The 59,457-nt window shown below is 38.6% G+C and overlaps 1 protein-coding gene and 1 non-coding gene across 2 annotated transcripts; both read left to right on the top strand.

Annotated features, from left to right (window-relative positions):
• Positions 1-14,906: 14,906 nt before the first annotated feature.
• Positions 14,907-14,978, top strand: Trnat-cgu (transfer RNA threonine (anticodon CGU)). The gene has a single exon. It is a non-coding gene; the product is annotated as a tRNA-Thr (tRNA).
• A 31,471-nt stretch (positions 14,979-46,449) lies between these two features.
• LOC131932917 (G1/S-specific cyclin-D2) lies at positions 46,450-52,523 on the top strand. The gene is made up of 5 exons (XM_059289811.1): positions 46,450-46,851; positions 47,734-47,949; positions 48,565-48,724; positions 49,159-49,286; positions 49,400-52,523. Exons 1-5 carry the CDS (start codon positions 46,639-46,641, stop codon positions 49,595-49,597), a joined length of 915 nt encoding a protein of 304 aa, XP_059145794.1. The 5' UTR covers positions 46,450-46,638; the 3' UTR covers positions 49,598-52,523.
• The last annotated feature ends 6,934 nt before the right edge of the window (positions 52,524-59,457 follow it).

Raw genomic sequence — 59,457 nt, 5'->3', positions numbered from 1 at the left:
TTCAGCTTTTGACATATGACCAAAGTTTTCAGTCTTCCCAAGCATGCCGTGTCGACATATTATTTTCTGGACAGTTGCACCTGACCAATAATGGGTTATAGCTCGTTGAGCTGGGTGGAAAAAGATTAAACAATAACACAATCAACCAGTGTTTCTTCCACACTTTTTACTCCGGGAGGGACACTTGAAATATTCGATGAGGGGGGGGGGGGGGAGATTAAATTTTTCTGGGGGGGGGGGGGGACACTGTTAAAAGTTCGGGGGGGGGGGGGGGGTAAACGTCGTTCTCCCCCCCCCCCCCCCCAGGAAGAGATGCCTGGAAGAAACTTTGCAATCAACTAATCCTTAGTGTATGGTTCAATTGAAAGCTTGTGTTCAACTAGAGTAGAGACTACTGCTAGGAATAGTGATAAGAGTTCCCTTTTCTAGCCTGACTTCCATGGGGCAAGTGAAGTAGAGTTCATGTTTCTGAGACCTCTGTATATGAAAGGAAAGTGTGATCAGCACTATGCCCAGCCGCTTTTACTTTCCCCAACGTGAGTGAGGTACCCATCAGTGCTGGGTGGACTCAGGGACGCTATGCTGACTTAAAACCTTAATTCGATTCGAGAATTAGCGGCAGAGGCGTAGCGACGGGGAGTGGGGGGGGGGGTACGATACATATGTCCCGGGGCCCCGACCCTTGGGGCGCCAAAATGGGGTTGGAAAAAAAATTAAAAGCTCATTTTAGCTGCAGTTTTGAATTATAAATATAAAAATATATGGGGGGGGGGGGGCAAATTGAAAGTTTGTCCACGGACGCCCGGAGGGGTCGCTACGCCTCTGGTAAGCGGTCTAGTGCTTTATCGCTAGGCCACGCCGTCCCATCACCAGAAACGTGTATGACAGGTATGACTATGAAAAGGAATTAAGTTAAATAAAAGCTTGTTTTTACTTTCTCGTATATACGTAGTATAGAGAAAGTATTGTAATCGTGCAAAAAAAAAATCGAGATTTTTACAAATCTCGACGTTTTACACCTCACTGATACGGAAAAACATAATTTTGCAATCTTGTCCGTATGTCTGTGTGTGTGTCTGTGTGTGTGTCTGTCCGTGTGTAAACACGATAACTTGAGTACCGTTACAGCTGGGTTGATGAAATTTCATATATAAGTATTTTATCAAAATCGTAGATCCGTATCAACTTTTGAGCGATTTCCGATAACCGGAAGTGGTACTTTTCCTACTTTGAATTTTTTAAAAGCCTATAACTTGAGTACTATTTCAGATAGATAAATTAAATTTCACATGTAAGTAAAAGATCTAATTCTCTACCTTCTGTTAAATTTTGAGTAATTTCCGTTGACTGGAAGTAGTAATTTACGCTACTTCCGATTTCTCAAAAAACTAATGTAAATTTTAAAAGTACTAATAATATTGCGCACTATTATGCGCTTTTTTTATTTGCGTTCACTTGGTGTGCAATTAATTTGTCTACGAGATTTATTCTATTTTTAAAACTTTAAGTATTTAAAATGGATTAAAAATCATGTCTATAGCCCGAGTTTCCATCCCCTGTTATTTTATATAAGAATATTCGAGAAAGTTTAGGGGAGATCACTCCCGGTTTATTAATTGTTGTGACTTATCTTTTTTTTTTTTACCATCGGCTTGAGGAGACGGAGTCAGATTTATTTTAGTGATCTGCTTTCTGACATGTTATAGGGTTTCATTCTGGTGAGAAGAGGGGCTCTTTCTGACATGTTATAGGGTTTCATTCTGGTGAGAAGAGGGGCTCTTTCTGACATGTTATAGGGTTTCATTCTGGTGAGAAGAGGGGCTCTTTCTGACATGTTATAGGGTTTCATTCTGGTGAGAAGAGGGGCTCTTTCTGACGTGTAGAGGGGCTCTTCCTGACATGTGTACAGTGTTTCTTCCAGACTTTTTTCTCCGGGGGCGCACTTGAAATTTTCGGGGGGGGCCAACAATTTGGGGGGGGGGGGGGGGGCGGACACTGTCAAAAGTATATATTTTCTATATAAATTCCATTTCTTCGGGGGGGTGGGGTAGACTGCCCCCCCCCCCCCCCCGAAGAGATGCCTGGAAGAAACTGCATGTGTAGAGGGGTTCTTCTGACATGTGTAGAGGGGTTCTTTTTGACATGTTCTGTCATTCGTTGATGATGGTTTATTGAGTATCTACAGCAAGTCTGGAAATGAAATAGTTATTCAGAAATTTGACATCCTGTCAGTGTGGAGAGTTCGATGGGATGATGAGGTCATTAAAATGGAACCTGAAATATAAGCAGTATGTTTAAGTGGGGATATGGGATTATTTCTTATAACAACATGGACATTCCAGGGAGAGGGGGAGGTGAGGGGCCAAACAGGCGGTTTATTTCTTCCCTGAATGAACTTTGTATATAAATGTTGTTAAAAAAGGATCTAAACAGCATCTTTCTTATTTTTCATATGTATACATTTGGAAATCAATCTTCAATGTTTTATAAATACGTATAAATGTTAAAATACTTTGTTTCATTAGAATATTGAAATTATGTAAAATATGTTGATGTTGTCGCACTTGTTTCAAATTTTAAATTGCAAATAAAAGAATTCAATGTTTAAAAAGAAAGATTTTTTTTTCGCCTCAGACACGTAATTTATAGCGTCAGTTGTGTGTTCGCTTTAGTATTACAGTTTTCATCATTGGCTTGTGAGGACTGATACAGATTTACAACAGTAATATTTCTTTCTTACTTGTAGCCTGCTTTCATTCATTTGAGATGGTTTACTTATACATAGATCTAATACAAAACGTCTAAATATTTTTTTAACAATATAAAACTTTAATAAACGGTATGTAGAAATTACGCCAATTTAACAATGTTCATATCAACAGTTCTCTAATCATTTAGCTCTTTTAATTCCTCTTCTGTGAACATTTGAGCCATTTTTATATTTAATCCTTATCTGTCCACTGAGTGAGAGCTTTTTAAAAAACTCTGCATACCCTAAGAAAAAATAATCCACTCTGTCTAAATCTGTTTTTATTTCTTCTGATGTAACCGACGCATCAGAGCCAAAAGATACTCGTCTTCTTTTCTTAGGCACATGTGGCTGTGTGAAACTTGTCTTCTCTTTGGTAGAGGATATGGGATAGATTTCTGTCGATTGTAGGAAAAAAGTCACAGGAAAAAAAAACACAGGAAAAAAAACACAGAAAAAAAGTCACAGGAAATAAAGTCACAGGAAAAAAAGTCACAGGAAAAAAAGTCACAGGAAAAAAAGTCACAAATATATATTTGCTTGATATTTGGTAATACTTTTATGTATTAAATATTTAGAGAGTGTAAATTAACTTAGGATTAATTAAATTTAATGTAATGTGTGTAGGCTGTATACGCATAGTAATTTTTATAATTCATCTAAAAATATTTAGTAAGAAGTATGTAGATTGTAATTATTTTAAACTTAAGATTAGTAGCATTTAATTGAATGTTCCAATGTCTATGGTTTTCATCGTGTTTTTTTTTAAATACCAACATTAAATTACCGTGAAATTGTAAGTTCATCTGACTTGCTGTCCTCAACTCATGGCAACAATAGTTATATTTAGTTCAACCACCTTTACTGCCCACATTTATCACGCTCATTACATAACAAAACTTAGGATCAAACAGAAAGCCGACAAGGTTCAAAGGCTGTCATTGACGCATAACGTCAACAACACAAAATATGTTCGGACAATGCCTAGTGAGGAGAGGCCGACCAGAGAATAGCCTACGGCAAAATTTGCTTACATTTCTTTTATAAACTTTTCTACCACATATTTAACTAAATGCGTAGCAAAAGTTGAGATTGTTGTGTAAATTATCTTAGAGTATTTTTTACTTACAATTGTTATAAACCATAATGCTTTTAACGTCTATAAATAATTTATGCTATCAAAAATACAACCCACAACAATAAACATACAAAATTTTACAATTCCTAACAAAAAAATCAAAATATTTCTAAAAAGATTTTTGTGACTTTTTTCTGTGACTTTATTTCTGTGACTTTTTTTCCGATAAAATTTTTCCACTGTGACTTTTTTTCTGTGACTTTTTTTCCTAGCAAAAACTGTGACTTTTTTTCTGTGTTTTTTTTTCCTGTGACTTTTTTTCCGTTTACCTTTCTGTCGCAGTCGGAAGGTCGGGCTAGGCAGGAATGTCAGATTCACACGAAATTTCAAATGGTCCTGTTTTGACCATATCATCACATGAAACAGAATTACACTGTCGTTTGCCACAGTACTGCTGCACATGTTAAAATGTGGACGCATGAACTCCATTTGATCTGTCCATTTCCATTTGGTCTGACCATTTTTATAAAAACTTTGACCCTAACCCTAACCCTAACCCATTTGGTCTGACCATTTCCATTTGGTCTAACCATTTTTATAAAAACTTTGACCCTAACCCTAACCCATTTGGTCTGACCATTTTTATAAAAACTTTGACCCCTTATGCTTCTTGTGAAAGTATCTTTTAGGTTGCGCCACTTTCGTTTTACATCTGCACCACTTTCACCCAGAATATTTCCTATCTCTTCATAAATTGGATCTTTCTTTTTTTTTAAAATCAGGATGTGACGCATCATACAATATTGGGTAACATTGGATCATTTGTATTAACTCCTCAATATTATTCTTTTTAGCAGCCATTTTTGTTGATACGTCTAAATCAGGGGCGTAGCGAGGGGGGGTGGGGGTGCGGACCGCACCGGGAGACACCATTTAGGGGGGTGACACCAAGGTAAAAAATAGCAAAATATATAGAGAAAAACTTGAGGGGGGTGCAAATCGAAAATGTGAAAGTTTGTCCCCGGGAAGGGTCGCTGCGCCTCTGTGGGGGTGACACCATTAAGTGACGCACCGGGTGACACCCGACCTCGCTACGCCACTGGTCTAAATATAAAGAAAAAAATTAAGTGGAGTTTGAACGTAGATCTAGTTGCGTCGCAAACAGCAAAAATTTAATAAAACTTTCTGTTATTTTAGAATCCATTATTGAATAAAGCTAATGGTTTTATATTACGATTGGAATCAAATGGTAATTTATACATCTAATTTTTTTCAAATATTAAAACTATTGAATATGACTTTTAACATGATAATTTTAAATATAATTAAACTAGGAACGTTATTCTAATTATATTACAATTGAATCTCTATATTATATTTAACGACACTCAGAGATCAAATGAAGGTTATATCCCTTGTTTAATGTAGAGATATAAATGGGAAGTAACTAGTAACGTTGTACAACTAATAATTTTTAATATCCTATCTAAGGGACATTTTGTCGATAGACATTTGTTGTAGCCATTATATAGCCGGCCTATGGATGTTGTCCTTTAATTAAATGCCCTTGTGGTTAGAGTAGGTCAATGACTTTGGAAGAAGGTTCAACCAACAATGGTCCGTTTAAAGCTGCGCGGTTGTGCGGCCGCGCAGTAGTTTAAAACTGTAGCGCAGTCCTTATATATATGCGTGTGTGTGTGTGCGTGCATGCGTGCGTGCGTGCGTGCGTGTGTGTGTGTGTGTGTGTGTGTGTGTGTGTGTGTGTGTGTGTGTGTGTGTGCCTCACAGTACACATTGCACTTTATCTTTTTCCACTTAGATGCAACGTCGGTTAAGTCCTAGGTTGTACAATAGATGTGTATGCTTCTAAAACCCAATCGACCTGTAGACTTTCGCCTCTCCCCCTAATTCGCTCTCTTCCACTGAGAGCGTCCTTTCTTTGATGCTAAGAAGTGGTTTCCAAGCCCACAGCCGAGAGTCCGAACGCCGAGGTCGAGTGCTAGTTATGTATTCGCAAAGCCTTGAGTTCAAATCCTGGTGAAAGCCCATCTATTGTGTAACTCTGTGGGACATCCCTCGACCATCACTTATTTCTTACAAGAGGAGAAGTGGTCAAGGACGACTTGACATTATGCTCACTATTCGTGGGTTTGGAACACACACACTCTACCTCACCTGTTCCAGTAGATCAGAAAAAACAACAGTATACATATATATATATATATATATATATATATATATATATATATATATATATATATATATATATATATATATATATATATATATATATATATATATATATATATATATATATATACAGTTAATCTATCTTCTTTTTATCGTTACCATAAAAAGCTTTAACCTGACTTTAAAAAAAAAACAACTATTGATCGTACATTTCACTCTACCTGCACTGGTCAGCATAAGCCATGTGTACCTCTTGCCCTTTCTTCCTTTCCCACTTTTACCCCTACCCCTCCCAAGTTACACAGTAAATCAGGTTAACAGAAATGACAACACCTGTCACTTTTGATAAGTTTACCTATAATTCGCCTATAAACACAAAACGGTGAACATTCAGGCAACTGGTATTAAAGATCATTATCCTAAGTCAAAACTCAATCAGTACAAAGGAACGTGTTGCATGCGTACGTTTTATAATCATGTTTATTTGTTTTATACTCATGATCATTTGTTTTATAATCATGATCATTTGTTTTATAATCATGATCATTTGTTTAATACTCGTGATTTTTTGTTTTAGATAACAAAGTATAAACATGCACAGAAACGATCTGGTGCAAGGAAACTGGTTATGTTTTCAAAAAAGATTTGATTTTTTAAAAGTTTAATTACCCTAGAAAATGGACACAGTTCTGAAAGCCGCACAGGTCTGAAGACAGACTGATACCGTAGGCTTAAAACCGGATGTGCCTCAAGGCTTAGAGCCGCACTGATGCCCTACGCACTAAATCCCACTGATGGCCTACGCACTAAACTCAATTAATGCCCTACGCATTAAGCCGAATTAATGCACAACATGCCCTTTGCGTTGCACCCGACTGATGCCCTTCGTACTACGCAGAGACTAATGCTCTACATACCCTACGCACTAAACCCGACGTATGCCCTACGCACTAAACCTGACTAATGCCCTACACACTAAGCCGGACTGATGCCCTACGCACTAAACACGACTAAGGCCCTACGTACTTAGCCCACATGTTGAACGGTGAGTATAAACCTACAGGTTTTTTGGACGGCCTACAGGTTTTACTGGACGGTCAGAATAACCTTGGACGCCAGTATAAACCTACAGGCGTCGTCTGACCCGCGGTGTGACTAATGAGCGACGACCCTCAGATCAATTAGATGACCGTGTCCCCGGCGCGCGCGGGGCGAGTAAAAAGGTCAAATGACCCCCAAGAGGTCACGGCGTTCTTGCCTACCTTGGAATGTACCTGAACTACGACCCGGTGTGTCACCACACGTCACCTGACTGACAGCCCGTGTGAAGATTAATGCCACTACAGAGTTGTGCTACTCGGTACGACGTCATTGCAATAGGGGCGTCGCGCCGGAATAGTGTGATAGAACTGGGTGGAATCTTTGACAGGGTAGTGTTGATATACACTGAATCGGTATGTTCTAGTGATAAACATACCAAAAAAAAAACATACTGACAGTTACGTGTATACACCTTTACAATCCTAAAAACATAAAAGTACACACATGCATTATATATATATATATATATATATATATATATATATATATATATATATATATATATATATATATATCTGTAGGCCTATATGTATATATAGGTATATATATATATATATATATATATATATATATATATATATATATATATATATAATATATATATATATATATATATATATATATATATATATATATATATATATATATATATATATATATATATATATATATATGTAATACGTGTACTTTTGTATATGCAACTATTATAATTCTTATAACATAGACAGCTGAATCAACCACAAGCTTACGATTTTAAAAACAAATGTCCCCGAACCAGATTCAGATCGCTACGTTTACGTCACAAAAATCGGTTAACTGACGTCACGCGTGACGACACAATGTGTGAAGGGAATAACGAGAACACCTGTCTCATCACCCGGACCATCGTCCGATCTCATACTGTTTCGATCTCGACTCCCCCCCCCCTCCCAATCACTTCCCCACCCCCTACCTCGAAGCGAGTTCAGTCCTGACGGCCGGGTTACATAATGACCCTGGCTATTTTTGTATCCTTGACCTTGATCATCACTGATGACCGCGTTAATTAGTCCCAGTGATATCGCTGACTTAACATGGGACATACTCTCATCTCAGAAACACAACTGGGTTAAAGTACACTCTAATCTCCATTAGAAACTAGACCCGTTGTGTTCTGGTGCTTTCCGGAACACAACTGGGTTAAGTACAGTTTAATTTCCATTAAAAACTAGACCAGTTGTGTGCTCGTACTGACGGATCAAACGCTTTATTAGTCTCGTAGAGGAGATTCTTATATCTCGTTATTCCATTCGCTCGAAGAATAATCAATCTAATTTCCTGCCTTGGCGTTTGATGCCTATGTTAAGAGATAATGTATAATATATTTGATGTTAATTAATGCGTATGTAGTACCGAGTACTTAAAATAGTCCGTTCTTGTCTAGTGCAGTAAAGTACTCCTTTGAACATGGTACTCTATAAGGGCAGGTGAAGTAGAGCTCATCTCTTTATGTGACCTTGTCGTATGGAGAAATGGTGTGGTCAGCATTATGTCCAACAGCCTTTACTTTCCCTGGCAGTGTTGAGATGACCTAGTGACGACCTACGGACTGGATCATGGGATCCGAACTCGAGACTTTCGGGTCAACTCTGCCATCCGACCACGCAGCAGAACTGCAGGCTGTTTCAGATTGTATAACGATTTCCTTAAAAAACTGAAAATCATCTTCAAGATATTTATCTCCTTACTTTTGAATAGCTTGGACTTGATGAAAATTTCAATTATAAATGTGATATTTTTTTTAGGCACTACCTGGATTCGAACTCGGGACCCTGTCTTAAAGCCCATGCCCAATTTACAAAGAACCATTATAAGCACAATTTTGTTTGCTGAATGCTTTGCATTTAACTACAAGAGTACATTAAACTTTGTATCTAGTCTGCGACATCGAAATATCACCTTAGTTTGCATGTGGGTAGGCGCACCACCGGACTCGATTCCGTAGAACGTCTCTGAGTCCACCCAGCTCGAATGGGTACCTGACTCACTTTACAGAAAGTAAAGCCGGCTGGGCATAGCACTGACTGCATCCTCCCTTCATACTCCGATGTCACAGAAACAGGTGAACTCTACCTCACCTGCACAACAGACAGTACCGAAAGGTATTTTACTAATGTGGCCCACTCCCAAGGAAGGAAGGGCGGAAAAGAGAGTCATACGACAACTTCAAACATATATATGTTGAGTGGTATTAATACGGAATTAACACGATAAGTTTTTTTAGATACAATATTTTAGTATTTAAGATTAAACATAAATTTAAATATAAATCTGAATTCAAAGGCTTGAAGTCAAGGAACGTCACTCCACTTTCACGCTAAGCACCAAAACAAATTGTCTCCCCTTTCGCGAGCTGCCTATTCTTCTTCTCTTGATTATGAATACCTCCATTGTTAATCCTAACCGACCATTCGGCGGGTGTCACCAGCTTTAAGCTTCCTGGGAGATTAGAAGATAATGTCTTAACCCCCACAGCTACGACCGTCGTAAACCATTCAACGTAATGTCCAGGGGATGAGGGGTTGGGTAGGGGTTGGCAGGGGGATGGGGGGGGGTCAGTTTTAGCACTTTTCCATGGCGGCGACGCGAAAATTAGGATATATGATAATGTTAACCTTAACGCTAATCGCGCGCGTGTCAAAGATTATAGAGGGGATAAGGGGAAAGTGTTATTCAAATTTGGGCCTTGAAAGGCTAATGGTGCGAAAATCTAAGACATTTTAACCATCCAGCTCTGGTGGATGGTTTAACCTATGAAATATCTCCTTCTCCAACTCCACCCTCCGCCCATTCCACACACGCGCACAAAATGAGTGACATCACATAAAGGTGTCTTGTCACATTTTTAAAGTAAATAATACAGAGCAAAAGGCGTGATCGTTATGTACACACACTTATATATATATATATATATATATATATATATATATATATATATATATATATATATATATATATATATATATATATATATATATATATATATATATATATGTGTGTGTGTGTGTGTGTATATATATATAATTCTGGGGCATGGCAGGCAAGGAGAACACAAAAAGTAACGTCCCTTAATTGCGTAAATTTTAAGTGGTACATTAAACCTCGTAGTGATGACCATCTATATATTCGTAAAACCCACCTCAAACAGAATGCAACAATTTTTGTTTTTATCTGCCCCTTATGTATGAGCTGCAGCTTAGTAGGCCTGTTGCTATTTACATGACTCTCACGACGGCCATGTTGAAAAGTTGAAACACAAAGTGCATTTTCACACGGTACAAGTTATGACACGATAAGCCGATGTGTTTTGTTTACGCTACATGGTTAAGTGTGCTTATTAGATGAAGGATGGTACAAATAATTACAGAAAAATTGCATTGAAAACGTCATAGAGAAAAAATATTGTAAATACCTATAGGAAATAAATCCCAGGAGAAAAAGTTTCAGGAGAAAACAATGGGAAAAAAATTCGCAGGTTAAAAATTACAACATAGTAAGATTACATTGTTATATTAGGTGTGTTAACAATCATGCATTAATGCTTTTTATTTTCTTTTTTCTAAACTAGATATTATAATCAACCATGCCAAAGAATTGTAATCTATCCACATAATTAGCTTGATTATTTCAATGTTTGTTTTCATAGAAACGAATATGTTATCAACTAAACAAGTAAATTTATTGCACTTTTAGTCCACACCCAAAAATAATTTGGGGAGGTTGGAACTCTTTTTACGAGTCACTTTACCATTTAAAGTTGTTTTTTTTTCGTTGTCACAAAACTGATGTTAAGTAAGTCTCTAGAGCCAGGGTCAGCGCCTATGGATGTCGTCCTACCTACTCTAGCTACGCCTCTGACAATATATACCAAGTTTTCCCTTAGCGCTCCCTTTCAATAATAGGGGTGTTTCGGATAATAACCCACCCCCATCGCCGGCTAGTTCTGGGCGTCATTAAGAAGTAAAAATGTCAAATCATTATTCAACATCATCAGCGCTACCGATCTCACCCTGCGCCATTTGTAGCCAAATTTTCGTTGACGCAAAGTTTCATCGCTCCATCTCAATTTAACCCTAGAAAGGTTACAAGGCCCCGTCTCAATTTAACCCTCAACATGCCCGCATAATTGGCACCGCGAGGGTTAATTACTGACCGCTGTGTCTGGTGATGGCGTCGACGTGAGCATTCATAGCGTCTGGTCTGCAAGCAGACGTCACCCACGTGTGAAGATAGAGGTGCATCGTGGGTCGCGCGGGATGGCAGTGATGAACTGCCTAGGGTCAAGATGGCTGAAAAGTAGGTCAACGGGTGGTATTTATAGTTACAAGCGGCGTGACATTTTCAGATGGTCAGTTTGGACGCGGGGCCTGGTGATTAGGTTGACCATTAGTCGGTCTGACCATAAGGGTATGGCAGGGACGTGGTGCGCATGCGCAACAAGAGACAACACAGGATTCTCATTGTGTGGGGTTAATTAATAGGTTAATTAATCTTTCAGTCGTAGAACAACAGAAGCTGGACTTTTCAACGTTGAAGTGTTTATATCAAATGCGTTGTGTTTGTTTTGCCACTGTTTTGTGTGATTAAATAGCCACATAATAGGATAAAAAATTAAAAGGATTGTTCAATATGAATACAATATGAATATCAATATGAATACACTTAATTTAGTGAATATCAATATGAATACACTTAAGTTAGACGTGAAAACTCTAGCTATTTAAAAGTTGCCGTTAGGGCAATACTTAACGCATTAAGTTAGAGTTAAGACTGGTATTAACGTCCCTGTGTCAACTCAGCTCTGATGGGTACCTAACTGACGTTGGGGAAAGTAAAAGCGGCTGGGCATAGCGCTGACAACACTATTCCTTCATATGCAGAGGTCACGGAAACAGGTGAACATTTCTTCACCTGCCCCGTAGACCGTCAGGTTCGAGAACTGCACTATTATAATCTGCTATTGTAATGTGGACTGGGTTTAAAGTTGGGTGAGCTCAGATTTTCTTCCAGGCATCTCTTCAGTCTAACGCCCAACCGAACAACATTGAATTTATATAGAAACTATATAATTTTACCAGTGCCCCTCAGATTATTTCAAGTGCACCCACGGAGAAAAATAGTCTGGAAGAAATATGGTTGAACTTGGTGTTAGATGTAATAACAGGAAAATATCATTAACACCCCCTGTCCAAGTATTAAATAAACCGGGAGTGATCTCCCCTAAACTTTCTCGAATATTCTTATATAAAAAACAGGGGATGGGAACTCGGGATATAGACATGAATTTTAATCCATTTTAAATACTTAAACTTTTTAAAATAGAATAAAATCTCGTAGAAAAAAGAATTGCACACCAGTGAACGCCAAATAAAATGTGCATAATAGTGCGGAATATTATTAGTACTTTATAAATTTACATTCGTTTTTTGAGAAATCGGAAATAGCGTAAATTACTACTTCCGGTCAACGGAAAATTTTATTGAAGGCAGCTAATTATATCTTTTACTTATATGTGAAATTTCATTTATCTATCTGAAATAGTACCCAAATTATAGGCTTTTGAAAAATTGAAAGTAGAAAAAGTTGTACTTCCTTTTACCGGAAATCGTCGAAGTAACGCTTATACAATAAAGCGTATAGAAAGTTAACATTTTTGTTGATGTTCATCTGTTTACGTGAGTTGCACGCGGATTCGAACTCGTGACCTTCGGATTAGCAGCCTAGCTGCCTACCGCTAGGCCACGCCGTCCCTGCTAGTCAAACTGACAATCTTGAATGTGACGACAATGTCGAATGATAGGTGGGTAGGTTAGCTTGTTGCCTTTCCCGCGACATAGGTCGCTGACAAGAGCTTTCCAGGTATCTCTGCTACTGTCCCCAGGTGTATCTAATCTTCTTGGTGTCTTCTCCCAGGTCACGTCTCAAAGAGTTATTTCTCCAGAATCCCAAACCTTTCATAGTCGGTTGAAATCTACTAGTGTCTTACCCAATCTTGTTTTTGTTTTTTTTGCGTCTGTCCCGCCCTCATCATCATCATCATTCCTTTGTGGTCCATGGGGAGCAAAGGGCTGCAACCACACATCTCCAGCGGACTCGGTTTTGGGCTGCTCCCTTTATCTGTGCCCATGTAAGCCCATGTGTTTTCGCCTCTTCTTCAACCGTTCTTCTCCATGTCTTCCTTGGCCGGCCCACCCTCCTTTTTCCCTGGGGATTCCAGTCCGAAGCATGTTTTGCGATGTTTTCTTTTTCTTTTCTTAATATGTGTCCGATCCATCCCCATTTATTGGCCTTGATATCTGTCTCTATTTGCTGTTGCTTTAAAGTTCGCCACAGGTCTTTGTTTGATATTTTGTCTGGCCATATTATTTTAAGTATATGCCGTAAGCATTGGTTTACGAATGCCTGTAGCTTATCAGTATTTGTCTTCGTGACCCTCCAAGTCTCCGAGTCATAGAGCAGCACTGCCTTGACAAGGTGCTTCTAGGGCTTGTTCTGACACTTTTGTAAGGATGCTGCTTGATGCATTTACTTTAAGGACTTTACCAATCCCACTTTGGATATTCAGGCCTGGGCATGACAAATAGAGCTATGCCTAATGCCTAACCTAAACCTTTTCACTAACCCTACTTTTAAACATAAGCCAGAATATCTGCAGATAATGATATCAATATAACAAAGAAACTGCGAACAGAAAATACATTTTAGTATACATTACGACACAATCACACTTTTAAAAAAAAATTAATTCAGCTCTCGATTAAAACAAAATTATGTTTATTCGACTCCGTGGAGTATTATTTAATTAAAACAATTAGAAGCTGTTTTTTTTCTTGATCTTATTAAATTTCTTGCATCAAAAAATAGAATAACCAGATCAGCATTAACGGTATGAGAAGTTTCAAGAACTCGTGATACGTCTTGAACACCTTCTGTGTACGGTAATTTTCTAATAATAGAACTAATAAGAACCGCAACCATCGTAAAGGGGAAGGTAAAGAACGCTAACTCTCTCACCGACAGGTCAAGAGGGGATGGGACGTAACTCCATGACTCAGAGAGTTTGGTCCTCGCTAAAAGCTTGACCAATAGGGCTTTTTGTTTGAGTTGGTGATGGCCGCAGTTGGAGTCGTATCAATGAGTTGTAAATAACAAACACAATGGCTGCCTCCAGCGCGGTCAATCCATCTTAGTTGCTACCATGGTATGCCCTATGTCAGGGGTCTCCAAACTTTTCAGTCCGAGGGCCGCATTAACTATCAAATTTCAGTTCGGGGGCCAGTTTCTTCAAGGCATGTCTTTAATTTTTCTGGGCAAAGTTCCTCACCCATCACCAACAGACGATTTTTCCTTGTACAAAAAGATCTCCGCGGGCCGGATGAGGGGACTTAGGGGCCGCATCTGGCCCGCGGGCCGTAGTTTGGAGACCCCTGCCCTAAGTTCTCAAAGTAACGATAGTGTGCAGGTTTAATGTTGAGCATTGTTCTAATGGTCATGGCTATTTGTAATACGGACATCAACTGACTAGGAGCAAAACTTAATGCGACCGAGGAGAGGGGGTTGGGGGTAGTTAAATATCATCCAACCGTAAACCCTTGGAAGATGCACATAGATTTAATAACATAATTCAGAATTGCACTGAAATAGTGTATCCCAATACGAAGTATAGTTGTGTGGGAGTTATGTTACAATCCTAGAAACGGACATTAGAAACTTGTGACAATTGATATACCAGATGTATATTGGTATATCGCCTTCGTGGCCAAGTGGTAAGGCGTCGGTCTCGTAAACCGAAGATCCAGGGTTCAATCCCCTGCGGAGGCAAGCTAAGTTTTTTATTCTTTTGCTTTCGCAGCTGCTATGTATAAACAATTTAGTTCAATATATATATATATATATATATATATATATATATATATATATATATATATATATATATATATATATATATATATATATATATATATATATATATATATATATATATATATATATATATATATATATATATATATATATATATATATATATATATAATATGAATGCATATTTTCTATAATTTATACAACGCAGTTAATTGTAGATTGACTTTTCACACACAGCACATTCTGCATGTAATTGGTTTTGACTGGAGCAGAACTAGTCTTGTATCGTCTCGTTAAGAACATAATTGAGTGCAGGCACTATTCCAGCTCACGTCTGCTGTTCACCCAATGTTCCTCCAGAATTTAATGGTCGCCACGTCCCTCCCCCACCTCACCCCCACCCCCCTTGTCTGGACATCAAGCCAGATCCCCACGGGGACGGTAAACCTGCCCAGCGTACCGTCTGCGGACTGGACTTGACTTTTCACCTGTTTGACCCCCAGACCCCCACCCCACCCCCCAGACCCACGTCCTGGTCAGCATCTACGTGGGACTCGTTACCCTGTCCAATTAAATCAATTTATGCACCTCTCACCGCTTGCTTTGACAGTCTAGTACCTGATATGTTTCAAATCTCTGAGGTATTGTGGTGCTGAATTGTGGGGTCAGCCTTTTGGCGCATTGAATTTCTCGTAGTCCGAAAGGTGGTGCGTACTAGTGCGTAGTTTCTTTGCGTTAGGGGAGTAGAACATACTTTTTCATTAACATATGATATGTGTTTACCCTCCGCATATTCTAATGTAAGTTGTATGACATTACCATAGATAGTCAAAACTCACCAAAAAAAAAAACAAAAAAAAACCACATACGTCCCCAGTCAAGCACCCATAAACAACGCATACAATGTGCTATAAACATTTAGCATCTCATCAGTTTTTGCTGACATTATTAAAGTAATTATAAAGACCTCTCTAAAAGTGTTAAAAGAATAAAATATGTAACTCATGGTAAAAAAATTATGCATCCGATAATTTTACAATGCTGAGATATTGCAAAAGTAAAGAAAAGAAAATTTAGTAGAATGTAACATTATTTTATACCTCCCATATACCACATAACATATTTTTTTAACAAAACTATGAAACAGGCTGTCACATAAATACGCGCATGATTCTATAAATAAGCATTCATGCTACTGTATCTTGATAGACATTTCATTTTTAGGTCGAGATTAAGGATAAATTTATATCAGAAAAATATCATTATTTATTTGGAAAGGGTTTTATCAAAATTTTAGAAATGTTCTCTGGTTTATGGTTAGTTTGGTTCTAGGATTCTATGGTTTAGATATGGGTTTAGAAATTTTCCTTGGTATTTGGTTTTAGTCTTATTTATGCATAAATAGTGATTAAGGTATAGAATCTATAGGCCTACTATGCTTAGAGCTTTGGCTGAATTAGATTAATCAATAGTGTTACTAATTGGGCTTTGGTTTGTTTTAATTAAGCCAATCACTTTCAACAAATGATGGGAATATTTTTGCAAACTAAGTTACTCTAACTATTTCGCGATGCTTGTTTGATGTATATTACACATCAAGTAAAGAACCACCCCCCTCCCACCCCCACACACACAAACAAGATGACTAACCAATGACCCCCACCTGCAGTACCAACTATCCACGCAAACCTAAACTTACAACATAACAAACAACATTGCATGGTTTCTATTTATATCCGTTACACCCCACCCCCTTTTCACCCCCTCCCCCAACCAATCCTCCACATCACGCGCTACTACGGTATCTTGTAAAACCCGCTACCTTGACCTTCCCCCTCCGCGTAACGATTCTATTTTTAGCACGCCAAAACAAGCGGGGTCGTATTCTGGCATTATCTCCTACCATTAATTGCACGTCCACGTCTACGGGACCGGCTCAATCGGACCGGCATGAGAAGCCGGTGCCCTCAGCCGTGTCTGACCGTGTCCAGAGGTCTTCTGTTTCCTGCCAGCCGGACCCATATCTTAATTGTTCTTCCTGGTGCTTCAAATCAACTTTGTCCGGCATTGATATGCTTCACTGACCAGAGGCGTAGCTAGGGGAGGGCGGGGAGGGCGGCCGCCCCGGGCGCCGACCATAGGGGGGCGCCAAATGGGGTAGAAAAAAATTATTAAAGTTCATTTTAAGCTGCAGTTTTGAATTATAAACAGTCAAAGTAAAGAAATTTAACGGCTGAGAGCCCTTGCATATTGATTTAACTGTTTTCTACCTTGATTGTGTAACTGTAAAACGTATATCCTTAAGAAATAGTGACCGGAAAAACCGCTTTCCAGCTTTCCTAGATCAGGGGGGCGCTTTTTCGAAGACTAAAATCGGAAAAATTCACACCGGATTTAGGAATAAGTAACCGATATCACTCCGAAAAAAAACCCATTGAACTAAAGCGTATTTTACGATTGTGTAACGTAAAAATAAAAGAGTTAGTGACGTTTAAAATTCACTCTACCTTTTTTTGTGCAAGATGGTGGGGGCACTTTTTCACCAACAAAAACCGAAGGATTTGTATTGGATCGCTTACTAGATAACTCTTTTAACTCTTTTAATCAATTGTATTAACACTTAATGTACGATTTCACTACCCAGTTTTGCTAAGTAATAACGCGGCTAGTTCTTTGTACGATTCTTACGATTCTCTCAACTTCATAGTGAGAGATCAGATACTTTTACTTGATTGCATTACATCTTGCCTGGATCGCTGCATAAAAGAGAAATAAATATCACAAATTCTTGTATCGCTATCCAATCAGTAAAATAGCAGACTGTCGGCGCGAGTGGGTGGGAAGCGACACTCTTTGACAAAATTTGAAGAGAGAAGAAAACTAGTATATTGTACTGATTATTTACTTTGTTTAACTGATAATTCAAAACTGTAATATAGGCCTACAATTATCGAAATTGTTCTAAAGATACGCCCAAAAGTAGACCAAATAAGCTTGCACCTTCTACACCTTAAGCAGTGGTTCTTAACTTTTTGGAATCACCGAACCCTTCTTAATAGTTGCATCATGCACACCGACAAAATCCGATCGTGAATCATAAAAAGACTGTGCTAAACGCATTAGCACCGCTACAATTTTAATTTTTTTCTGACATTACTAATCATCATTTTTTAAAGGATAATGCATCTTTTATTGGCGTCGAGTGAAGTTTTAGGGAACGACAATCAGCGTAATTGTTAATTTTTTTCCAGACTGTCGCACACACATACACACACACGTGTATATATATATATATATATATATATATATATATATATATATATATATATATATATATATATATATATATATATATATATATATATATATATATATGGGGGCGCCAAACTGAAAGTTCGCCCCGGGCGCCGGGAGGGGTCGCTACGCCTCTGTCACTGACTGAAAAGGTCGTTAACCTTGAAAGATATTTTTAAGCGGACTATAGCTAGACAAATGGAACGGTGTGGCCTAGCAGTAGAGCGCTAGGCTGCTAACCCGAAAGTCTTGAGTTCGAATCAGTGTTCAAGTCAGTAGACTTCGCTAAGCCCAGCCAGCTTTGATAGGTACCTAACTCACATTAGGGAAAGAAAAGGCGGTATGCCAAATTGCCGACCACACCGTCCCTTCAAATGCCGAGGTCAAGAAACATGAACTCTACTTCATCTGCCTATGGGATCGCTAGGTCTAAAGAGGATTCTTTACTTTACAGCTAGACACGTTACCACTGACCATCCCTTTTTTATCACTGATAGAACTGCTACCACTGTCCATAGCTTTTTTTCTCACTGGTAGAACAGTTACCACTGACCATCACTTTTGTATCACTGGTACAACTGTTACCACTGACCATCACTTTTGTATCACTGGTACAACAGTTACCACTGACCGTCACTTTGGTATCACTGGTACAACTGTTACCACTGACCATCACTTTTATATCACTGGTCGAACTGTTACCACTGACCATCCCATTTAGACACCACCGTAAACGTCATCGCCGGTGATGCAACGTGCCAACACCTAAAGTGCTACCTTCAACAATAGGATGACGGCACCTCATTACTGGCGTGTAACAGGCGGATGGCGTAAAAGACAACCTGTTACTAATTGACAACAGATTGCCGTCTACAATTCTAACGTGCCATTTTAGATAGAATAAGGTTCTGTGCGCAGTAGCGTAGCGAGGGGGGGGGGCGGGACATATGTCCCCGGGCGCCGACCTTAGGGGGCGGCAAAATGGGTTGGAAAAATAAATTGAAAGGTTGAAGGGGTGCAGATCGAAAGTTTGAGGGGGGGGGGGGGGGGTGCAAATCGAAAAGTTTGAGGGGGGGGTCGAATCGAAATCTTGGGGGGGGGGGGGGGGGGGGTGCAAATAAAAAAAGTTTGTCCCCGGGCGCCGGGAAGGGTCGTTACGTCTCTGTCTGTGTGGTCGGGTGGTAGAGCTTACGATTGCTGGCCTAAAGGTCTCGACTCTGCTTCATCTGCCCCATGTGTCTTGGGAACGAAAGGGGGGGGGGGGTATGATTCTTTGGGTTTAAAAATTATTATTATCTAGAAAACAAACTTAAAGGGAAATGTTTTTTAAATCTCACGACACAAAAAATAATCAATGGCATATCGTAAGAATTGTACTAAAACAGTAACATTTTGTTTCAAACACACGATTAATCACACGCGATTAAAACTTAGAATTCATTGCCTAATCGGCTTTACTAATCCGGATTAGACCCTAGACGGCTCTAGAAAGACGAGTGAGGGGAAATCTCTAGACCACCCCGCCCTTCGCCATGTGGAACAACTCTCTTTAATCATCCGATAAATCATGTTTCCATGTGGCGATCGCGCAGGTCGTAACCTCCCGCGCGCTCCGCCAATCTGGTAGCGATGACGCAATCCGCGGCGTCTCACGCAATCAAACACGGACGAGGTAACGACTCCCGGTCCGGCCGACAATTCAATTCTAGTTGGTTTAGCGTATGTGTCACGCCGACGTGACGTTGATCACGATCACGCTAATGTTGTCAGTTTCCTGTCAGCGTGAACATATTTCTCGGGCAGAAAAACCAAACAAATTAATCTCCATCGGCGCCCGAGTTCGACGCCAAGTTGGAAGAGGGGACTGGTAGTGTTTAGTAATGATGCTACTATTGTAAACCGTCTTGTCGCGTGAGAACGCTGAATAAATATCTTAGTTTGTTGGCGCTTGTGATTTTTTTTCAGTGTGTTTAACTGTGGTTTTTTCAGTGTGTTTAACTGTGGTTTTTTTCAGTGTGTTTAACTGTGGTCTTTTTCAGTGTGTTTAACTGTGATTGTTTCAGTGTGTTTAACTGTGTTTTTTTTCAGTGTGTTTAACTGTGGTTTTTTTCAGTGTGTTTAACTGTGTTTTTTTTTCAGTGTGTTTAACTGTGGTTTTTTTCAGTGTGTTAAATTGTAGTTTTTTGCTTGTTGCCCTAGGTCAAGGTCGCCAGATGTCTTCATGAAAATGTGGGTGTGGCTCGTTTCATCATATCTCTGATGACATTTGACCTATGTCATGTTAATATCGAGTTAATGACATGGTATTTTTCAGCTCATGTCTTTGTTTTATTCATCACATCCATAATTCCATGTCATATTCTCATCATCCTCATGTCATGTCATATTCACCTCATCCACATGTCATGTCATGTCATTTTCACCTCACCCGAATGTCAATTCATATTCATTTCACCCATATGTCATGACATATTCACCTCATGTCATGCTATTACTATCCCTCGTCTTACAAACACCCAACTAAAGGCTTACCATATGCCACACCCATCCAACACATATCTTCGGGGGGGGGGGGGAGAGACTCCGTCCACCTAGAAGAGATGCCTGGAAGAAACTCTGCAAACGTCTATTTTTACGACACCCCTACCTACGCCCCCACCTCATTGCTCCCCACTCCCTCAAGCTATCCCCCTCTCTTAACCCTCCCCCCCCCCCCGCCTCTCACTCCTTGGTCAACAATGATTTGAGTACCAAATCTCAAACTAACGGATTACCATTTCTATCCACCCCACCCCACCCCTACCCCCACCTCACCTTCTATAAACACGTCCCACCTCCCACCCACCCCTCCCCCCAAGTTAAAAAAAAACGTCCTTGGTCAGTTTCGAACCTTGTGTGCAGCCAGTCCTAAAGTGTCAAACGAAAAAAGAATCGTCCTGCTATTTTACAAATCCCGATAACTCAAAAGCCCAGTGCCAAAAATATTCCCCCCTCCCCCCAAAAAAAGAAGGGGGCGGGGGTATTCTGAGATACAAAGCACGGTCATCAGGAGAATGTATGGATGCTTGAATGCCAGGTGACATCAAAGTCCTGTTGACATCAAGTGACATCAGACAGCGGAGAAGTGTCCAGTTCTTATTGAGAGAATATTTATGACATACACTTCTAAGTCCGTATATGGTGGCATATAAATAAAGGCTAACACTTTGAATTGTCTTTGAATTGACTTTTTTTTATATAAAAGAACCAGAGTTTCTTCCAGGCATCTCTTTGCCCCCCCCCCCCGAAAAAATTCTACCGCCCCCCCCCCCCCCGAACGGATTGAAATTTATATAGAAGATTTATACTTTTAACAGTGTCCGCCCCCCCCCCCCCCCCCGAACAAAGTCTACCGCCCCTCCCCTCCCCCCCCCCCCCAGAAAATCCAAGTGCCCCCCCCCCCCCCAGGAGACAAAAGTCTGGAAGAAACACTGAAAAGAACGGGGGGGGGGGGGGGTAAAATACAAATTATCAGTTTCATGAGTTACGGAAAAAAATCACAAACATTTTTTTTACTCCAAAATGAAAGTAGGCGTATATTTTTTGTGACGTCATTACAAAGAAATCGAACTACAGAGACTGCGTTTTTTTTAAATACAGAATCGAGAGAGATCAAGGCCGGTAACGTGTCAGACTTGGACGACGTTTGCACAGATTGATGGGACCCTGTTTCCATCAGATACGTTTAGGATTAGGGTTAAGTGGCAAGGGGATTACCGGCCTTTACATTTCTTTTTGTGAAGCGGGGATTTTTTTCCTTTTTTCCTATCCGGTTTGTCAGCAAACAAAATAAAATTCCGGCCTTCAAAAATTAGTGTCAGCTGAAGGACCGGACCAAAATGACCGGAAGGTCCACCCACCTCGAGGTGGTAACAAAACACCCGGGGACCGGTCACCGGTTTTTATGGCGGCCATCTTTCGCGTCCATCCTTATCATTTCGTCATTTCCTGTCGGTGGGTGACTGAGTGTGGGTATTAGATGAAATCACCGGGTTGGAAAGAAAAAAAAATGTCTAAAAAAAAAATTTCCGCATCTGCGCATGCGCGTTAATGTAACGTGTTCTCTGATTGGTTAAAAATCGTAAAAGGAGGGAAGGTAGGGTTGTAAATAATCGTGCCAATACACAGAGGGACCCCGGGTTTTTGAATTCCTGTGCCGAAGCTGAAGTACCCCTCCCGACGTAGAGAAACAGCGATGGACGACGTACAATGAGGCGGTTACGTCGGCTAATTGCAAGCATGTCAAGAACACTTCGCGGGAGGCTGAGCCGATTGGAGTTTGCCTTGACCATGTTTATCTCCCCTGGTCTCCATTGTTGTTGCTTCCCCTGACCCCTCCCTGGACTAAAAGTATACAGACCAAACTATGGCCAGGGGATGGTTGCCATTACCTCCCTTGTTAAAATCCCACACGGGTTCTTTCTGTTAGCAGGGATTCTTTCCCTTTAATTTTATAAAAATACTGCAACAAATAGGATTTCTTAGGGTCTGTTTGTAAGAGAATTGGAATAGATAAAACAAAACAGGGTTGTACACAACATAGATCCATAAAAGTAACAAGGTCTTTGTAGATTCTAGCATAAATTAAATACATAAAAGTAACAAGGTCTATCATAAATACATACAAGTTAATAACATACCAGTACCGGAGTTTTACAACATAACTATATACCATTATTAGGATTTTTACAACTTTTTTTTTAGTTTGTTCTATTACATAAATATACACATTTTAAAATAAATATGAAACATTGTCGTGCATTGTAGTTTTTTTTTTTCTCATTTAGTGGGAAAACCCACGAATCTCCTCCCCCCCCCCCCCCCCCACATACACACAACCTCCCACCTAGTTTCAAGACTTTCCTATGTTCTACAAATGACTGAAGCGAAGCTGACTTGGTCTTATTAAAGTCACAGGCCGACAGTGAAGTGTCAAACAGAATACATGTCATTTCAACACAACTTTTTCTCTCTCTAGACATGGGCTGTTAGGGACAGGCGCTTCGAAATGGGGGGGGGGGGGGGGGGGGGGGTAGGGGAGTGATGATTGAGAGAAAATATATCAAATTTTTTTAATATTATTCAACGTTAGATTACTAAAATAAATTCGGGAACGGCGTGGTCAAACAGTAAAGTGCTCGACTACCCTAAGTTTACTGAGCTATTAAGCATGTAAGTAAAGTTCATGTATGGAACATACAGTCCATGGGACAAAGGAAGTAGAGTTCACCTGTTTCCGTAATCTTGGCATATAAATGGATAATGTGGTCAGCACTATGCCCAGCCGCCTTTACTTTCTCTAACGTGAGTTAGGTACGCATCAGAGCTAGGTGGACTCAGGGACGTTCTCTTGACTTGAACACGGATTCGAACTCGAGATTTTTGGGTTAGCAGTCTAGCGCTCTATCGCTAGGCCATGACGTCACACAATGAACGATCAATGGTACCCGATAAACGTAAAGTAAAAACAAAAACTGTCCACTTAGAGAGGACCGAACTATCTCTTCACTTTATCTTCCCTACTTACAGCCAAGGGTTAACTTATAATGTATTGTACTTAAATTATATAAAATAGGAATAAAATATGGTAATTAAGCAGGTGAAGTAGAGCTCTTCTATCTCTGTGACTAGTGTAATGTCCAGTCGTATTTCGTCAACGGCTACAATTAAAGTTGGGTAGGGCGGAGAAGTAGAGGCAGGTGGCGTTACCCAGGGTGTGGTTGGGTGGAGTAACTCCACTAGGGGGTGGCAGGGCAGGAGATGTGGGGTGTCCCTAGGGCGCAGAGAATGTGTAGAGACGCAAGTGTACGTCAACTAAGCTCCATCACCCGACCACCACTTATATAATTAAACGCCCACTGTATGTGTTGTGTGAAGCTGCTAAGTCTATAATCGGAAATATGATTGATTATCTTTACGATTAACTAGTTTGAGGAGGACGTGGGTGGAGGGGGGGGTGATGAGATCAAACTTGAGAATCTTTCTTCTCAATCACGATTTTCTATTTTAATATTTCACCAACACATGCTAATATTACTCATGTTTTTTTATAAGTCGATAGCATCCGATGGCTAATTGTAATTGTTTAGACACGGATACTGATTTTTATATTGTCGGCTTGCATGTATGTTTGTCAAGTGACAAATGTTTGGTATGGCACATGGAATTAGTCGTGTTTCGCTAATGAAAATCTAATTAGCGAGTTGGTGATGTAGGCGTATTGGTGGTGTAGGCGTGTTGGTGATGGATGCGTGTTGGTGATGGATGCGTGTTGGTGATGTAGGCGTGTTGGTGATGGATGCGTGTTGGTGGTGTAGGCGTGTTGGTGATGTAGGCGTGTTGGTGGTGTAGGCGTGTTGGTGGTGTAGGTGTGTTGGTGGTGTAGGCGTGTTGGTGGTGTAGGCGTGTTGGTGGTGTAGGCGTGTTGGTGGTGTAGGCGTGTTGGTGATGTAGGCGTGTTGGTGATGGATGCGTGTTGGTGGTGTAGGCGTGTTGGTGGTGTAGGTGTGTTGGTGGTGTAGGCGTGTTGGTGATGTAGGCGTGTTGGTGGTGTAGGCGTGTTGGTGATGTAGGCGTGTTGGTGATGGATGCGTGTTGGTGATGTAGGCGTGTTGGTGATGTAGGCGTGTTGCTGGTGTAGGCGTGTTGCTGGTGTAGGCGTGTTGGTGATGTAGGCGTGTTGCTGGTGTAGGCGTGTTGGTGATGTAGGCGTGTTGGTGATGTAGGCGTGTTGCTGGTGTAGGCGTGTTGGTGATGTAGGCGTGTTGGTGATGTAGGCGTGTTGCTGGTGTAGGCGTGTTGGTGATGTAGGCGTGTTGTTGGTGTAGGCTTGTTTCTGATTTAAGCGTGTTGCTGATGTAGGCGTTGTTATGTGTCACCTGTCTTAATCTAATATTAAGAATGGTGACACACGACAACCCCCATATACTACTAATATGTAGTAAAGCTGGGCTTAATCCGGGTGATATAAGTTAAGTCACAAATCCAGTCCGTCTTAAACAGTGTTACACCTATCCAGTCCATCTTAAATCAGTGTGCCGCCAATCCATACAACCTTATAATATCAGTATGTCACCATCCAGTCCATCTTAAATCAGCATTTCACCATCCAGTCCATCTTAAATCAGCATTTCACCCTCCAGTCCATCTTAAATCAGCATTTCACCATCCAGTCCATCTTAAATCAGCATTTCACCCTCCAGGCCATCTTAAATCAGCATTTCACCATCCAGTCCATCTTAAATCAGCATTTCACCATCCAGTCCATCTTAAATCAGCATTTCAACATCCAGTCCATCTTAAATCAGCATTTCACCATCCAGTCCATCTTAAATCAGTGTGGCACCGATCCACACAACCTTATAATATATTTGTGGCACCAATCCAGGCAGAGTGACATTATTGAGTCAAAAGTCCAATCACCTTTTGTTTTTTGTTTTGTTTTTATTTTTCCTCAGTTTGCTAACTACTTTACATAGATATATGTTTTTTGTCCGTCCCTCTGTATTCCTCCCTCTTGCATCATTACCCCTCACCCTCCCTCACCCACCCCCCCCCCTTTCCACACACACACCACACCCATCACCACGCCTAAACATAATAACTCAAGCACCCACAATACCTGCCAATCTAAAGAAACCCGTTGAGGCAGTGGCCAGTCGTAAACACCTTTGTCCAGTCTGCAACCACATTGGCGTTACCCCCGGGGGTGTCCAGCCCCCAAAACTCCCCGCCGTTATCCACCAGGGGCGAGCTTATATTAAACTCCCCATGATGCATGCCATAAGGCGTAACAACATCTGTATCGGCTATTTCTCCATGGGCGTATCGGTCCGGCCCATGGGGGGGGGGGGGGGGGGGACACAAACTGGATGTTTAGTGTCAGAAGGGGTGGGAGGAAATTATAAACAACACGGCGAGAATTAGCACAACAGCATCAGTGGGTGCGAGGGTACAATCGTGCTGGGTACCATGGGTGCTCCGAGTTGGTGCTTCCCAGAGAGATTTGTTAAACTTCCGGTTAGGGGTGAAGTCGACGTAATGATGACAGGTACAGATGGGGGTGCCCGTAGGATTTGTGGTGGGGTCGTGTGGAGGGTGGGGGGGGGGGGGGTTCATGTCAGTAACGACAATAGGTTACGTCCATGTTGCTTATATATAGATTTAATTAAAATGTTTTGAGGTGTTAAAATTTAATGTTGAGGTCTGTTGGTTCGTAGAGTAGATAAAGTAGAGTACCTCTGGTTTCAAAGATATGACATATAAGGCATATAACACCGTACACCTCAGGGGAACTTTAAATAAAGGCATGTCCTTTGGGGAATAAAAGGCATATTTAGGCAGATACATTAGGGAATAAAAGACATCGAATGGCATATTTACCCAAGTTTTTATCAAACAGTAGTACAAGGGCAGAGATAAATGGCTTCAACTTTGGTGGCATCAAATCTGAGTTTCTGATGTATGTAATGTAATGTGTGTTTTGTTGGACGCCAAACCTTGGATTACTAGTCATGCCCTTTACACGCAAGGTGTCTTTTCGAAGAACTGAAGTCGGCAGGGATGTCTTGGGAGTCTGCAAAATCAACAGCCGGGAACCGGACAAAATGGAAGGAAATGGTGGAGGCCCTATGCTCCACAAGGAGTAAAGAGAATTGAATCAAGTCTGTATATATATATATATATATATATATATATATATATATATATTAAACAAACGGTACATACATATTACAATATTTATTACACATAGCGTGTGAACACGTGGATGCTAGCACACATCATCAGGTAACACATTTCTCCTCCAATGATTACAAATTTATTACCCCCAATCCACGTGTGCAGTCCTTGGGACACAGCGGTCGTTAATTACTCGCCCACAACGTCGGAGAATGCCCGAGATAACGACGCCGGCGATGGTTTTCAGCACTGAGATTCCTAATGAACCACCGCAATCAAGCACCTGCCTGGCTGGTGGAGATAAATATCCCAGATTACACCTGCCGGTCGCGGATTAATAAAAACCCGATTAAGGATTATTCAGCATCCTTTAAACCCCCTAGTGATACCCAACGCCTATTCCTCACCCCCCCCCCTTCCACCCACTCCTTCCTTTTCCTAATAACAAACCCCAATATGAATTTTTTAACAATGTCTAATTTTGAGAACTTGGTATCGGGGTATACTCAAGTGTGAAAGCTTAGCGGTGGGGTATTGATCGGGTTTATTGAAACCCCCGTTCCGCTCGACTGGACAAGCTCAATTTAGCAGATAAACTAACGCGCATGTCGACTGGTGGTCAGCGAGCTGGAACAATGGTCAGCACAATGTATCCAATAAGACTCAACAATCCTCGTGAAGAACTATTGACGGTAGGTGTTTTCAATAGGCGTGAGGTCATGCATGACCATAAAAAAAAAACAATGGGGGGTTTTGAGTTCCGGGGTCAGGCGACGGACGGGAGTAAAGGAACCCGTTCTGTGACAGGTATTCGTATACCTGTTGGTTAGAATCAGTCAAGCGTAACGTGGTCAACACACACGAGAAATATAAGTACTAATTTGTTTCTTGAATAGGTCCAATAATTTCATTCCGCCCCCTGATATTGCCCAATAAAACAATTTACTTAAAAATAGTTATTAAAAAGACGTTAAGATTAGGCTTACTATTTCGGATATGACTGACAAAAAAAAAAAGAATCACACAATTAATGCTAACAGAATCTATATATATAATTCTCTTCTGGGAGACGCTAGAAAACAAGCTGTAAACGCGTTCCCTACCATCCCCACCCCTACATGGTCTTAGTGAGCTGTGGTTCACGCTATGTTTACCTTCGTGGAGTCGGATTTAGTGACGGCTATTAGGGGCAGATACTTTAGGTTGAAACGATTTTAAACGTTGGGGGGGGGGGGGGGAGGAAGTGGGGGTTATGGTTCTTAACGAGCTACTTATAGTGTTTTAAAGAAATATTTTCAGTGTCAGCGTTGGTACTGTCGAATTCACAAATTATGAATTACTGAAAAGTAGAAAAAACAAAAATTAAATGTTATGCCGCTGGCCGGCTCGTATAATTTATACCCAATGTGTATTTGGTCATTGCTGAGTTTGCCGGAGATGTAGTTATATAAATATTCGGCAACATGTCTAAAATTGGATTTATACCCTAAGTTTACCTAATATACATTTTGTACACACGAAATGTGTACATTGTTGTTTATAAGTTTTTGGATGAAGGCGCTTAGAGCATCAATGTTTTATACGATTTCTGATCGATTGATTGTTTTTAAATATAGCATGGATCCATCCAGCCTTTATTGTGTACCCGTTATCAGTTACGTTAAAGGAAAAGCAAAAATGGACTTGCTTTGCATGCTTTCAAAAATAACATTCGAATTCATTCGTCGAAAGGGTGTAAAAAAATATTGAAAGTATTGCATTTTATAGAATAGCTTATAAGCATTTACTGTCCTATAGACTTAAATGAATTCATGTAATGTAGATCTAGATTTAATTTGATTTATGGCATTTCGGTTGTGTGGAAACTAAAAATAGAAGCATTGGAAGGGACAGTAGGAGATGATTTGTGCATGATTAAATATGTTTTTTTTTTATAATTTAAATCAGTATATAACCCTGTTGTGTCTAACCCGCCCCATATGTTTTTAAATCCTTATGTAAAAACCAGATCAGAAAATACAAATATTGAACAGAGCAAGAAAAAAAATATTGAATAGAGCAAGAAAAAAAAATATTGAAAGTTGATCTCAGCTCTTAAATTTTTATCGCCATTTTCGATATTTTTTTACATATCCTATTGGCCATACCAGCGACTATAAAAATCAATCACTGATATCGATCGAAGAGAAAATAAAATGAATGTGAAATGTACCAGGTACGTGGTATTGAGAACATGACGTCTGCGTAGTAGGGATCGATAGATCGATAAGTACGTTTTGGAATTTGAGAGTTATTGAATGACGCATTCGATTCGGTACTGAAGGAAGATTAGCACCGAAGACGTAGGCTTGGGTCTTATCTATCGTGGATCACGGGTTGGGTGTGGATCTGAAGAGAAAGTGTATCTGGGATTAGTAGTACAAGCGTTTCGTTTTACCGGAGAATTTTTTTTTTAAATGTGCGGTGTGTACACATTTATGTCGTCAAATATAATCTCCTATTATGGTTTATGGGTGGGGGGAAATTCGAACTTGAGCACTTTGAATGGATTTTTTTAAATTTACGCTATTATTTTTTTTCACGGTGACGATTTATCGAAAGTCATACGCCCTGTAGAATCAATATTAGGTTTTACTTTTTAAACTGTAAACTGATTTGTTTTCAAGTTTAGGAATCTTGAGCTTAAAATGTCCTATAAATGGTGCTAGGAAATCAGATAATTAATAATATAATGGAAGTTGTAGAATTAGTAAGGTGCGCTCCCTTTATGTAATTATTATTCTTGCATTTTTTTAATGTTTACAATAATATATTACTTAAGATGGTGTAGTGTTTGTGTCTAGAGGTGTGCCACACCATCACCACCTCAACACCGCCTGGAGTTTTTACATATTTACCCCGGTGTATTGTTTAAAGTCTACTCCATGTCGCTTGTTTGATTTAAGCAGCATTGCCTTTTAATTACTTTTTCGATTTCAGGGGACGTAATCTAATCACTCTTCAAGGCTTAACTCCCCCTTGAAGTACCACTCCCATTGTCAATATCCGTCAACAAAATCCGGTACGCCAGGACAACAACGTTGACCGGACACGCGAGTCAACTCTCAATATTTAGACACACGTAAAACAGACGAGCCCACTTATCCTTTTCGTTGTATTTGTTTTGCTGGCATTCAGATAATACACCAGGATAGGATTTGCTGATTTCCTCTTGACCGCGAACAAAAAGACAATGGTGGGACTCGCACTGTCAACGACTTGACAGATCACGTGACGAAGAAAGAGAATCCGTTTGTTTCTTCAGCCAAGATGTAATGGAGAAATGTGGCAACTAGGATCAGCCTCAGGGCGTGCTAACAGAGCACTCTTCACTTTTCAAGGTTCTTCCCTCCTTCGGTTTAACCCGATTAGAGATTTCAATACGAGGGGTGTAGACAGTTGAGTTAATCCCTGCTCTACTTAATTATTGAATCCTTGCTCTACTTAATTCTTTAATCCCTGCTCTACTTATTTATTCAGTGATCATCTCACTCAAGTCACTGGTTGTTTTATTTCTGACAGCCAAACTTTTATAATTAATGTCAGTTTAGTTAGTAGATTCTAAGCTATACAGATCAGAAGCGTCGCGAGGCGGTGGCGGGGGGTGCAGACCGCACCGGGCAACATAATTTAGGGGGGGGGGGGTGACACCATGTAGAAAAGTTGCGAAATATATGGAACAAATATGCTTTTTGCCAGTTCAATTAATGATTAATTAGAGCTAATCCACCTATATTAGTAACTGACTATAGATAACCCTCTTTACTATTAACTTTACACACTTTAAAACTATCACCCGAGGGGGGTCGGTGTAACACCTACTACAAAATTCACTGAGGAAAAAAGGTTTTGTTGGAGTATTTTAAATCACTGATATCAATCAACAACCGGGAGGGGGTGACACAAAAATATAATAATTTACGATGAAAAAGACGCTTTTTCCTAATGAATTTAATTCGTGGATTAATATAATGCGCGCACAAATTGACGCCATTAGGCAAAAAGGAAGGGTGTGACACTAATTGCAACTATATTATAGGCCTATGTAGACCTTATATATATATATATATATATATATATATATATATATATATATATATATATATATATATATATATATATATATATATATATATATATATATATATATATATATATATATAATAATTTTGAATCAAGATGCACAAGCATGTTAACCTAAGTATATCACGAATACATTTTCGTCATTAGGTGTTGAAATGATATAAAGCCTTCGATAACAAATATTGAAACACACTGATAATGACGGCCAGTAGCAGTTTAAAAAGCAAATACTTTTGCACTGTTGTTTAACATTATTTATTCAATTTATTTCCTGCTCAATGCTTCTCTCTGTATCAGTATTAAATAGATATCTGAAAATCGATCCACTGAACGAAAAAGGTGTTCTTTGTATTTTGTTTCCTCAACAAAAACCCAAATCGGTCTGCGCTGCATTACGTCGATCGACTTAAAATCGATTATATAACAAAAATAAACTTAAAAGCCAAAATATTTTTATCCCCGTGTTTCTAACTTTAGCACACGAAGCCGATGACTTGGGTGAACGGTGGAGAAAACATAATCCACGCATTGAATTTACTAAATGTCCGAATCTCTAATAGAATACAGTTTATATGCGATTTATTTTCTGAGAAATTGTCTAATACACAATTACAATAACTGTTCAATGCGAAGAAAGTTGTTCATGATTTCTTTACGGACATTTCTTTACAGAAATGAAAACTATTTTTAGAGTGAATATTCATTCTGTTTAAATTAGTTGAATGTAGGAGTGACGGGGGGAGTGGCGTCAGCACTAATTGGCTTCTGCCTCTATGTCAGCTTGCTTCACTCAAGAGAGTGGGGGAGGGGGGGGGGGGGGGGAGATTGGTCACTTGGAGCCGCACCCTACTGAGGTCGTTTTAAGAAAATATGAATTTAAGAAAAAAAATTGATTTAAATAAACTTGCTAAAAATGTTTAAAATTTTCTAGTCTGTGAACCTAATAACAAAACCCACGGCTATACAGTAAAAGGGCCGCGCACATTGGAACAGTAACAGTTATACATTGGATGATCTACATATATTATTACTGCGGCAGTTATACACTTGATGAGCCACATACATTATTACTGCGGTGGTTCGACATCCGATGAGCCACATACATTATTACTGCGCCAGTTATACATTCAATGAGCCACATACATCATTACTGTTACAGTTATACATTCGATGAGCCACACACATTATTACTAAGGTGGTTCGACATCCGATGAGCCACATACACTATTACTGCGCCAGTTATACATTCAATGAGCCACATACATCATTACTGTTACAGTTATACATTCGATGAGCCACACACATTATTACTAAGGTGGTTCGAAATCCGATGAGCCACATATATTATTAATGCTTCAGTTATACAATAAATGAGCGATACATAGCTTCAGGGCCGTGGAATGCCAAAACATGGTGCTACACCAAAATAACTTCGAGTCCTAAAATGTACAAATACAAATCCAACATAGTTTTTAACTTTTTTTTTTTCAAACATCTGTTCAATGAGAAACTACTAAAGCCGGAATAAAAATAAAATTTAAACATGGGTTCTATAAAAATAATGTCTTGAAACGGAATTTCCAGAAAAATGAATTACAACCCATATATTTTATAACAGATACCGACATAAACTGTTTTACTTAGTGGATCATAAGACACCTGGATTTGTATCGATATCCAATCAATAGAGCCATTCACCGATACCGGTCAGAAAGGCCAACTCCGGTGTACAGTAAATCTAGACGTTTGCTATATTATAGACATTTCCTAGACATTTTTACGAGCAGGTAACTCCACTAACAGACGTCATATTGCCAGCTGTTATGGGCCAATATGAGTGTTTATAGCGAGTTGGTTTTGTTTTATATGTGGATATGACGGTTGTTATTAACAGATAAATGTCGTATTGTGACATTTATGATGGTTTATAAGGTTTGAAAAATGTGGTAAAAATGATGTTGTAAATCTGTTTTTCTCACGGGGTTCGATCGTACGTTTGGGTTAGAAAATCTGAGTTGTGTTATGTGTTAGTTGTCGCGATCATTAATTGTTAAAATATGTATGTGAGTCTGCAGTATAATTGGTACATACACAGGGTGATGGAGGGTGTGAAAGTTAAATTTATAGATGGTGATAGGGGTAGAAATTAATTTAATAGAAAGAGTTAGAGGTAAAGTTAATTTCATAGATAGGGCTAGTGATAAAGTTAATTTTATAGACAGGGTTAAGGGTAAAGTTAATTTTATAGATAGCGATACGGGTAAAGTTAATTTAGTAGATAGGGTTGGGATAAAGATAATTTGATAGATAGGGCTAGGGGTAAAGTTAATTTTGTACATTACATAGAGCTAAGGACAAAGTGGACTTCATAGGCAAGGCTAGGGGTGTAGTAGATTTCATAGACAGGGTTAGGGGTGAAGTAGATTTCATAGACAGGGCTAGGGTTAAAGTTAATTTAATAGATAGGGTTAGGGATAACGTTAATTTTATAGGTAGGGATAGGGATAAAGTTAATTTTGTAGATAGGGGTAGGGGTAAAGTTAATGACCTAGATAAGACTGATTACGAAGTGCCTCAAGTTAGCCCGGACACAATGAACACGTCATCCCAGCCGACGTTTTAAAAAAACACAAACTCTACTTCACCTGGCCTTGTGGTGTGAAGTGGGACTGTACCTTTTGTATGTCTTTAACGACAGGTGATACAGCTTTGCGTGTCTACACTCCCAAACACGGGGATGTCGAGTCGTTGCGTCATTGACTCTCACGTGTCCCATTTCGCCCATAAGTGTCTGGTGACTCCAAGGGATTATCTCGCTAATACTTTATGAAGCTTATCCGGTTTAGCTAAAGTTATAGGACTGCAGGGTTAAGTATGGGGTAGTAGGGGGGGAGGGGTGTAATTTGATGACGTCGTGATTCTCACATTTTATTAAGGTGCAGACGATCAGGGCTTGACGTCATCAATGTCTGGAATTTACGATGCTGTGGAGACGGACTGTCTGATGTCTTACGTCTTGTTGGTCAGTTCAGGGATGACGCTCCGTCTCCAGAAACAGACAGGGGGGGTGGGAATGAGGGGGGGGGTGGTGGTCTAGCACGTGGTTCCGAACACAGAACCACACCCACAATAAACGGACACGTCGCTGTAACGTAACACAAAGAGCCCTTGTTCCAGACCGGACCCGTCCGTAAAGACAGAGGAAGTAGAGTTCACCTGTTTCTATAACCGTCGCATCTGCCCACCTTGTCTTACCCCCCACGACCTGCCATGTCACGCCCTATTTAGTGTTGGGTGGACCCCATGGGCATTCAGGTTTGACAATTACGGATTTTACTGCTTAACCCTCTCCCCCCCCCCCCCCCCCTCCAACCTTCCAACCCTCACCCAACTATCCCTTTTATAATCAAGTAAAAGTAAATTATTAAATTTTAGAAAAAGTGGTAAAAACGATATAAGCGTATCTGTTCATTTCAGATGTACCATGTAATTCTAACTAAGCATTGATAAAATAATAAAAATGATAATAGTAATAATAAATAGACCATTATTTAAAAAAAAAAAAGAATATTTTAGCGAAATTAAAACCCAGCGCTTTGTCGCGCAACCTCCCAGACTGTAAAACCATTAACATCCGTCTGGCTGATTAATATTCATCCACTGGGGATTAAGGCTGATTTCTTGTTCAACTCTGACCCTTTGATCGTCAAAATGGACTCGTCCATTCCGAAGTCAACAGTGGGCGATTGTTTTATTTCGCCTTCTATCTGATTGGCGGAAGGGGTGAAAACGTGCTTTGGCCCCTATAGGTGTTTTTCTTTCTATTCTATTTTTAACAATCGTGACGGGAACACCACGCGATCTAATCGGTTTTCTATTTCTGGAAGAATGTATCAGCCCATGAGGTCATTTTCCCGTTACCCACAATGCCTTTCGTGTTGATGATTACGTGTGATAAAGAAAAAGAATAGAATTGAAAGTATTGTTCTTATAACGGGCCGCCGCGGACAAGATTATATCCATTCATGTAGAGGGAGAAGGGGGTTGGGGGTGGGGGGGGGAGGGAGGGGGTCTTTGTAGATCTTCACATTTAGCTCAAGAGACTGACAAGGCAATGAAGTGTGACGGAGAAATTTCGAAAATTGGAATCAATATTTTCGTCTGGGCGATTGACGGCTAGGTGATGTTTTGTATGTCTGTCTGTCTGTCGTCTGATCAGATGCTTCCGGCATACGATTGATGACGGACGCTGTCTGGTGTAGACAGACCAACGGATGAAAGGAGTGTCCATTGGGGTGTCGGGGTGATTATTAGGGTCAGACGACAGAACGATGGGTGTGGTCGAAACGATGTTGTAGTGGACGGGGGGCATGTTTGCATCATAAAATTTAGACCCGACAGACATCGGAGTTAAAATGTCTTTGATCCGGTGTCTGCGTGGAAGAAAAGGACCCGCCTGTATCATATTGAGTCGTCTATGTTTTCCCCAACTTATGTCAGGTACCTATTAAAACTGAGTGAACACATTGATTTAGACGCCTTATACAACAAGAAAGTCAGGCTTAAAATTTACAGTGAGCTTTAATTTATTTTCTGTATACCTTGCGTCGGGTACTTATTTGAGCTGAGTAAACTCAGAGACGACCTTCAAACCTTCAAAGAGGATAAGACATACTTATCATATTTATACTCAGCCGTTAATCTATTACTCTTTGTGCAAGGTACCTATTTAAACTGAGTGAACTCAAGGACGACCTTCGGACCCACGACAAAAGACATAGTTATCATATTTATTCTCAGTCGTTAATATATTCACGAATCTCTATAACTTGTGCAAGGTACCTATTTAAACTGGTTGAACTCAAGGACGTCCTTCATACTAAAGAGAAAAAGACAGATTTATCTTATATACACCAAGCCGTTAATCTATTCATCTCTATAGCGTGTGCAAGGTACCCATTTAAACTGAGTGAACTCAAGGACGACCTTCATACCAAAGAGAAGAAGACAGACATACCGTATTTAAATTAATGCGTTAATCTATTCCTTTCTATAACGGTTCGGAGGGGATTATCGGATTATATTTAATTGCCCATATCACTATCAAAGAAGTCTTAAGAAAGATTTTTCTAGGCCTTGGGCGCAGATACTTGTGTAGGTGGGAAGACTGCGAGGGACGGGGACGGCGGGGTGAGGGAAGAGACAGACGGGGGACAGTTCAAGTCGACATAGACGTAAGGTACTAGTTAAATTTTTAATCCTGCTAAGCTTCATAGAGCCATCAAGACACTTACTTTTAATGTTAAAAATCTGACGTCTGAAATAAAAAAAAATTAAGAAATAAAGAAATTAATTATGCCAGGTTAATTAGACGAATACACGATTTCTTAATTGCACTTCGTCACAGAACAGATAACCATATAAGTAGACTCTACTATCTGCATACCATAAACACTTAACACACACTGGTAAAAGTGTCTATTTTCTATATAAATTCTTTTCGTTTAGGGGAGGGGGGGGGGTAGACGATCTTCGCCCCCTTCCCTCCTCCCCCAAAGGGATGCCAGGAAGAAACTCTGAATACGTTATGCTAAACGCGTTAAAAAATGTAAAGCAAGTATAAAACTCGTCGATACTTTCCTTCAAATTAACACTATTCAGAAAATATATTATGTCTGTTTTGTATATTCCAAATTCAAAATATTGACATATCTTATACACCTGGGGCAGCCCACGCTAATTTCACAGTACACCTAGCCTATAGAATACTTGGTTAAACTTTAGAAAGAGACTAGATATAATTGTTAAGTTAAGCGTTGAATCTTCCGTTCAGTGGTCTTGAAAAGATATACGAAACAGTTTTATCAGTTGTTACAAAAGTTTGGGAAACGGTGAAGTGGTTTTTGGATCACGTGTTCTGGAACTATGCTGTACAGACCTTTGTATTTTGTTTTAGGTTTAATTAAAAAGCGGTTTAGCGCTAGACTGCTAACCCGAAAGTCTCGTGTTCGAATCCGGGTTTTAGTCAGTAGAACGTCCCAGAGTCCACCCAGCTCTGATGGGTACCTAACTCACGTTAGGGAAACGTAAAACCGGCTGGGCATAGTCCTGACCACACTATTCTCTTCATATGCCGAGGTCATTGAAACAGATAAGTTACAAGCTTGAGTAGTCAACACAGCATGAGGGACGAGCAACATAAGTGTAGGCATTATTAACTGAAACAGTCTTTTATACTCTCACCCACTCTCCATCTTCTAGATACGAGCAGTGTTTCTTCCAGGCATCTCTTTGGGTGGATCACCCTCCCCCGAAGATTTGCCATATCGACTTGTATTAATATCATTTTGTAAAAAAAATAGGCAAAATCGTCTTGCAATTAACAAATAAACAAAATCTGTTTTTCATGTTTTCCTGTCATTTATATAATCAGTTTAAATAGAAGGTCAATGGGGTCGTTCAAACTATCAATTTTAGAATCCTTGTCTTGAGCAGTTAAGAAGTATAACTACTCCGATTGAAATTCTTTATATAGGCAAAAGCTGTTATTTTAAAATCAAAAACATTATGGTAATGACTGTGACGGCATTCCGATTGACTGAACTGTTCGATGTTTTTTTTTTTTTTATATTGACGCTAGTCTCAAAAAACAGATCTTCAATTGGAATGCCGCGTCATGATTTGTCATTGAGCAGATGTAAAGGTGTATGTTGGGAAGTGTATGTGGCCGCGAAACTGCGTGTGTGTGAGTATATGGAACTGTGTGTATGTGACTGAGTGTAGTTATGCATGAGAATGTGTGTGTGCATGTGTGTGTGTGAAACTGCCTGTGTGAGTCTATCGAACTGCGTCTGTGATACTTAGTGTAGGTAAGCCATCTATGAAAATGTGTGTGTTTGCGAAAGTGCGTGTATGAGTCTATGGAACTCTGTGTATGTGTTTATTTAGGTGTGTGTCTCTACACTCCGTGAGAATGTGTTTTGACATTTGCTGTAGAGAGAAGTTCCTGAAGTTAAAATGTTTATTTCGCCTGTTGTAGTATCAGAATAGTTGAAAGGGGGTTTATAAGAAACAAGAGGGAACCCTCAATTTAATAAAAATTAGTTGTAGTTTTTTTTTTTTTAAACTAAGTTATGTTTCGATAAAAAGTTTCGCGTTGAATAACGTTGTAGCCTCGTTTTTAAAATAGTACGAAATGGCCTTGAACTTTTTTAAATGTTAGATAATTCTAATCATAAATTTAAATAAAGACGCAACAGCCCATAAAACTAATCTAATCGCTCCCTTACTCAATTTTTTCGCCTAGACGTGAAGTACCCACCCTACCCCCACCCCCGAGCATCCCCGCCCATTTGCAAAGGGATTAAAACTTGTGTGAGAAACAGCACGCTTGACTGAGCAACAAGTACAGGAGATTCGCAGCCGTGGTCCATGTGGTCAAACACTGACCACGTGCTATCACACACACACACACATACACACACACACACACACACACGCTGACCACTCTAAACCTCAAGCCAAGTTGCGAGATTCTTCACCCAGTCGTCACTCTACCCTTACGAGTCTGCCTAGTTTGAGAGAAAGGGGACGGAGAGAGGGGGGGGGGGTGGGTACCGTCATTGTAACGCCGTCCATTGTAAGAGGGGGAAGATCAAACCCTGGGGCCGACGACCAAGGAGAGGTTTATTGGTCAATTCACACTGACCAGCGAAAAAAATAAGGGGAAAAACTTTTAAACCCGAGGAGCTCTAGATTAAAAATACGGACAAGGGCCAGTGCGCAGAGATGCTCCTATCACTGGGCATGCGCAGTCAACGTCAAGGTCGTGTTGGACGTTACGTCAAGGAAGAAACGTTAGAATTTGTGGATCCCCCCCCCCCACTCCCCCCATTTGTTGACTTGGAATTGACTTTACGATAACTAACCCTAATACTAAAGCTAACCCTCTGTTGAACGAAGTAACAAGTTTAACAAGAAAGATCATCAAGTTTAAATGTTGTTTCAAGCGCTATGTATATTTTTTCCCTGGGAACGCTAACGTAAAACTGGTCCTACACCTAACCTATAACCTTAATCAATACCCAAAAAAGTATTATGGCTTAATTAAGCCAACATGCGAATACCAACCTCAAGCAATAGGCGTACAATTATACATATGCACTGTTTCTTATATGCACTGTTTCTTTTCGGCACCTCTAAAGCTAGAGGGGGCGATGCCCCCCCCCTCATCTGGAATACGTTTCCCCCATACATCCCAGGAAGAAAAATGTTTGAAAGAAACCCTCTTCAGCAGAATTCAGTCAGATTGTTCTGCTATTTAAAAAAACGTTGTTTTTTACTTTTACCTAGGTTTAACATTTTAAAGCCCCTTAAATACCAGACTAATACCTAAAGGTTTCCCCACCCTCCGCTTATCTGATCCTCTATAACGGAAAAGTAAACACAAATTATATTACTATATTTGAATTATATTTTGCTTGTCGGCTATCTGCCTCGATCTGGTAACCGCAGCCTTAATTCCAAAAGTTAAACAAATAATAAGTTTAATTTATCTTCGCGCAGTTTGATTTCAATTCACTCTTATATAAACCACGCAAATCGGGCGTACTTTTGCCAATAAAAGAGGCGTTAAAAATACATTCAATGAAAGAAATTGAAACCAATGAAGCGGAAACGTCGAATCTTAAATTTTGTTTTCACTCTAAAGATTATTGATTGTATGTAGAGTGGGGGGAGTTTTGATTATGGGGTAGGGGTCGGTGAGCAGGGGTTGGGTGGGGGGGGGGGGTCAGCACGGGGACAGGCACATGTTTTCGGCCATGCAACCAACCACCCACAAAATTGGCTCGGTAGATCGCTGGTTCCGGTCGACTGGTGCCAGACCCCGAGAAATAACACAGGAACCGGATCAATATTAAAGATCCATGCTAATCTCGAAGCAGACATTTAAATATGCTAATAAGTTAGAGATTATTTGCTTAGGTTGTTTTTTTTTTAATCGGCGATCGGTATTTGACAAATAAAAGCAGTAAAGTTCAGTAAAATTTGTCATGTGTTGTAGTTCTAACACACTTGAAAGTCATGTTTTATTGTCAACCCGCGTGTTTTAGTACCAGCACATTTAAATACACGTGTTTTAATTCAAGCACACTTAAATACATGTGTTTTAATTCAAGCACACTTAAATACATGTGTTTTAATTCAAGCATACTTAAATACACGTGTTTTAATTCAAGCACACTTTAATACATGTGTTTTAATTCAAGCACACTTAAATACATGTGTTTAAGTTCAAGCACACTTAAATGCATGTGTTTTAACTCAAGCACACTTAAATACGTGTGTTTTAATTCAAGCACGCTTGAATATATATATATTAGTTCATGCACACTTAAACATATGTGTTTTAGTTCAAAGTTCAAGCATACTTAAAATTAAATACATGTGTTTTAGTAGCTGCACACTTAAATACATGTGTTTTAGTTCAAGGTTACTTAAATACTCGTGTTTTAATGTCAAAACATGTAAATTCATCTTTTCAAGAAAGCAACACCTTGATAAAAAAAAAATCAATGCCGCATTCTCAATGTCGTGCTTATAAGTGCATGACCTTGTTTGTCTTTTTACGTTCGTGTGATTTTCTAACCCCCCCCCCCCCTCCCACATTCCCATGCACTCAAACAAACATGTCCCCTCCAATCCAATGGTATACTTCTAATATCAAAAATGCACGTAAGCCACATCAAAATAAAGGTATAAACGTCATCCCCGGGTGTATATTGGCAGCGTCGACCCAGCTACTCAGACTTCAGCAATGTCTCACGGCATTTCAGTGTTCACTAACCCTTCTATTTAGAACTAGTCGTCATGTTGGGAACAGGACACAATATTTTAGGGGTAGAATGTCAAGGCTTTTACTCAACTTATTATAACTTAGGCCGTCTATAATTAACTATATATATATATATATATAGGTATATATATATATATATACCTATATATATATATATACCTATATATATATATATATATATATATATATATATATATATATATATATATATATATATAGTAAAGTCACGAGGATGGGGCGGTCCGCAGAGGGTGACTTTATTTAGTTTGGGGGGGGGGGGGTGACACCAAATAAAAAAAAAAGGAAAATTTACTCTAAAAATAAAAAAAAAATGTTTTATCCAGTCAAAATCATGTAAAAGTAATGGAGAGGGGTGACTCAAAATAAAATAAAAATGCAAAATTGTTGGAGAGTGGGTGGGGTGTGACCCTCAGTATTCGCACCCGGTAACACCCGACCTTGTGACGCCACTGTCGCAAATGCACTTTCAAATATCTCTTGACGCCCTGGAAACGTAAGAACTTTTTAGTAAGCCGAGGTTACACCAAATACTCGAGAGGATTAAATCTAAAATGTATTCTCGTATTGTGTAATTGGACACCGGTGCAGTTAAAGATCAACAAAACAATCACATGACTTGGTCATACAAGAATGCATATATCATGCAAGCATTAAATTTAGATCACGGACGAAGCAAGGAGGGTCGGGGAGGGGGGGGGGGGTGAGAAATATCGTTACTCGAACCGTCACCTAAAATGGAAACGATACGTTTAAACCTGACCGCTCTTCACCCCGACGATTCGATAACGCGCAACAGCCAATCGCCGCGTCGCGTTGGGGGTCAAGTAATAACTACTTCCACGCGCCGGCCAATGAGCGATCAGAGATTTGCATGAAACGCAGACGTGTTCGTTCGTGCTAGCCGAATAGAAAAACAAAAACACAGTTACGCACATAGATCGATAGCTCAATCAGCTGCGTAGTACTAACTGGTTGTGAGAGTAAGACTGGGCAGAGATCTTTGGGACGCTTTATTCTTTGGTTTATGTCAATCGGGAGAAATAGGTCAAAATTAGTGTTGATCTATATTTAACTTGTCCCTTGCAAGTTTGACCTAATTCTTTTGAAGCTTGCATACTGCATCTAAGGAGGTTGCACTGTGTTTAATTACCTTTAGGTCTATAAAAATCAATGTGAATGTAAATAGTATGTGTTTCTGGGTGTGTGTGTGGGGGGGGGGGTGCCCAATTACCTCTATGAACATTTTCTTTATAAAATATAATCCTCTTTAAATAAAATACAGGCCACATGTTTAGGACCTAGGGCTATTTAAAGTAATTCTAGTTATAACTAGTCTAGGATTTATGACATGTTTTGATACTTTTTTCTCTTTCTCTCAAGTTTTTTTTAATACAAGGAACTATTATTAGTAAGCTATAGAAATACATGCAAGATAACAACATTGGATACGGCCTAGAAATATCAATCTAGATCTAAGTCGTAAATAAACTAGCAGTCCGTAACTTTTATGTTCACCCTTTAGGCCCTTGTTACCGAGTACTTTTGACGAATTATCAAAAGTCATAGTAAATGTTGATTTAAAAAATACTAAACATCTGCGTTCAAGTAATATTTACGGTTTGATTTAGATTAAAGCAGGGATAGGTGCAGAGTTTCTTCCAGGCATCTCTTCGGGGGGGGGGGGGCTAAGCCCCCCCCCCCCCCCCGAACGAAATTAAAATTCGTATAATTTATATAGAAAATATATACTTTTAACAGTGTCCGCCCCGCCCCCCCCCCCCCCCGAAGAAAGTCTACCGCCCCCCGAAAATTTCAAGTGCCCCCCCCCCCCCCGGAGAAAAAAGTCTGGAAGAAACACTTGATAGGTGATGGGGGATTAAAGGATTAAACACTACGATCCTTAAATTTTGTTCGTTCCAACATTTAGACAATTCACCCACCGCCTTCTTTCTAGATTCATTAAAGAAAATAAATGCATACAATAAAGTTTAATTCAAGCTCACATATAGATTAAACTAATCATTAATGCCAATTATTGCATAAGCTAAAATGAAATGTTTTCTTCTTAATTAATTACGTTTGCATAATAGACATTTCGAACAAAAAATACATTTAAAAAAAACCCATTGCTAACAATAAATAGTCAACATGTCAAGACAGAACTAGCTGTTCCCAGTGCAGATAAAGCCTACTCACTGAAGCTACACGGACACACGGACTTATCAGCACTCAAAAATCATCAGCCATCGCTTCCTGCTCACTATCAATATCAAGAATGTTTTCACAAAATAACAAAACGTGGTTTTTTTTTAAATACTTTAAAAGCGCTGACGTTGTCGAATCAAAGCCACCCCCCCCCCCCCCCGAGAATGATGGTTAATTTTAGATTAAAACCTATGCAGCATGTGGCTGTGGTTAGTAAAACGAGCAACAACAACAAATAAAAATATGACGTTTTAATTACGACAAGCAATGTTTCTTCCAGACTTTTGGGGGGGGGGGGCGGACACTGGTAAAAGTAAAAGTTTTCCATACAATATACTAAAATACATTTTTTCGTTCTGGAGCAACCACCCCCCTCCCCCCCCCCCCCCTCGGAAGAGATGATTGGAAGAAACTCTCGACAAGCCTGCAATCTTGTAAGTTTCCGTCTCTCACTGTAAAGAATTCATGGCCTATTTTTGAAATTAAAAAAAAAAACCAGACTAGGCTAGACCATAGGGGCAGTGTTTCTTTCAGGCCTCTATTGGGGAGCGAGGGGGGATGCCCAAACCCCTGGACGAAAAAGGAATTTAAATACTAAATATATACCCAGGGTCCGTCCCGTCCCCCTCCGGAAATATTTCAGTTCCCCCCACCCCACCCCGAAAGTTCCAAGTCCGTCCCCCTACCCCCTTCCCCCAGTTTCAAGTGCCCCCTCCCTCCGGAGATAAATGTTTAATACAATTTTAAACATAGCACCACTAAAAAAAACAACCTTAGTGTTAAAGCATTCAAGAGAATATTCTATATGGCCTAATCAATCCGCTCCATAAAGCAGAGGAACAAACATTAGTGTACACCGCTACACAGATGTGTAAATGGGGGCACTGGTAGACCTACACTAGCCTATCAATGTTTAACGGGAAATACAAAACAGCTTTCAGCTTTACAACATTTAGACAAACCGAAAGTGAAAACCAATAGACTTAAAATTTTCTGTAATATTTTAAATTTTAGATTCCTACTAACCAGAATGTTTATCTAAAATTTATCTTTTTTTTTTAAAGAAGTTGTTCAGAAATGGTGTTTTTTTTTTTTTTTTTTTTTTTTTTTTTGTTTTTTTTTTTTTTTAAAAGATGAGAGGAGGCTTTACTACTCTAGCTATACTCTTCTATACTAGCGAGTCTATAGTATGTAACATTAGATAATAGAATAATAGCATAGACTTCTAGAAAGCCGCCTGGACTTATTTAATATTTTGTTATAAAGGTAGAGAAAAATACATTTAAAATATTTATTGTATTAGAAAAGTTCCCATAAACACGTGTTTTACGCCTTAAAAAAGTATTAAACGTTAAAATCGCATCAGTTGCATGAGCATTACTATATATTAAACCCCGCCCAATTGTTGCTTTTATCCTTATTGAACAGCATCCTGCTGATGGGGTGGGATTTATCGGACGAATCAGAATCTGAGACACCGTTTCATTCATGGCTAAATCTACTACTACACGCAGAGAATTTCATTCAGCGGTGACCTATTTTCTCCTTGTCGCCTTACAGCTGATTGGTTCCTCACTGCACTAAAAATAGAAGAGTATTTTTTTTTCCTTTCTGTTAAACAGATGTTTTAAATGTTCGTCCATCGTTTTGTTTGATTTATACGTCTACTAAAAACAATAAATCATTACTACTTGCCTGTTTATTACGAAATTTAAAAATATATTTTGATCAATGTTAGATTCGAGCTGATAGCAAATTAATAGATCTAGATCTTGTCGTTTTTTAAAAAAAAATATTATTTGGGCAGTAGGTTAACATTGCATACAATTATTATATGATGGTCTCTAGACTCTAGTCTAATCTAGCCTAGGCCTACATTATCAAAAGCAAACACATAATTTAGAAAATGTAAAATATTTTTTTTAACTTAAAAAAAAAAATTTAAAACTCAAAACAAATAGAGATGATACAACGTTTTAAATCGATTTTCATATATTTTTTTAAAAAGCTTAATAAATCAAGTAATGGTAGGCCTAAGCCATATCGCTGTATTCTCACAGCTCTAGATCTAGATTCTAGGCCTATTCGCCAATGTCGATGTTATTTCAAAATGGATGCTTGAATTAGTTGAATCCTAGAGTTAGTTTAGTAAGACTAAGTTTATGACTATGCATAGGCCTAAGATCTAGTTATTGGCAATACGATTACATTAGTGTTTCTAAAAGGGTCCGAACATATATTCAATAAAAAAATTAAGCTTTTGAAATTATCAGTTCACGTATGCAATTATTGTACCGTTATAAAAGGGTTGACGCTCTCTTTTTTTCAGACTGTATTACTGTTGAAGATAGCGTTGAAGTAGGTCTGATTTTAAGTTTCACATGGTCCCCTGCTCTACATCACACTGCTTCATAATAACAGCAACCTTAATACAGACTGTGGTGTGAAATCGACTGAGCCATTCGTAGCTAAAGTAACTTTTCTGTGTAATCTAGATCTAGATCTAATGCCTGGCGATTATACGTAGACCTAGGTGCCACGCGGTTTGTGGGGGAAAAGTAGTAGGCATAGATTCCAAGATAAGGTGTGAGGGTCAGGGTATGATAATGGCCATGTATTAGGGATAAATATGTTAAAGTATCACACTCGTCCAAACTGCATTGGCCCTTTGTCTTGTTTGAAAAATAACGGTTCGTGTATTTTCCATGCTTTATCACTATCTCTCTATCTCTTGCATACAATTGGAATGAATGTGCCATTTAAATTATACTGTGATGAAAATATTGATTTCATCCGATAAGTTTTAAAACAGTGTTAAAAAATATGTAGATCTCTAATTCAAGCAGAAATCTGCAGTTTACCCCAGAGAGCTAGGCCTAACACTGAGCAGCTGTGAGGTGGAGTTACTTTGACAAGCCCTCTCTCTCACCAAACGCTCAGCCAGCGACGACCACCCAGTAAAAAAAGCGCGACAGATAGCTTAAGCAAGAAAGAAAATGATATTTAAGCAAAATAGCAGGCTTTTTATTGAATTTAAGTTAATTAATTTGTTTTAATTAAGATTTTGCTTTTAGAGCAACCAAAAAATGAGCATGCACAATTGTATTTTGATGAAAAAATCGTAACATTTTGCAAGAGTTGTAAATTTTCTCCCATCTTTGTTGTTACTGCGCATGCGCGTTTTCAATGTATAGGGCTCGTATATAAAAGGCCTCTCTCGCCCATCGACATTACTACATTAAGAGCTAAGCCTCTAAATAGTCGTCTTTAACTATAATTCTTTGGCCAGAACTTGATCAACATCATCTACCTCATATTTATTCGTAGTCCTAGACTACTTGGAGTAATATTCTGTTTTATTTCTGGAGTTTTCGTGTAATTCGCTTGTGAAACTTCGACAAACATGGAGCATTTTTCTCTTGTGTGTTGTGAGACAGACATCAGTGGGAAACCTCAAAGAGCTATCCAGGACCCCGTATTACTGAATGACAAAAGAGTACTGGCAAATTTGCTATCAACTGAGGATAAATATCTTCCACATACATGTTACTTTAATTGTGTTCAAACTGATATTCAACCGTATATGAGGAAAATGGTAACAGAATGGATGGCTGAGGTAAATCACTTACCATTTTACTCAGGCTTTTTTACTTACATAATTTCATGTGTCCCATCCTATAATTTATTGCAGTCGTATTGCCACATCACCATTTATTTTCTATCACATGGCCAGCTTCTCGTCTACCATATGGCTATTTTAAGCTCATATTATTATTTGTACACGAATCTCACTTAAAAAAGAATATGTAGATTAATTTACCACACCTTTTTAATAGTTCGGGAAAATGTAGATTGCCGGCTACCAATATGGCCGGCCAGCTGAAGACCTTGAAATTCCAGACGGGCTGCATGCATAGCTGCAACATTTTGATACCGGTTTTGCAGAAACGGCAAAACTAATGGCACCAAATCTAAGTGCAATGAATGTACTTTGCGAATATGTAGACATTATGATTTTCGGCCATCAAATAAAAACTTGGCAGCTGTTACAGTGAAGGTGTCTAAGAAGACTGTCTGGCCTTTTTTTTTAGGTGTCTGTCTCGCTCTCCAAATGAATGAAAAAAGTCATGATTTTAGAAAATAAAAAAAATCAATTTTCAGATTCACTAGATTTTAGATCTAGATCTAGACTTTAGATCTAGAATCTAGATTTATTTAGAAAATCTAATCAAGTCTAGTGTTAGGCCCTAGCTAGATCTAGATCTAGATTGATTTTAATTGATTTTAGAACAATATACTTAATACTTAACATACTAACAACATACTAAACAAATTTGTTACAGAATCATGTTATGTAATTATTAAGTAATTCTAGAATGACTGTAGATTTAGATTTTCATGTAGATTCCACGTGTTAATTATTAATATAAATTCAAGAAGTAGGCTACTTATCAATAATTAGGCCTGTGAAATAATTTTTTATTTTATTTTTTAACAGGTATGTTCAGAGCAAAGAATGGAAGAGGAGGTTTTCCCATTAAGTGTAAATTATTTGGACAGATTTCTGTGCATAAAGGATATTAAGAGGACTCGCTTGCAGCTCTTAGGTGCAGCGTGCATGTTTCTTGCTTCCAAATTAAAAGAGACAACACCAATTAGTGGAGAACAACTGGTCATGTACACCGACAATTCTATAACACTGGAGGAATTAACGGTACATACCTTTCTATTAACATACAGATTCAGTTGAATGATTTGCCTATTTTAGCAAAGGCTTTTCTCAAATTTTAGCCTTCCTGAATCAGTGCCTCTGGCCACATGATCAAGTATTTTTTTTAACTTACATATTTAACAAATTTTTTTTTACCTTGCCTTCAAGATTTATCATAATCAAAAGGACATCTGTGCTACTTATCTTTAAAATGTACTGCAGATCTTAAAAATAGATTACATGTTAGATTATAATGAGTTAACTAGAAAAATCCATGGGAAAATAACAGAACATGCACTCATGTGGAGACACTGTAAGTGGGGGAGGGGGAGGTAACTGTGGGAAGCAGTCAGTGACAGGTTTACCTTACCCTGACCTATGTGCCTGGTGATTCTAGACAACCTGCTTAACCTCAGCTAGACAGCCAGTTTGTGTGACATAATGAAATCTGGCATCTGGTTACAAATAATTGTTCAGCCATGATTTTAAAAAAAAATTATATGAAATTTTTTTCTGATATATAAAAGTAAAACATGTTTTTCATTCACAAAAAAAATAATCCTTTATTATGTTAAAAGAAACCTTGCACTAAGCATTAAATTTTTTTTTTCTTCACAGGATATGGAGTCACAAATCTTACACCTTCTCAAGTGGGACCTGTCTGCCATTGTGCCAAATGATTTTCTAGACCATGTTCTGCACAGAATGAACTTTAACAAATCTATCTTGGCCACTGTTAAGAAACAGGCTCAGACTTTTGCAGCAGTTTGTGCTACAGGTGACTTAGACTTTCTATTTCTTTAATGTTCTTCTTTCTTTATTAGTGTTCCAACAAAATAGATTTTTTTCCTTTACAAAAATTCCCTTTTTTATGTTGGACATATTATTCATTTTAAAATATGGCATACGTTTGTTCATTATGATCAAAGGCTAGTGTTGCACAACACATGATCAAGTCCATTCTTCACATATTTATGTGATTTCTTCATGCTTGTTTAAAAAATATACTGTGCAAGGTTTCTTTGTAAAAGCGCAGATAAGTGGAGCGAACTAACATTGTTCACATACCAATGCATGATGGTTGCAGGCTGCACCTTTTAACATTTGCTTACTGCCTCTGTGTTTATTTGTCTACATATTTAACTTGTCCTGTTAAAGTTTACTGAGTCAAACTTTTTTTTTTTAAACAATTTTTTTTTCTTTCACTTTCAGACTGCAAATTTATGCTGACTCCTCCGTCCATGATAGCCTGTGCTGCAATCGGCACTGCTTTTAGAAATTTAAATTATCAGAGTGGTACAGAATTGTTGAACCTGCACAAAATCACTGGCAATGATAAGGTGATTGCAATTATTATTTTTTTTTAACTGACCTGGATTTTTATAGTTTACAATAATTCAAATTTGAACATTGTTGATAAATTTTTAATAAAGATTTAATTTTTGAATTTCAGGATTTGATTAGAGATTGCATGGAACAAGTTGAGCAGACTATTCAGAACTGCATGTCCACACACTCCCAACAAAACCAGACCCCAACCAAACAAGATTCTCATAAGCAGGAGCAGCCCACAACACCCACAGATGTCAGAGAGATCAACATCATGGCAGTGAATACAGTGCATCAAGCTGTGCCCGTCACCTTTGGATAATAAGACGGCTTGCGGATTCACTGTTTTCTCAACTACGAAAGGTCCTTTGATGCACGCTCGTATCTGCGTTACCACACACCCTCGACCAACCTCTTGTTATGCCAGGTTGTCATGTGGTTATATCTGCATTCTGTTGCTGTCACTCAAGAGAAAAAAAAACTTTCCTTCAGTGTAAAAAAAAATCGTGCAGTGAAAATCATTGGTTATCCACCATGCAGACTTTATTGAAAAAAAAGATTTGCTGATCATAAACTTGTGTACTTGTTAAAAATTTTGGCTTCATTGGAAAACTAAAGGTAAAAATTTCAATGGTCGATTTTTAAACAAAAGTTGTTTTTTTTAAAGGCTACTATAAATACTAAGTTTCAATCGTCTTCCGTGAAGATATTACATTTTATGTTGTGTTGTACTAGCCTGTTCTGTTGACTAAGTTCTTAAGCAGAATGTAAACATAATTTTTTTAAATATAAAAAAAAAACCTTTAAAAAAACTTGTAATTAAAAAATGTAAAAAAAAAATTGAAATACAAAAAAAAGAAACAATTGCCAAATAAGTTTAATGTAGTATTTGTACAAAAATAAAATAGTAAAACAAAATAGACATTAGTTTAGTCGTAGAAAGCCACATGTAATCCATTTAACAATGTAAGACTTGACAAGAATCTTATCTTGGGAAAAACTCCCTGACATCAATGTGTTCATTCATACAACGAACTAAGTTATTCAAGCATAGGATTCATCAGTTAGATTATTTAATGTAGGCCTACTTAATGACATAGCTGCTTATCATTATTTATGCCGAGCGATCTTTGTATAGTTTTTAATTTATGCGCTACATGTGTTCAGAAGGTATTTATAATTAAAAAAAAAACACTTTGTAAACTCCCATTTTTTTTCCTTGTGTAATTGATTTGTTTGTGATACTCTATGAGTATATTTGAATGTTGAATGAGTTTTACGTCTGTCAAAGAAGCTACTAAAAAAAAACCTTGCATATATAGTGTATATATGAAAAAGCTTGGATGGATTTTTGTGGGGTGGGGGGTGCACAATTTTCATGAGACATTTACTTGAGGTCCTGGGAGGTCTAACAGATGTGATACAATACCCAACAATACCCTACAACTTCCCAGGACTTATCCATCTGTGATGAGGCCTTCGTTTTTGGGCCGTTATTTTTTAATGTTACTTGAGAAACTAGTGTTAACTTGTGTTCACATGTCCCTTTTTATATAAAAAAAAAACGTTTTTTTTTTTTTCAATATTAAAGAAGCTCTGTTAAGTGTTCTGCTGCGACCTTTGTCATATAAATGAACTATCGGTATAGTGGCTTGTTACGGTGTTAGTTGGCTACGCGAATGAAATCTCTTATTGATATGGTTTTTTTTTAAAATTGTTTAATCACGGGACCAAGGTTTTTAATTTTTGTACATGAGTGTCACTTAAGTATCATATGTCTCATTTGTGTTGTGCTGATTCTGTTTAAAACCCATCAGTCCTGAGGATATTGAAACTTCACATCAAGGAGCATTTTTTTTTTAATGTTGAGTTGTACATTCAACTGTTCGGTATAGTGAGGTACAACTTTTTGTCGACAATTTGTTCATAAAAATTTAATGTATATTTTTTTTAATGATGTTTTAATGTTAAAAAAAAACCTTTTGTGTAATGGATCATTTAGGTGACTGATGAATCATTAGTATGATCTTGTTATAAGAATATTCTCATTTGGATTACTTGATCAATGCTTGCAGTCTTATGTGTGGTCTCAGTATTGCAAGATGGATGTATGAATTGATCTATAACCAGATGTATCAATTTTTTTACACAACCAAATTTTTTTTTTTTTGAAAACTTAACAATGCAACCTGTCAGTTGATTACCTCTTATCTTTATTTTACTCTTAGTTTTGGTTGAAGATGTTATTTATGTGTATGGGAGTCTACCCATCTCAGGTTGATAAATATTTTTTTTTTTAATGCCTGTCATTGTATACCTCAGTTTAGATAAAAAAAAAGCTTAGTGGGATGTGAGGGTGTTAGTCCCTTGGTTAGTTCAGATCCAGTACTGACTTATAAAAAAAATAATTGGGAAATTATTTTGAAAATTTTCTCCCCCTTCACACAACTTAGAAATACAAATCTTACAAAAAATTGCCTTAGTATCTTGATGAATTGGGTCTTTCAATGCTATCCAGTTTAAAAGCTGTGATATTGTCGAGCGGGGGTGACACTGCTTTCTTACTTCCAAGCTATCCATAGGGCTAGTCAAAATCCTGAAAATATTAACAATAATAATAATTCTAGAATGTCAATTTGTTTTTGTAAACTTATAAATATTAAGAATCTGTTTTTTTTTTCTTGCTACATTGGTCGTTTAGTTGTGCAATGAGTTGCCTGGCTTGTTATCCATAGAAGTTGAGTCCGGAGGGGACCGGCATTTTTGTGATACTGTAATTATAAGGCAGACCCTCCCGACTTTATTTTTCTTCAGATAACAAGTCCGATAAATACTTTTTTTCCATGTAATTTGTTACATTGATACCAAAGGCTAAAATAATACACAAAAAAAGCTACACACCAGGAAGAAGGTAACATGTGTTAACACAATGGTGAGTGGGAACACACCCAGACTGCTGATGTTAGGAGCTGTTGGTAGTTGAATCCCTCAGGCCTTAGTCTCCTGATTAAACCAGTGTTGATTTACATGGTTTAAATTTTTATAAGTTAAGCTTTGTTTTTTTGGAAAATCTTATTCCCATTTTTTTGATTCATCTGCGAAACAAAACATACCAGTATAATTCTTTGGCCTTAATGGTGTTTACTTTTTTTTTTTCTAAACAAAATAATCGTTTTGTATATTGTGTATATAATGTTATAAAAATAAAATAAAAAATAAAATTGAATAAAGTTTTCTTTGAAAAATTGTTAAAAATCTGGCTTTGTTTTGTGTGTGTTGTATTTGCAATGCTAGTTTGAAACATAAAAACTGAATGCTTTAGGTGGTGAAGGCATCTATGTCTACATTGTAGTATACTCATGGCAACATGTCAAATACATGTATCTGGGCTAAAATGCTGTCACAACATGTAGGTTGGTGACTGGCAAGTTTTGCTCTAGCAGTTTCGCTTGATTGTCGCATTGTTTTAATGGTGTTCCTTTTACATTTTACATAGCTAGGCAGATCTGCATACCACTTATAAAAACACGATTCTTTATGTCGCAATCTGGTCGATCATCGGTATTTGTCTGGGGACAGATTCTTCACATTCCTAGAAAGAACTTTTGAATGGTTTAAAGATAATCGACCTAGAAATATTGTACATTTTATGAGCTACAACGAACTTTATTATTTAACAGGTAAAAATTTAAAACTGAACTAGAAGTTTATCAACATCTGAATTTCCCGTGAAATCTGTTCACTCCCTGTGACCCAAGACAATGTATCGTCGCCGCATTATAATGCCCAGTGAGCCAAATCATCTTGCATAGCCAATGTACAGATATAGAGCACATGTTTAACAAACGCAGCGGAAAGGAGCTATTTTCGATAGCAGTTGATTTGAATGCCTCTACAATGATTGGCACACGACTTGTCTACCCGTGAGAGCTTCCTGTCAAGAAAGCCCCCCCCCCCCCGACTATAAGGCACCCATTATAAACAGTGTTTCTTCCAGACTTTTTTTTCTCCGGGGGGGGGGGGGTCATACTAAAAATGCCGGGAGGGGGGGGGGGGGGCGGACACTGTTAATAGTATATATTTTCTATATAAATTCCATTTCATTCGGTGGGCGGTAAACTCTCTTCGGGGGGGAGGGGCTTCACGTAAAAAAATAAGTAAAAGTACGAGCAGTGCTACCGCCACCCCACCCCATCCCCCGGAAGCACATAACCCCACCCTTCTCTTCTCGGAAAATTTAGTACCCGAAAGTTTCAAGTGCCCCCCCCCCCCCCCCTGGAAAAAAAAGTCTGAAAGAAACACTGATTACGTGTTGTTTCAATGATTAGTTAAAAGATTAAAGTCGTTTAATAACATAATCCGTCCGTCATTTGTTCTCTGCTAATATGATAGCGTAGTTTCATTGATTTTACTGTCATATTATTACAGTGCCACCGGTATATACTTAGTGTATACGAACCACAATAGAAAATATCACTGCGTGCTTATATTATTGCGTTACGAAATGTGCTGGAATTTTGATTACACAGTTATGCTTTATACTTTATACACTCATTGATGATCACCTGTGCCTCTACATTTCGACAGGAGGCTATAATTATATACAGTATTTAAAGCAGAGTTTCTTCCAGGCATCTCTATATATAGAAAATATTATATACTCTTACCAGTGTCCCTCACCCATACTTCCTGGGAAATTTTAATACTCAATTGTGTAGGAGGAATCCCTTCCAACAATGGAATTAAGGACGATGAAGAAGAAGAATACAAAAAAAAAAAAAAAAAAAAAAAAAAAAAAAAAAAAAAAACCGCCACATTGATTATTAGTTATTTCATTTTAATTTTTTTTTAAAGGAAATCTGGATCCCTTTGTCAGAAGAGAAGCAGACTGAGCCTGACTGGAACCCTGAATGAAAGCTCACAGGGCGCCCAAGTGCTAGTAAATCATTTTGACTATTTATACTTTGTTAAAAACTGCAGTGTGGGACGGCGTGGCCGGGTGGTAGAGCATATGACTGCTAACCTGAAAATCTCGAATTCGAATCCCAGGTTTGTGTCAGTTGATCGTCCCAGCGTCCACCAAACTCTGATGGTTACCGGACTCCAGTTAGAGAAAGGAGATATTGCCGACCACATTATCCCTTCATATGTCGTGGTCGCGGAAACAGATGAACTCTACTTCACCTACCTCATGGACCGTTAGGTTTGAGATGGTACTTTTTTTTTAAAGACGAGTACAAGAAAAAAATGAAATATTTTTGACCAGAAAAAAATTAAATGGATCTATTCTGTAGCAAGGCTATACACCTCCTACCCTTCCCTGCCTGCTTTAAGCAAATTAAGCCGTCTTTGATCAGTACTACTAAGTCGTTATGTTGTCCACTGCTATAAGAATATAATGGTCACTCTATAACATGTGGGTCTGACCTACAAAGCGTCGTTGATTACAATCAATCCGCGTATCACTTTGGCGTCTTAGATAATACCGCGCTCAACGCGTTTTGCCCCGAAATAACACGTTTCAAGTGCGTCTAGTAGCTACTTCACGTCTGGCGGTCAGCGCTGTGCCAGGACAATTACTCTCTCGGCAGGCCAAGTTAAACAATGAACATTTAAGCCGCTGTGCGGGTCGTTTACTAACAGTGTGGACATCTTTTGTCATGATTCGGCTTCTCCCACAGCCGCGATGAATACCTATTTTTGTTGCAGGTTAGTGACCATTCAGCGTAAATAAACCTTGAAGCGGAAGTGCGACGGAGCGCTGTTTGACCAGTGACGCAACGGATGAATGCCACAGAGCAACACGCTTGACCCGGGGTGTCGTAACACTGGGGCTCATGGGAATCTACGCCCAAATATTGGCTTAAGGTTTTTAAGACGCTTGGTAAAGCTTAGAGCCGCTTAATTGTACTTGACACCGGAGCGATTTTTAGCTTTACTTTAAGCAAGGTGGATTTGGGGCAAACATTACATTTATAAACAAAATGAAAACTTCACTTTTAATTGACATTTTTTTTTAGTTTTTTTCCTTGTCCGTCCATTTTTTTCAACCCCTGGTAGAATACAGGCCTTTTACAACCTTCTTAAAATGTTTTTCTGTCCTTTGAAATTATTATTTTTTCTATTCTTCCCAACACTTTCGAACACTATGTTTAGGGCTCGGCATTATGACGTCACAGTATTTTTTATATTACTAACCCCCACCCCCGCATTCAACATATACCAAATTACCCCCACCCACCCCCCCCCCCCCCACCCCCACCCCCCGCGCGCACACACAAGTCTAAACACAAAGATGACGTCTCACACACCCAAACTACAGTCTGTATTGTTTAAAATTGTGTTTCATTTTTTGAAAAAAATAATCGATGAGCTGGATCACACATTCTGTCGTCCCCCCCCCCCCCCCCCCCCAACTTTTCCATCACACATCGTCATTAAAAGTCTGCCCCGCCTCTCCTCTCTATAAATGTGACGTCATTTACAAACTTCTCTTTCCCCCCCCCCCCCCATATGAAACGAAATATCATTAATGTAAGCAAAATTTAGTCACTCATCTTTTCTTTCGCTGACGTGAAACGAATCTGCCAGATAAATATCTCCAACAACAAAACGCCGACTTGCACGTAGCTGCCCAAATGATGGCCTGAAATAGAGTGAGATCTAGCAGATATATTTCTCGAAACTTCTTCGCCTGCGTGCTGTTGACCGGAAGTGGTAGAGCAACAAGAGTGGCTCTAAGCGTCCTCAGAAAAGTAGTGCAGTGTGGGAACATGGGGCTTGGTGACTCGCCATCAAAACTGGGACACGGATGGTTAAGGTGTTCAGAGTATAGTTGTTAGTTTCGTGCATGGGGGATTTAGATACAAGGTAGACATTGAAAATATACGTTATTTATAGAATAAAATACATGGTGTTGTGTTTAAGAATAAGGGTCAATTTGTTATAGATTTGAGACTATTGGTTTAAGATTTGAGACAGTTTATTTTAGCCGCTTTAGGCAATGTGGTTTAGTGGATTTAGGAGAATGTGTTTCAGTAGCTTCTGGTAATATATTTTAGTGGATTTAGGACAATGTGGTTTAGTAGATTTAGGACAATGTGGTTTAGTAGATTTAGGACAATGTGGTTTAGTAGATTTAGAACAACGTTAAGCAGCTTTAGGACAATGTGTTTTAGTGGATTTATGACACTATGGTTTATTAGCTTTTGGGCAGTGTATTTTAATTGATTTAGGGCAATATGGTTTAGCAGCGTTAGGACGATGTGTTTTAGTGGATTTAGGACAACGTTTAGTAGCTGTAGGACGATGTGTTTTACTCACAGACTAGCCTACCAATATTTTGGAATAGTAAGGACTGTGCAGAGTTTTGCCACCACAATGGCTGCCGTTGATCTTCTCATGTACCCATCCGAAGAACACGTAGCCAATGTTTAACACAATAAAACAATTATATTTTAAACTTTATTATAATAAACTTTGAAATGCACTGAAAAAAAAAAAACTTCTTGTTAAGAAAGCCTTGGTCACTAATGAAATTTCTTATACGTGGTTTTACTGAAGTAAAAAAAAACAACAATTGTTGTATTTTCTTGTTTTCAATGCATTTAAATTATTATTTTTGATTGTGTATTGAAAATTTGTTGTTAAAATAGTATGTCAATATATTGGTACTATGTTTAATTTTTTGTTGTTTTATTTTTGTTTTTTGCATTTTGTTTGTTTTTCAATGACGTCACAACAACATAGGACTACAATTTTTACTTCTTTTAAACTTGATCGTAACTTGCAATATCTAAAAGACGATCTGCTCCCTCTTAGTCTGTGGTCTGTTGACAATCGTGAACTCAACCATCCGCGACCAATAGTTCACCGCCGTCCGCTAGCTCATCGAGCGAACTTTAGAATCTTGTCATCTCCCATTTGTTAATTGAAACTTTTAATTAATTTTATAAAAGTTTTGATATATAATTAGATTATAAATTTAATAATCTTGCGTTGTTTTCGGAGATGAATGTGTTTGGAAAGTTTTAAACGAAATAGCTACCTTATAAGGGAGAGGGGGGGGGGGGGGGGGCGAAATTGAGTTTCACAAAAACACAGACATTCTGACACCGTGTTTACACTTGCAACAAGTATACTAAACATGTATAGAAATAAACCGGGAGTGATCTCCCCAAAACTTTCTCCAATATCCTAATATATAATTCCCCATGTGCGCACTTCTCTCTGTCCGCAAAATATTTTCGCCGGACATCACGTCAGAATCGGCAGCGATATATGAAGAACTTTTTACGGACTTTTATTGAAAAAAATATGTTAGATGTTTTAAATGTATAACCACAAAATTATTTAAAGAAGAAAAATAAAAAATAAAGGCGTATTCGAATGTAGAGAAACAGTATTATTTATGCAACCGGAAAAGTGTATAAACTTGAGACAAGAACGCAATTAACAATGACGTCGCTTATTGTTTACACTAAAAAAAGAGCACGAAACTGATGACGTCCAATTAAAAAAAAAAAAAAAAAAAAAAAAAAAAAAAAAGAAACTGATGACGTCATCTTCCGAGTTTAGAATAAAAAGAAATGAACTATTTCATTCAAATATGATTTAGAGCTATGTACGCTATGAAATGTATACAATACGATTTTCTCGGCCTAAACTTAAAAAAGTTATTTTATCTATTTGGATTCTAGATCTAGAGATTCTAGATCTAGATATTGATCTCGATCTAGATATTCTAGATCATCTAGATCTAGAGATTCTAGATCTAGATCTAGATGATCTATAAAGCTAAGTTGTCGGGTGCCCGATAGGGCACTTCCCGGCGCCGCAGGCGCTTCAAATTTGGCAGGATCTTGCCTTGGGGCGACAGAACACGGGGGCCGGTTGGCCAAAAAGTCTACGATGAGGGGGTCAAAACTGACCTCGACTGACCAGCGCCTTATATGGGCGAATTAATTAAGCATTCAAATTCTCAATGTTTTCGAAAGCCTAAGCGAAGCTGGGCAGCATGCCTAGTTCTTATATAAAACAACAGGGGATGGGAACTCGGGCTATAGACATGATTTTTAATCCATATTTAATACTTAAAGTTTTAAAAATAGAATAAAATCTCGTAGACAAAAGAATTGCACACCAAGTAAACGCCAAATAGAAAAGTGCATAATAGTGCGCAATATTATTAGTACTTTAAAAATTTACATTAGTTTTTTCAGAAATTGGAAGTAGCGTAAATTACTACTTCCGTTCAACGGATATTACTCAAAATTTAACAGAAGGTAGAAAATTAGATCTTTTACTTACATGTGAAATTTCATTTATCTATCTGAAATAGTACTCAAGTTATAGGCTTTTGAAAAATTCAAAGTAGGAAAAGTACCACTTCCGGTTATCGGAAATCGCTCAAAAGTTGATACGGATCTACGATTTTGATAAAATACTTATATATGAAATTTCATTAAGCTAGCTGTAACGGTACTCAAGTTATCGTGTTTACACACGGACACACACCCACACACACACACACACACACACACACACACACACACACACAGACAGACACACAGACATACGGACAAGATTGCAAAATTATGTTTTTCCGTATCAGTGAGGTGGAAAACGTCGAGATTTGTAAAAATCTCGATTTTTTTTTTTGCACGATTACAATACTTTCTCTATAGGCCTACTTCGTATATACGAGAAAGTAAAAATCGCAACAAGTAAGTACACATGTTCCGTGGGAAAATTGTTTTCATACAACACTAACTTGTTGCGTTTTTTTTTTCTAAATATGTATGTTATACATGTCGCAGGTGTAGACGCGGCTTGAGCTAAATAAAAGCTTATTAAAAAAAATCTTTGTATATGTGTTATGAGGAAATAGAATACACCCACACAGCACCTTACTAAAAGTGTTTGTTTCAGACTTGTTCCTCTGGTGGGGGGGGGGGGGGGTCACTTGAAACTTTTGGGGCAGGGGCGGAAACTTAAAGTATATTTTTTCTATATGATTTCTATTTTCTTTGGAGGGTGGGGGGGGGGGGGGAGGAGGAGAAGAAGAGATGCTGAAAGATACACTGCCTGTTTTTAAACAAAATAATGAGTATAATCTTAATGTAAATACAAACTACTTATATTATTGACGGTGGTGTAGAAGTTAGGATTTGGGAATCAGTG

This window comes from Physella acuta, unplaced genomic scaffold, assembly GCF_028476545.2.
Source record: "Physella acuta isolate Inbredline_101_S28 unplaced genomic scaffold, ASM2847654v3 ptg002317l, whole genome shotgun sequence".
Taxonomy (NCBI): domain Eukaryota; kingdom Metazoa; phylum Mollusca; class Gastropoda; family Physidae; genus Physella; species Physella acuta.
Note: the sequence above shows the minus strand (reverse complement) of the source record. Positions and strands in the feature narration are given on the sequence as shown.

Excerpts from the sequence above, each read along its gene's own strand:
- LOC131932917 (XM_059289811.1), top strand. The coding sequence starts at position 46,639 with ATGGAGCATTTTTCTCTTGTGTGTTGTGAGACAGACATCAGTGGGAAA. Across the intron at positions 47,950-48,564 it reads TAACACTGGAGGAATTAACG|GATATGGAGTCACAAATCTT; the intron begins GTACATACCTTT and ends TTTTCTTCACAG. Across the intron at positions 48,725-49,158 it reads TGCAGCAGTTTGTGCTACAG|ACTGCAAATTTATGCTGACT; the intron begins GTGACTTAGACT and ends TTTCACTTTCAG.